The following is a 65,000-nucleotide window of genomic DNA, read 5'->3' as shown; positions in this document are numbered from 1 at the left end:
TTCGCCGTGAGCGGCATCTGCGTGGTGCTCAACCTGGCCGAGCTCAACCACCTGGGCTGGAGGAAGATTAAAGCGGCCATCCGTGGCGTGCAGGCGCGGAGGAAGTCCATCTGCGAGATCCGCAAGAAGGACCTCTCACATCTGTCCTCCCTGCCCAACCTGGGCCGCACGCAGTCCAGCGAGTCAGCCTACGTCTGACGGCGAGTAGGGGAGGGGCTTAGGCGTGGATGGGCGTGGCTTACGAAGCGGAAGCCACGCCCCATGTTGAAGACCTGATGGCAAGGGTGTTCAAGGGCTGAACAATGGGGAGAGTTGGGAGGAAGACAAACAGAGACAAAAGGGAGAAAAAGATGAAGGATGAACTATAGATGAGAGAAAAAGTTTGTGAAAGACTGTTGCTGCTCTCTTTTGGACGGCTGTATGGAGTGATGTATAACTTATGAATGCTAAGGAAAGACTCTCACTCCCTTATCGTAGACTCACAGACATACACACATGCACACAGAACACCCACACACTCGCTCGCACACACGCATGCACACACACACACACACACACACACACACACACAAAATCTCCCCAAGGCCCACAAAAGTGTGGATGTCTTCTGAATGATTTTGAAAAGAATAACTGCTTGGAAATACCCATTTTCAAAAAGAGAAACAAACAGAGAGAGAGAGAGAGAAAGAATGAGAAAGAGAGTGTGAGAAAGAGAGAGCTCTGTTATTTATCCTGCTGGTGAGGTGTCCCTTGATTCGAAAAATCTCACTCAAAAAGATGAAGAGAAAAAAGATGAGAGAGTGAAGGGAAAGCTCAGTGCTCCTGTCTTTCTCTCATGATTACATCATTCTCTCTTTCCCTCTCTCTGTGTAATGTTACAGAATCTTTTTAAAAAGTGGAACGAATTATAAAAGAAAAAACGAGCGAAGACATAGAAGATTAATCCTCTGATAAGCCTCTCCCCTTTTACGGCAGCCGGGCGATAAGAGAACACTCCCCACACATAAACAACAATATTAGTAATAATAATAATATTAATAATAATAACAGAAAATGTAGAGGCAAATGTAACAGCACAATCATTATGATTCAAGATTGCTTCGCATCCCTGTTCACTTCTCTTAGAGCCCGGCGTTGCTGCCTGTACATATGTCAGCATTACTGCCGATGTATTAGCTACCAGTCGGCATTTTTCGCGTTGCATCGTGGACGCGGTCGTTAGGTTAATCATTGATTACCTAATTGATTGCCAGCTTTAACATTAAAGTAAAAGATAGAAAAAAGATAAATAACCATGTTCTTTATTGCTTTAAGTAACTTGTAATATTATGAAATTCAGGAAGAACTACAGGCTTCCTACGTAGCTTACTACGAAATAAATAAATAAACAAACAAACAAATAAATAAATACAATGGCATGTTATTGACGCAATGTTAGAATGTCTAGGCAGAATCCTGTTGAATAGTTCTATTAAAAAATTGCAGAGGGTGGGTACCGTTTCTTCTGTTTGCACCCTGTCTATGTGCAGATATATATGAGCATGCTGAAGCGAACACTATAGCACCATGCAAAATGGGAATATGGGACCTGCGAGGAATATGGCTCCAGTATAGCAGCAATAATATAATATTCATGAATATATGTGAACAAATAAACATATAACTAAACGAAAGTGAAAAAGCTTCCTGACAATGAATTGCATGTGAGTATATGTGTGTGTGCACGTGCACATGCGTGTGTGTGCATGGTGTGTGTGTAAGTGAGATACATAGTAGGGCCCAAAGCCCAGGAGTGTTTTCCCAGAATGCGATGATGCGAGGCAAGGGAATTCCTACACACACACGCACGCACACACGCACGCACGCACGCACACACACACACACACACACACACACACACACACACAAAGGCTTGGCTGTATGTGGGCTGTGGAAAGACAAAAGAAGGGCTGCTGTGTGTTCTGCACTGACCCAGTTGAGGACACAGTCTATCTCTAAGTAGGTCGTTGCTGCTGAGTCCCAAACATTGCATGTTCTCCACTGGCAGCAAACACATTCACAGCTGGGCTCAGATCAGAAGGGCACGTGGTATTGACGTATTGCTGGCGTTACTTCTCTCACTAAATGACTCAGGTTCTGAGGAACTGACTCAAATTCTGGTGGTATCGAATTGCAGTGCATAGACTGGGCTTTATCAGTCTACCTTTACACTATTTTATGCAGCCTTCCAGCCATCCAATGATGCACCTACTTCTTATTAAGAGGCCATTGATTTCCAACAGCTTTTCCACATTGGCTATTATGTGTGTCAGTCACAAATGGCTTTAAATTGTGATCTGACAGGATTTTATGATTGGTAATCTGAACCAGCCCACCAGCTTGTCCTACACTTAAGGTGGAACTTTTACTGAATCTAATCTTAAACTGTTATGATGGGTTTATGATGATGGGTTTATTAGGGCTGTAACACATATGGTTGGTTAATTAAGAATTGTAACATTTATAATGAGTTTATTAGGGCAGTACCAGGTGTGATGAGTTCATTAAGCCTGTAACAGGTATGATGAGTTAATTAGGGCTGTAACAGGTATGATAGGTTAAATAGGCCTGTAACAGATATAATGGGCTAATTATGCCTATAACAGGTATTAGGGCATGGTCAGCTTTTAAACACATAAAATGGCCCCAAAATGGCCACTGGCTTGGATCACATCATCACACTGACCTGAGTGATAATGACCAATCACAGCCGAGCACTGGCCTCATCCAGGCTGCTGCTTAAATAGAATTTACTATGTTTTTCTCACTTGTTTTCTAAGGGATAGAATGTTACCATAATGGATAGAAAACAAATAAGTTAATGATGTGGACACAAAATCTGTCAATTATCAGGCAAGAGAGCTGAGATAGAAGAGTATAAGGTTTGTGTTAGGTTGAAGTATTTAGGTACAGTAATACATAGTTTATTATATCTCCATACAAATATCATGTCGGTGTGTGTGTATGTGTGTGTGTGTGTGAGAGAGAGTATGTGTGTTTTTGTTTGTATGTTGTACATTTCTCCCTAAGTATGGCTTATATAGTCAAACTATAGTGTGGTGACATGTTAGTAGGTGTCTGTATGATTTTGCGAAGCACTGGCAGAAGAAAGGTAAGAATGTGTCAGCTGAGATAATGATTTTTATGTTAAGATATGTTTGAAAGGACCCTGTTCATGTATGTGAATAATCTGTTCATGTATTTGAATAAGTTCTTCTTTGAATAAGTTCATTCCTTTGTATATTTGGACACTTAGCATGGATGTAACACCATGATAAGAACTATGTCTTCTATCACAATCACCCTGTGCATGTGACATATTCATATACATTTAATTTGGTATTTAGATATTGTCCTGTTAAACGGCAGAGAATGTATGAGTGGAATCCAAAGTCAGGTCACATGGTGTCTGGAACCATGCCCTCACACACCCCTGGTGAGTTGTATTTTCACCTCCAGAGCTGAATCAACTCACACAGTGCTCATTTGCATCCAGGTTTTTACAGTATAAAGTCTGTGGGTGTGTTGTTGACAATGGAGACTTGGTCTGGTGTGCAATACAGGCGTTAGCCTGCATTCCTGGTTAATTGAATACTGAATATGTTTATTAATGTTGATCTGAAGAAAATCTGGATTTGGACAGACACAGCTGGTCCTCAATCAGTGTAATTTGGACAGCAGGTTAAAACAATAGTTTGTCCCATGGCCTGTAAACAGCACAGGATGAGGCCTAACACCGTGGCTACTGTTACTGTGGCGATACCTTCTGGCCCAAACCTGCTCTAATTTTATCTCACCTGCATCCTCCCCCTAGCTTTCTTTCTCTCACCTCTCTCTTTCACTCTGTGTGTGTATGTGTTTTCTGTGTATTCAAAATTAGAGACTGGTGTGAAGGTTATTTCTGTGTCTGTCATGCTATCATTATTAGCACACACCCATAATTCCATACTGCTCTTCCCTACATAGCAGAGAGTCTGAGACAGACAGCCAAAAAGATACAGATAGTTATTTCTACACATATTGTCTGGGTGTACATATGGTTGTGTGTGGTTATGCGAGTGCATGTGTATGGGTGTGTGGACATATGTGTGTGTGAGTGTGTGAGTGTGTGTGTGGATGCATTGCAGTAGGTAGTGCAGAAGCACAATGCTACACTTGGAGGGACGCATTTAGTGATTCATCATCACATCAGCTCTTTCATCATAAGATATCCTCACGCAGTTGACCCAGCCAGAGGTAAACAGCCTGTGGCCCATGGCCCACAGTCCCCACCCTGGCCAGCTGGGTTAGGGCTCTACAGAGTGGCTGTCCTGTGAAGCCCCGACAGTCCACCTCTGTTGGTTCACAGCGAGTGTTCAACCTCTACTGCAGCCAATACTCCTCCAACTCCTGGTGCTTAGAGCATTTCCTTTCACAGACCTCCTGCATGCACTCCTTCCAGGTCCCTTGCTGGGGTTGTATTCGAGAAGATGACCATGCAGGACAGAGTGTGGTGGAAGCTTGATCTACTTGTTCTACTGTCCCAGGTCTCTCCACTGCCAGTCAGCATCTGCTGCAAGGAGGCCTAGCATGGTTCCTACATTATTACAGCATTTAGCTGATGCTTTTTATCCAAAGCGACTTTCAATTATGACTGAATATAAATTGAAGGTTAAGGGCCTATCTCAGGGGCCCAACACTTGAAACTTGGGAGTTGAGGGAACTGACAACCTTCTATTTACAAGTTGAGTATCTTAGCCATTAAGCTACCACTGCTGTGGGGGAGGCTTCTCTCCAGCTTGGATGAGTAGGTCCTAGTTGTGAGGAAGGCTTCTCTCCAGTCTGAACAGAGATGGTTCTGCTTGCCTGATGGTGTTTGTAGCCCGAGTGGACAGCTGAGGATACTGTCCTGCTTTGAGCACCTGGTTGTGCCGCCAGCGATCTTGGAAGTCATCGAAGCTCTTGGACAGCCTCTGAAGATGTGCTCTAATGATCCCCTTCCAGACCAAAGAGGGCAGGATGGTGTTCCACTCTTTTCGCAGACGTGAAGGTTTGCAGGACTTGGCAATACATCACCCTTCCACACACACACACACACACACACACACACACACACACACACACACACACACACACACACACACACACACACACATACACACACACACACACACACACACAAACAGTACATACAATATCTGACTATAAAATACCAAACTATTTCCATTTCTTTTAAAAGTGTTCAAACCAATTAGCTAAATAGAAAATGCCTTTCCCATTATGTCTGCTATTCTCATCTGCTGCACAAACAGTTCACTCCTCCTATTTCTCCTCCATGTACAATCAAAGGAGCTGTCATCAATGACAAAGGTACAACTACAGATTCATTTAATAATTTAGAACTTTACTATTAGCAATTTCAAGATCAGTTACTTTGGGTTACTTAAAGAATTCCCTTTCTAAAGGAAATCTTTCTACAGTGTATGATGATAGGCTGAATATATTGAAAATGCTTTGTGTTTCTAAATCACACAAAAGTAGGAATACTGTGATGGGCTTTTGAGGTAAAGAATTTTGCAGCTGTGTGAGAGATGGTGTTTGAGCCTGTGTGAGAGAAGGTATTTGAGCCTGTGTGAGAGATGGTGTTTGAGCCTGTGTGAGAGATGGTGTTTGGGCCTGTGTGAGAGATGTTGTCTGAGCCAATGTGAGAGACGGAATTTGAGCTGGTGTTACCACGACTGCAGTCATCCACATGTTGTGAGTGCCCAACTATACTGTTAGTATAGCATAGCACATCAGTTTAGTAGCTAGCTAGTTCATGTACATTTAATTAGCTAGCTAGCTGTGTAATGCTAAGCTTATTGTTAACTAGATTTACCTTGTTACACAGTTCCATTTTCTCTTGATTATTGTGTAGGGAGCACAGAAGGGATTAAACTCGCCAGCTCCGTCAGTAACTTCCCCAGATGTTGCTTGTTCTCTTGATGCTACAAAAGTTAGCCCTTCAGCCTATCAGACACAGGGGTTACATATGACGTCACTGTAGGTATGAGTACTTGATGGACTGTATCATTACATATGACACCACAGTAGGTATGAGAGCTGAGATGTCTGCCATGGACTACTTTAACTCCTGAAGAGGTCACATAGGCCAAGATGCCTGAGGATTCTGGGATTTGTGTCTGGGTGTTTTAACCAGATCCACTATTTCATAAACATCTATTATTCATAGGTAACCCTGATCCAGCATGGAGAAAGAGGTAAATCACACACACACACACACACACACACACACACACACACACACACACACACACACACACACACACACAAGCACACACACTCACAAACATGTGCAAAAACACCCCGCATCAATTATTTATTCCTGCATAGAGAGGGGAGGGGGGGGGGGGGAGTTGATGTGTAATGTTACTTGTTACTGTATAAAGAGAATATGTTAACTGTAGAGGAGAGTGAAACATTCACAGCTTTTACCTATTTGATCTGTTACAGGTGGTCAACATATCTACGTGAAGGTGCTTGTTCGGTTTTGATTTTTGTCACATTAATCTACCATTAGATTACTTACTCTAAATAAATACTTGAAGATATTTCATGCATGGTCACAGGAAACATTCCAGAACCAGATTCCCCAGTTGTGGATGTAGGCATCTTTGAAAGCTGGAAACAGCTGATTCATATTGCTTTCTATTATATTTAACATTGCTACATTTTACAGTTCACATCAATGGCATGATACCTCTGCAGAGCACAGTAGATTGTGGGTAATTCAATTTTTCTGCTCCTGAAGGAAAATGAGGAGTTAAGGGAAAAATGACCATCATCATTATAATCATAAACTTTAGAACCTTTGCATCCTAGTTTCCATTGTTCTTCCCACAAGCTTTCAAGGTGAGTCTCTGTTTATGGAGAATGAATGCAGATGTGCTTAATACACCTGTTAGCACATGTGCATATTCAGCAATTAGGAGTATCTACATACCCTTGGACTTATAGTGCAGACAGATATGCTGTCATCTACTGAACACATTATGAGTTATGAAAACGTCTTTGACCAAGATCAAATGGCAGAGATCAAAATGATTTTTCCTCCATGCGTATCTGAAGACAGGAGAAAACATGTCCTTTACTAGGAAGGAGGAAAAGGAGAGAGAATTAAAAGAACATGTGACTCATAACAAACAGGATCCAAAGAGTAGGCAGGACCTCCTAGTGGTGTATGTGATCCACACAGAGCTGAAAATGTTAATATTTGAGAATATGTGAGAATGTGTGTGTGTGTGTGTGTGTGTGTGTGTCTGATTGGTAGACCTGCACTGCACCACAACTCTGCTCTCCACTGAGAAGGGTACACTAGGACATGATACTTTGCAGCAAGAGGAAGATAAGCTCTCTCTCTCTCTCTCTCTCTCTCTCTCTCTCTCTCTCTCTCTCTCTCTCTCTCTCTCTGTGTGTGTGTGTGTGTGTGTATGTGTGTGTGTGTGTGTGTGTGTGTGTGTGTGTAAGGAACTCTTGAGGAATGACCAGAGAAAAGTGCAGTGTGAGCAGAACTCAGCTGCTGGAATTTACCCCATCTCTGCTTACTCCTCCTTCTCTCCTTCTGTTTCTTTCTGTCCAAATCTTCATCCAGAGCACAGCAGAAGGGTTCTCCCTTTCTCTCTCTCTCTCCCCCCCACCACACACGTCATTTCCCTATTTCACAAACACACACATACACCCTGAAAATATCTGCTTATACAATGTGCCATTCATTTTTTCTCTCTCTCATTCTCTCTCACTCTTTCTTTCTTTCTTTCTTTATGAATATATGTAGAAATATGTATAAACATCACCCCTGTGAGGGTGCACAAATATGTATAAACATCACCCCTGTGAGGGTGCACAAATTGAGGGCATTCCTATTTCCTAATTAGCCAAAACAGATTCTACACAAATGAAGTGCAACACAATGCATACAATAACACAATATTTTGTAACCCCATACTACACCACAGAACACAATAAAACACATTTAAATATAATAACTTAAAACAGTGTATCTAAACACAATAACACAATACACTACAAAAATACGTACACAAAATCAAATCACAGTCTGATGTCCATTGGAGAAAAATTCAAATATAGCTATAACAAATGTGTGAATTTAATCTTAGCATATCCCCCCCCCCCCCCCCCCCCCCCCCCACACACACACACTTTAAATGGCCTGTATCCCCAAACAATAGTCAAAGAGCTGGTACAAAGCGAACTCTCTTTCTATCTCTCTCTCTCTCTCTCTCTCTCTCTCTCTCTCTCTCTCTCTCTCTCTCTCTCTCTCTCTCTCTCTCTCTCTCTCTCTCTCTGTGTCTCTGGATGGAGAGTGTGGGGGAGGTGAGAGTGTGTAAGTACTAACTTACTGAGGAACTGCAATGCAGAGAGAGGGAGACAAGGAGAGACATACGAGAGAGAGAGAGAGAGAGAGAGAGAGAGAGAGAGAGAGAGAGAAAAAAAAAACTTGTCTTCACCTCTCTACCATCAACCCTCCATGCCAGTTTGTTTACACCAGTGCAGGTTCTGTAGGTTAATTGTCAATCTGTCTCTCACACAGGCCCAGAAATCCCTTATTCATTTTCATTTTCATTCTCTCTCTCTCTCTCTCTCTCTCTCAGGCTCATGCCTCACTGACACAACACTCAGCATTCTACTTCCAGCTGTCGCAAATCCAGGAGGTCTGATTAGCACACCCTCCGCTGGCCAGATCTGCTGAAGCCATTATTTCATGGATAATTTGCGAGAGTATTGCAATGCGTCAACAACATTAGGATGAAAACATCTCCCCCCCCCCCAAAGAAGCGCTGAACCTCAGGAATATGACATCATCCAGGACTGACGGAAGGACTATTTGCTTTGAGATTTCCGTAAATGTTCCTGTGCTGCCATCTGGTGGACTGAATCATAACTGTGTTTTCAAATTTGCCTCAAAGGTATAAACAACAATAGCATGAAAATTCTGCAGGTTCTCAAAAAAGAACATGTACGATTACAGTTTTACAAATTATGCATGAGCTAGTCGCATATTTTATATAAACAAATACTGGGCACCAACAAAAACAGAACAAATTAGAACAAAATTCTACTCTATTCATATTATACAAAATCACGCCATTTGCTCCATAGGTGTGAAATTGTGCAGCTGTAGGATACTGACAGCAACATATCAATACGCTCCATCAGGGATGAAATAACCGTGACTTATCATACGTGGTGAAAAATACTGTCCACGGAAATTAACCTGCAATTATGCCTGTCACTGCCTGTCATTTTTAAATTTATTTCCTGGAGTTCTTGCGCCTTTATGCAAGAGCAGACATGTTATCGCAAACTGGTACCGTTGCGCCCCATTTCACCCTCCCATACCCGGGAAAAATGACAGCACGCTCCGTGCATTACCGTGTTTAAATTAGGAGTACAAAAAACAAAAAAACAACATCTTTGATTCCACTTCTTTTGGGATTATGGGATCTGAACATACCTATTATCGCACCCTGTCGATTTAGAGAACATCTAGTTAGTTATATCTACTAGTGTAATGAAACCCCCAAACAAACCGGCCTGGGGTGGTACAGAGCACGCATGCGCGGCGTTTGTGGCAAATTGGATCAGGTTACGGCCGTGGCTTTGGGAATTCCCCAGGAAATCACCTCCGCCTCCGGCCAGGCGGCCTTTTCTGGAAGGGAGAGGGAACGTAGACCGTCCTCTCGCACGGTGAGGACGTTTTTGGTTTTAAAATGGTCCGGACATGGAGGCGCTCGGAGACTAATGCGCCAGGGCCTGGCGTTGCTGTGACGGACCGTATCCGAGGAAAAGCTCCCGAAGCGCCAACGCTGTCCTGAGCTTGGCTTGGCTTGGCTTGGCTGGATGTTAGCTTGTTCGCCCAGGACTCAATACTCGAGCGGCATTTCGACATATAAGCAAGTTTACCTGATCGTGAAAAGAAGCGAGACGTTCTCAGTTTATAAATGGAGTGGGTGCATCGACAGTTGACGCAAGACTACCAGAGTGATTCCCGAAACCAGAGTGTACGATCTGGACCGAGCTATGGGTTAGACAAACAGGTACCCTCAGAAATGCTCGTCGAGGACTGGTGCGACAGCGGACTGGACTCCTTGAGCGGAGTCGCTCTCGGAATCGACGTCCCCTATTCCGCTCAAAACACAACCGAGCAGACATGGACTTGTGTGCGGTCGGTGGTTGGCAGCCCCCCGCTGAATGCACCCGACAGCCGGACTACAGACTGTGGCTTAGTCTGCGGCGGCGAAAGGCTGGACTCCGCGATCGGGGACTCCATCACCGAGGAGACCGTAGGGTCTCTGTCGGACGGGATCGGAACCATGTTGTTGAGCGGCCCGGTGGACACGGATACCGAGGACAGCAGTCAGACTGCGACCGAGAAAGCAGCCGTGCTGGAGGACGATCGGCTGCGGAGAGAGGAACTCCTCAACGCTCTCAACTTTGTATCGGAGGACGGTGACACGTAAGTGGCTAGTGAAATGTAATGGAAACCACAGTACTATATACTATTACAATAGTATATAAGTACACAGCTTTATCACTGTGTACAAATGTAAGGCTGGGGCCAGCAAGCTTGTTTTCTTCTTGTTTGTTTGTTTTTTTTGTTTTGTTTTTACATTTCTCGATTAATACAAGCCAATAAAGCAAACCAACAGCTTTTCAAATGCTGTGCTCGTATTCTTACACTGCCTTGCGGTTTGTTTTGTCTCTGCTGACCTTTTGACCGTGGGCTGTGCGGGCAGGGCGCTGCAGTTGGCACTGATCCATGAGCAGTGGGATTTTGCACAGTACCTGCTGGATGCTGTGACCCTTGACCCTGCATGGACGCCTTACCTGGACATCCAGAATGATCTGGGACAGGTGAGCTGGGCAACATGTGTATACACACACTCTCACACACACAAGCAAACAACAGGAAGTTTGCTCCTCTGAGCTAAATTTAATCTTCTTTGTAATTCTTACTATGTGTGTTCTAAACTTCACCATTTGCCTGTTTTTCACTGAATTTGGTTGAAATTTGTACTGAACATCTAAGAAACCTCAAGGATAATTTGCAGCATGTATTCATGTAAATATTTGTTGCTGAGTGTTTTACAGTAATCAAGTTAACAAACATAAATCAATAAACAAAATAAATCAACAAACAAACAAATTAGCCAAGTAAAGAATTTCTACTAGTTTTTGCTTTCTTGCAACCAAATTTTGTTTGTGTAGTATTTAATATAGTTAGTAGACATGTGCTGATGCAAACATGTATTATCACAATAATGGCCTTGCCTTTCGTCACAGTTTCTGATATTATCACAATATGGTAAAAAAAAACAAAAAAACAAACCAACCAAAGAATCCAAGTATGCTTAAGAAAAACTAATTGGATTGCTTCTTTTTGTACAACACATCTGTGTTTATATTGCCACAGCAGTTTTCATTAGTTTTCCAAAATCCAGGCTTTTCAGTTACTTGAATGTCCATCTGTCTGGCAGTAAATGATTAAGACGATATGTAGTATTCCTTTAAACTTTACATTTGACTAAAGGTAACTTGATAGTTGCTGGATATTATATTTATATACTCCTAGTTATATTTCCTAGTTTCACAAGACTACAGTGAAACTGTTCATATATTTATTGTTGTTGTGCTTCTTTTTTTTTTTTTTTTTTCTTTTTTTTTCTGGCCAAGCATGAAGGCGAGCATATCGAGTGTGAAAGACACAAACTGATCTTACTCACATCTGTAAGATTATAGACTACCAGTATTGTTTATCAGTATAGTTTTAAAGAAATTCTAATGGTTCTTGCTAGTAGTTTCAGTACAGTTAACTATATTTTTAAATAGGCCACAGGACAATGAACAGTAATGTTAGCTACAGTATGCATACAGCTTAATAACACACAGTGGCCTATAACCTAATGAATGATAATAAAAATCTCTTAAACCACTGTCCTGCTGTTCAGATGGGATTGCTATCTTACCTTAAGTGCCCTAAATTCCTTCAATTGGTTATCAGAATTGTGCCATCATATTGCTCATGTTGGCTAAGTTTGCTGCTTCGCACACATGGAGACTCGTCTCCAATCACCTGTTCTGTCGTTAATGTGCTGTAGCGTATTGCCGTATACAGCCACATGTCTAATAGGTAGTAGGGTCACATTATTTGGTGCTACATAATAAGTGTCACAGATTGAAGGTATACTGTGACTGTATATTTTCTCAAGAAGGATTATTCCAGTTTCCTTGAAACCTCTTCTATCGGAAAGTGTCATTATTCTTTGTGAATATATAAAGAAATTCAACATATTAAATTACTCCATCATTTAATAATTTTTGGAAAATAGTTTTTCATAATTTTTACTGGCTGTAATGTTAAATTATGTGGTTCTGTTTCACAGGACTACTGTTTCATCTGTGCTATGTTGACTTCAAGGTTTTCTGTCTCTGTGCGGTTCCCACTATTTTTATTGTCAAGTAATTGCATTACAGCTTGTATGTAAATTAGTACAGCTGAACTAATCACATCTCACTTTACATTAGCATTAGAAAACGTCATCAGATAGCAGCGTTAGAAAACAGCAAGGCAAGTGTTTGCTAACTCCATCGGGATTGGGCTGATTGCAGAATAGATTGCTACGTCCCCAGTATATAAGAAAGTGCAATAGAAATGAATGTCATCATTAAACAAGTTGATGTGGCAGATTACGGAGCCCTGTTCAGTTGGAAAAAGACTACAAGAAGAGGGAAACTTTCCTAAGACAGCTTACACTAACAGAAAAGTTCGGTTTTGAAGTTTGGCTGAGTTGGGAACAGACAAGGAACTTGAGATGTGAATGTTATGAGTTGACATTTGATGCCATAGTTTTACTGTTGTATTGTTTGGTGAGATATAGTTACCTTCAGACGCAGTGTTGTAACCTCGTCAACTTGCATCCGAATTGTGTGTGTAAACTTCAGTAAAACTTCCAATTTCTGATTTTTAATGTTTCATGTTCCTCTGTCTTTGTCCATCATTACAAGTGTAAGAAATGTTTGTTTACAGAAAATTATAAAATTACTGCTTTAATTCTTTCTCTCTCTCTCTCTCTCTCTCTCTCTCTCTCTCTCTCTCTCTCTCTCTCTCTCTCTCTCTCTCTCTCTCTCGCACACACAGACGGCCCTGCATCTTGCTGTGATAGTGGGTCGCAGTGCGTTTGTGGCTGCCCTGCTGAGGGCAGGTGCTGGGGTGGAGCTCCAGGAGAGAGGAGGCCACACCCCTCTGCACCTGGCAGTGCGAGAACTGCGTATGGACTGCGTGAGAGAGCTCACGTCCTGCCCCCGCACCCCTCCGCAACACCTGACCATCACCAACTATGCAGGTAAACACACACACGTACGTATGTACGCAGACAAAATGCACACCAGTAACTCGACACTGCGTGGATACCTATATGTTTCTGCACATAGATAATCATCACTTTTCATTACTTGTACATTATACTAGTAATATCTCCAAAAGGTCTCCAAAATCTCACTGGTAATATGTCCAAACATTTATATTTCATTACATTCTCTCTCTCTCTCTCTCCCTCCCTAGGAGTGAGCGCCCTCCACTTGGCTGTTCAGAGAGGGAGATGTGACATCATCAGCATGTTGCTCGAGGCGGGTGCAGACATCAACCAGAGAGTAAGAGGCACTCTTGCGTCCCGGTCTGTCTGAGCAGTGGTGTGGTTTGGGATGCGGCCCACACTATCTGCTTGGTGCATGCATGAGTAGCTGGTCCGAGCTGAGTGAAATGTGCAGCAAATGTCCTGGAACTGGTTGTGGAACTAAAGCAGTAGCCTTGCTCTGCTGCCAGTATTGTCTCCTGAACTGACAGATTCAGTTGAGTTCAATTGAATCAACTCTTCTTTTTTGAGAAGGGGAATGAATTCCAGATATTAGTAATTGAGTTTCTTCCAGTGAACCAGTGTACCAGAGGGGTGGTGTTTACTGTGTTCACTGGCTTTTGTTCTTTACAGGCAATATGTGCAGCCAAGGTCATGTGACCATTCCACAGTGAAACTACCAAAAGCAAACTTCAGTCATCTGAGAAATTGTAATAGCTAAGCACTGGCACCAGTGAAGCATGTAGTTAAACAAACGTTCTATCCGTAGGATCAGGGTTCTGGGCGTAGTCCGCTGCACTGGGCCGTGGAGGCTCAGAGCTGCGCTGTGGTGGAGCTGCTGCTCCGGGCAGGAGCCATCGTAGACCAGCGCACTTACGCCGGCCACACACCACTTGGCTGCGCCCTCTACAGGCCCAACAAAGAGCTGCAGACACTGCTCCGAGCTGCTGGTGCCTCCACTGCACAGGAGGATGAAGATGAGGATGATGATGACGATGGTGATGAGGAGGAGGAGGAGGAGCTAGAGAGTGAAGAGGTGAGGTCAATAGGGCATGCATGTGCGCGTACGTATGCACACACACACACTAAAGAAGCTCATGATTGCTTATTGTTCTTCTTTGACACAGGATGAATTTGATGATGTCATCATCAATGGACAGCGTGTGATGTAACTGTCGAAATGGATTTAACCGGGCCACCAGACACTTATGACTGGTGTCAGAGGAAGAGTGTGTGTTTGTATGTGTGTGTGAATGTGTATAATTACAGGTACGGTTTGATTTTGCTGCGGTGTTGGAACTTTTGTTGTTGGATTTCCTGTTTGCTGTTTGTGTGGGTATAACCCTAGTGTCAGATGGTGTTCTGCTGACTCTAGTGCTTGTCCGAGCCTGAGGACAGGTTGTTTTGGTTTAACTCTTGGGACTGTACTATGCGATTTAACCCTGTACCCCTCCTGGTAGTCCCCACCTTGCCCAACAGCGCTGTCAGCTCCGTGCTTTTGATCTCTTCCGTAGTTGTCCAGGAAGCTTGCTTAACCTTAGAAACAGAGATCCTACATCCTGAACTTTCTGGTGGTGGTACTCAAGGTGACCCAAGTTCCTGAAAACATTGCAGGCATTGGAAAAGGCGTCTTATGGTCACCCTCTCCTGCTGTTCAGTGGGGTTCCTGGGGATCCTCTGCACTGCACGGTGTAGTAACTCTTCCCTGCTGACACATCGCTGAATTCATTAACTAATGAGTCTCAGATTGACGCCATGTTTTTGAAAGCAGAGCTGTATGGTGAGGCAATGATGTAGTACAGTAACATGTCAACTAAATTCTGTGAGATACCGGTAGCCGTGCCAGCGGGAAATAGATTGTAGTGTGATGGCACAGTCTCTGTAGTGACCGCGTCAGTGTAGTGCAATTTTGATTGTAATTGTACTTTTTTATTTCTGGGGTGCCTGGGTATTATGGATAAAATTGGGTTTATGGAACCATGGAGAAAAGGACGGAGAATTTGTGAAGGATCTCATTGGCTTTGTTGTTCTGATTAGTTCCTCTACTCCCTCTGATTCCTAATTTGCCAATCACATGTGTGCTTGGTCACATGGCATATGGAACAGTGCTAGTTTCATGCTCCTAGATTGGTGGACCTGTTACTGGAGATAGGAGCGGCCCACTACTCTGAGAACTGTCTTATAACTCATCTCTTGGCAACTTGAGTCCACTTCCAACATCTTTAAAGGAGCCTAATCTCTCAGAAAAAGCTAACAGTGCAAATTGTATATTCTAGCATTAAATGTAGCTGCCCCTGTGCTAGCTTCCTTCTAACATTAGCAACACTACCATTTTTGGGTGATGTGTAGATCTGACCTGTAATTTATTTAACCACGTTGGCAAAAGATGCAGTATCAGTACTGATCCGCTCTCATAAAACAGCTCGTGTGAGCGTGGGGACGGGGGTAGCTGCTCGGTGTTCAGCAGGGAAGGCCGTTCCCCCATGACACTGCTCAGCAGCACCCCTTAGCTGAAAGAGAGGGAAGGGCAGTCTTGGAGAATGGCAGAAGAGAGATTATGCATGTGAGCGGAATGGGAAGTGTAAAAGGTTGCGGCTGGTGTGCCGGTCCATACTGTTTTCAGGTGACTTTTTAAAATGATTTTTGGTTGGGTTTAGTGTAACTGATGGAGTACTTGTGTGTGTGATGGGGAGTGCTGAGAGACCTTTGACCTCTGCTGTGTGGGCTTCTGCTCTTGATTTCTATTGTTATGTTTTTCTCCTTTTTTTTCTAGGAATGGGTGATTGTTAGAGAGTCTGTGCTGTTTAGGGCTTCACATGGACAATAAACAGTCACTTACCTGACAAACTAAACATGTTTCAAGTTCTTTCTGCCTGTCTCACACACGCACACATGCACGGAGCATAGGCGAGTCCCATTACCTTCGCTTCGCAGACGCTGCATCATTTAAAATTTAAGGAACGGCAAGTGGAGCCTGAGGTTTTGTAAACCTCCAGGCAGGTGTGACTGCAGTTTCAATGAGGCAGCAGGCACTAGGAACAGCCCAGTGGTTCCCCGTCTCAAACCTGAGCAGGCAGGGAGGTGCGAGATAACCAACCATATATCATATCATGACCGAAAACCCTCCAGTCTTTCATATTAAGTTGATATTAGCATTTCATGTTATTTTGTTGTGAAAGTGTTCTATGTTTACATTTTGTATTTATTTATTGCTGCTACTATTCAAGCAGGTGCATTAAAAAGAGTATTATATGTTTTGGCTTTGGTATTTTTGACCATATTCTCATACATTTATGTTGTTTGCAACTATAGTTAAAATTGTTTTCTGTTTAACTTTTTATATTTTATGCAGTCATTATTTTATTATATACACAATTGAAAATTTGCACATTTGTAACTTTATTTGTCAAATATAGAATTATTCAAATATATAATTCAATGCAACAATTCAAGGTGGACATTTAAAAAAGTATTGAATTTACAGAAAATGTGTTATATCCTAATATGTATAATTTCATTATCTAGTTATGAAATTACCTGTATCAGGATATGGAATTTTGGTTGTATCGCAGAGCCCTATGAGGAGGTGACATTATTCATGTTTCTGATTTCTCTTTCAAACACTCTGGATTCTGGTCATTGGCACATCGCCAATCCCTTTGCAAGACTTGACTGAGTAAAAGGTGAAAATAAAGGCCAAGAGTATGACGGTTGGGGCTTCCTGATCTGGATTTGGTAACAATAGCGATAACTCTGATGTCACAGCTTTATCTGTTATGGCACTCCAGATCCTAATTGGATCTTCGTTTGGTTCATTAGCGAGCTGTATACGTCTGACTCACCTGTGACACATGGAAAGAAGCTTCTCTGTATCTGATACAATGAGCAGTAGTTTATTTGACATAACTGAGGTTATATAACGAGTTTTAGCATTTGGCAAAGTGAAATATATGCTGTATTTTGATTTGCTGTGAAAACATTTTCAGATTAAATGCTAATTTATGATTTTTATAAATTCTGAAAGGATTAGAAATGCAGAAAAATACAGCCTAAAATGAATTATTTTAAGCACAAACAACAAGGTTACATGAAGTAAAATTACAGCATGCTCTAATCTGGGTTTATCATACCCAGTGTGAACATAATTTAAAAAAGGTATATACAATAACCAATCTGTAGATGACAGTTGCTTTTAGTTCACAAACTGAAGCTGTGCTCAAAACAGTTGACTGGTTTTATGTGGAAAAAAAATCTTTTACAGTTAGCCTCAAAAGTGTTTTCCTTGAGCCACACATTCATTAATTTATTTTGGCTAAATTGTACTTTGGTGTAGCTCTAAAGCATAATTTGCATATAAATGTATGAATGTTCTTGGTGAGCATCACCACATTTACTCTGTTGAAAGAAACTTTGAGTAACTTCAAACTTTCAACACTCTTTAATGGCATAGCTGGGGGTTCTCCAGGGAACATAGAGATACAGAGGCTCCAACACCAAATCCAGCATAGAGCGGCTCAGAAAACTTAGCTTGGAACCTGTGTATAAGTTCCATGCTCTCTGAGATGGCATAGAAGGCCACGGAATTCCCGGCATAGTCTAGGTACACGCCAAGCCGTGTGGCCCTTGCCGTTCCCGGAAGGTCCTTGTTCAGCTTGTTGTGCCAGGCAGAATATCCGGAATCGGAGCACAGCAGGCTCCAGGAGCGGTCGTTGTATCCGAGGAGGCTGTGGGAATTCTTGCCTTTGCGGCTGATGCTCTTGTAGGCGACTCCGATGGAAAATTCCCCGCTCCACTCCACTTCCCAGTAGTGTCGGAATCCGCTCAGCGGCTCCGCGCATAGGATCTGGCAGAAGCCGTCGAAGCGCTCTGGATGCTCCGAATAGAACTGTGCCGAACGCTTCCTGGTGACCCTGCGGTTCCTGTCTGACAGGACGAGCTCTTTGTAGGCCGTGTTGGGGTCAAAGGTGAGTCTAACTGAATCTGTTGATCACACATTTCATGATTGTTCATGCATACAAGTTTCTATTTTATGTTCATCTAAGGCCAGTCTAAAGATATCGAGGCATATGGTTGTATTTTCAGCTTTAGGGATTCACTCACATCTGAGGAAGTCTGCTCTGGTTTTGGGCTCCTGGAGGTCTGTTCTTGTAGGCACTGGAGGTGTAGATGATGTTTTCTGTATGATTAACTCTTAAAAGCAACTTTCACAGTTCAACAGAGTACCACTTTCATGGTAACATTCTCTGAATGACAGCCATTTAAAGACAGTCAGTGTTATGTTAATTAAGCCATGATTACCCATCTCCACTAGTACTCAGTCCAAATTAATTTTGTGAGGAGTGTGGGTTTCTACAGAGCATCATAAAAGTCATCTTACCTTTAAAACGACCTCCAGTCCTGGGAATTAACACATACACCGGCGTGTCACTCACTATGGGAAACAAAAAAGCCATTATTTTTATTATATTGTTGTTGTTGTGCATAAATATGTAGAGAAGTAACTATTCCAGCTGCAGTCCTGGGAACCCCTGCCCTTTATGGTGTAAGGTAATCTTAGTCACTAATACACTCAGTTCAGCTCAACTAGTTTTCAAGCCCTTCCACAGCTGGAACAGATGTGTTGTGGTATGGAGTCTTTGGAACTCTGCAGGGCACTCTGTCCCCAAAACTGGATCTGAGCCTAAATTTAGAGCGGTCATGAAGACATGTTTCACTGACTGAAAGACTCCAGGCTTAAAGCAAGGCGTTGGTGATTGTTTAATGAATGTTTCATCCAAGAATGCTAACATACCACACCAACAATTAAAGCTAGTGGCTAACAGTTAGAAACTAAACTATATATAAACTATCCCATAGCCTGTTTTATGTTAGGTCATAACTAGTTTCCATGCGTGCATAGTAATATTAGCATTCTGTAGTGAAGGAGGCAGTGTCGTGCACCATATGATTGATGACCTTTTTTGGACACGTTGCCTGTCTCCTTCTTGCAGATGTCGTCCAGGTGTTCCTTCATGTTGGTTGCTGTTTTGGTGACCTCACTGAAGGAGAACTCTGGGTTGATCAGGACCTTGGGCACCATGGGTTCTGGGGCCACTGACAATGCCAGGAAGTTCTATGGAGATGTTGATGGCACCCAACATGAGCAAGTGTTGCGAACATGCTCATCTTTTTTAACAAAGTTTTTTTTAAAAATGTAAAATTTGAGGATGCAAAGTGCCTTCTCAGTTGCAACTCCCTCACTCATGTTTGGAAGGCTGGGAGTCTCCACAAGGGGGCAGTATTAGCACTCTAGGATCATTTGTGTTTATAATTGAAAGGAACCAGCATGAACCTGCACCTGCACACTGACCACAGGAAGAAAAAAAAAAGACCAGTCCGGTTCTTGTTTCATGTCTGTTTTACATATGTGGTTAGTTATTGGGTGATATATATCTTAGAAGTTGCTGCATTCAGCTGTTTTCTGAATTGTGTTGTCAGTAACCCACCACTACAAAGAGTGGCGGAGCTTGTATTTTTAGTACAAGCCACCACTTCAAAGAGGAGTGGAGCTTGGATTTTCAATATATGAAAATAAAAAATTTAAATTACATATCTGAGCAATCATGAAGTAAACATTGTCACTACTTTGTAAAAAGCTACAACGAGAACATATGAACATGTTTAATTTTGTTGTTATTTGTTTGATGCAATGATGAGCAGTAGTTGGATGTGTGTCAGATGTGTTCTGACTGACTCTTCAAAATGTGCTCTATGAAGATGTTTAGCCTGAGCAGAATCGTTGGAAGCAGCATGTCTGCAGCTGATTGTACTTTTAACAAGCCCATTGAAGTAGAAACAAGTAGAAATGAAAATCATCAGCAATCATGTATTCATGTATGAAGTCTTTATTAAATGTAAACAAAGTTATGTTTTTATAAATACTGCTCTGTGGAGGCTTCTGTGCAGTCAGCCATGGGTGCATGTTGCCCATTAAAGCTCTACTATAGATTTCAAAGTGTGTAAGTTGTTCAGATTGCTATAGATGCAGTGGTGGTGTACCTGTATGTGGTGGTGTACCTGTAGGAAGTGTATGTTGTCCTCGGTGTCGAGGATCTGCCGTAACTCTACATCTCGCCTCTGGAGCTCCATGATCTCCTGATCCAGCCTTTCAACATAGCTCTGCGCCTGACGACACATTCACTCAGCATTTACCCAAGCAGATGGAGTGGATTTGGACTTCACGCACACGTAGCAGATACATAGGTGCTGAGTTAGATGGCATCTCATAGAAAAAATGCGGATCTAAAAAAATAACCTCTAAAAAATTACTTTGGTCAAGGCAGTATCACTGCTGAAATCCAAGATGGTCAATGACCATTCACTCATTTTAGTTCAATCTTTGAGGTGTAGAGTTGTACCTGGCTGATATGTTCATATTTGATGCTTTAGCATTTGGAAAAATTCTCTTCTCTGGTTTTAGTCCCACTGAAGCAGTAGACCACAAGGTCTCTTCCAGCTTCCCATCAGCACAAAGCAGTTGAGCGTGGACTGTGATGTGATGTGTTGGCATCTATGAGGTATCTACTGAGGTTTATGCTGGCACCATAGGGACTACCGATCTGTGCTATGGGCTGCCAACCTGTGCTAGGGGCTACTCACCTGTGTTAGGGGCTACCCACTTGTCCTAGGGCTACTCACCTGTGTTAGGGGCTACCGACCTGTCCTAGGGCTACTCACCTGTGTTAGGGGCCACCCACCCATGCTAGTGGGTACTAACCTGAGCTAGGGCTGCCTGCAGGTTGGCCTGGATAAGCTGGCACATCTCAGCATGCCAGCGTTCCACAGACTGCAGCATCTCACTGAAGATCTTATCACTGGCTGCTTGGGCCCGATGAGCATTACCCTACAGCCAGGGGGCGATGGAGAGCAGAGGCAGCACATTCATCACTTACTGCTCGCTGGGGCCGGCTTACAAAATCATCCTGAAATCTTGCTATTACTTTGGCTGTTTGAGAAAAACATTTAATCTGTTTTTAATAACATTTGGAAATCTAGCTTCAGGGGCATTCTACACTAAATTTTCAGCATCATTTTACTTGGGAGATGTGTTATGAAACATAAACATCATGTGAATACCACCAGGTGGCAGCACTGATAAAGCCGCACTCAGTGCCTATGTTGCTGGACTCACCTTGAGCACCTCTATATTGTGCCTGAGGTCCTGGAGTTCCTTCATGCGCTCCTGGATAATGCGTTGAACTTCTGAATGGGTCACCACCAACACTTTCTGAAGGACAGTTTATGATGTTTTTTAGGTGTGTTATATGTTGCGCTTCAGGTGTATCCCCACACTGATATGGCTGGCATGATACACAACTGAGAGTCAGTTTTGTATCAGTCATGGCTCTGTAAGATTTAGATAAAATAAATCTAAGGAGGTCTGACATTCACTTCAGATCTGTATAACCCTAATGTGTAGATCACAGAATGTGCATAATGTGTACGTTACTAAAGCATGCCAGTAACCAATGTGATCAGGCATGCATCTATTTGAACACATATTTCATAGATTATATCTATTAGCTTTCTAGCATGACTATCTGCAGCTTTCGGTCAACTCACTCTCGATCTATCACTATTGGTTGAAGTAAGGGTTGATCCACTCTGTCAACTACTGATCAAACTGTCTAGTGATCGACCCACTCTTAATCAACCACTCGTCAAACAGATTAGCGGTTGACCCACTTAATTAATCATTAAGACTCTCTAGAGGTTGATCAACTCTCACTCAACCATTATGGGCCAAACTACCGCTTTAGGAATGGAAGCTATGCTTTTTTTTCTCTCAAATACTGTGTATTATTACACGCGATAAAGTGATTGGTTGGGTCTGTCCTGTTTTGTAACGCCATATCCGTGTGCTCCTCACCTGTTTGTCAGCGCGCTCCTCCTCGGCGCTGACCGTGTTGTGTCCGCGGTGCTCGCGGACCGTGCACAGCACACACACACACATCTGGTCCGAGCGGCAGAACAGCTCCAGGCCCTTTTCATGCTGCGGGCAAATCTTGCGGTCGAGGTGACCCGTCTCGTCCACCAGCTTGTGCCGCTTGAACGTGGCCGACTCGTAGTGCGGCTTCACGTGCACCTCGCAGTAGTATGCCAGGCACACCAGGCACGACTTGACCGCCTGGTTTCGACGGCCCGTGCAGAAGTCGCACAGTGAGCCGCGCTTGAGGTAGGGGAAGGGTGCCAGGTCAGGCGACGACATCAATGGGTCACGCGAGCCCACGTTAGGCACATTGCGACGCAGCACCGGCCGAGGGGTGAAGGTCGCACGGCACTGCGGGCAGCTGTAGATGCCTGTGGGGTCAGACTGGTCCCAGTACATCTTGATGCACTCCAGGCAGAAGGTGTCTCCGCAGGGAATGCTGACGGGGTCCCGGGGTCCCTCTGCACACAGGGAACATACAAAAGAGTCGGTCATGGCTGTACGGCAAATCAGATTGCAAGAGAAGGAAATAGTCAACTGGTGTGAGAGACAGTTGAAGACCAACACCAGTATTTATAGAGTAGTGCTTAGGCTGCTGGTCCATGAGAATATAAGACAAACGCACAAACACACACATTCTGAAGGTAAAGGTGAAACCGTGCTTGTATGTAAACAGAAGTTAGAACTTGGTAGCCGTGTTGGCATGGAATGCTGTTCATGGATCGTATATCCAGCATACTGTGGGATACCAGCATGGAAACCGTGAAGCACACCAAGCAGAGATGAAACCCTAAAGATGATAAAAACACACTTGGAAGCATCAGCCTAAACTCTTGCCAGTCAATGCCCATTCCAACCACTGACCATCATGTCACAGAGAAGCATTTGGTCAAATACAAATTAGGCCAGTTTAGGATCCATCTTATTCAGAGAACTGTGTCCATGTAGAAAGCACTGACTAAAAAAGAGAGAGTCTGCTTTAAATGTTCACATCTTCTGGGCCCCGGGTTCTGTTCTGGGCCCTGGGTCCTGTTCTTGGTGGCTGGCTGACAGAATCAGTGTTACCAAACACTGGAGCATGATTATGACTGTAATTAGCTGTCTAACAATTTCCTATTTGGTTACATCCCTAATTTCAGGTTTCGCACATTTTAATTCTTCACCTGTCATGAATGACTTAATTTATGTGAACGTTAGCCAGCTAATTGAACTTATGAGACACAGGATCAGTGGGGTTGTTGAGAACTCCGGCTTAGGTTCAGCCAGTGCCTCTCCCTGAATTTATGCTGTATAGTGGCAAATCATGTGTGGAGTATGTTAACTCTGTCAGGTACGAGCCTTCACCACAATTTCAGCAGGTGTCTGACTATGTCTTTCTGGATGTTTGGTGCTTGAAAATAGCAATCACCCTAATGGGATAATGCCGTGTCATGTGTGCTGAGCGCTGTGGGAACAACAAACACTCCATGCAGGTCGCCAGTGGCATAACACACACTTGTTTAGCCTGTCTCTGGAAGAGAAACAGTGAGTATTCACACAAGGTTAGTGAACCTTTAGCAAATTGTTACACTTAGTCAACATAAGACACCTTGATTTCTCTGATCAGAGGGGCTAAAAATAGGTAATTAGTTCAAAATGTAGATCATCAGGGTTATATTAGCTCCCTTGAACACTTTAGTCTTGTAATGGATTAAAGGTTATTAAATTAATAACTAAATCTGATGACAGAAACACCTCACTCAACCTGTCTAACATTCCTTAAGTTTGCATGATTGCATCTGAATGGAGCTAGCTTTCATTTCTTGCTTTGGTTACATGTTTACTAGTGTTAAGTGTCTTCTTTAACTCCAAATGTCATTTTTATAATTTTATAAAAATCATTTCAACAATTGATTAATATATTAAGAAATATTAATAATTAATACATATAATTTCATTTTTGACAGAAATTGCTAATTATATTTGAAATACCACATACTATACATTTGAAGGAGCTAATAGAATTTAAGTATGATATGTACATGCTAGTTTTATACTATACATTTATTTATAATAATTGTACATGGCACATGTGATTCTTCTGGAGTATTTGAAAGTTTTTATTATTAACATTTATAGAGGCTGTCCAAATCTCCGCAAATTTCTAATGCTATAATGCATGTGGAATACAACACAGGCTGGCCATGTGTGATCCTATAATGTATGTGTCCAAATCATGAATTAATTCAAAGATAAATGGAAATGGAAACATGGATATAGAAAAATATATAATTTCTAACATCTAACATCTTATTTAAGTAAGGCAACTTAGTTATCCATAGCTGGTGGATATAGATTGTGTTTCTTTGTTGGCAGTCTGGCAGCTGTAAGCTGATGGGGAAAGTCCTCATTTTCAATTGTCTGTTAACTCTGTCCTTAACAGTGCCCATGGAATAACTCACCACAGCCCTTATCACAGAGTCCATATCATGGCATGAATTATAAATATATAAATATTTCCATAAGATACAGGGTCTATAATGCATGTAGCTTCCAGCCCTGTCTGATTCCATGTATGATGTCGTGTATGTGTGTGTGTGTGTGTGTGTGTGTGTGTGTGTGTGTGTGTGTGTGTGTGTGTGTGTGTGTGTGTGCAGCATGTGGCGGTACAGCTGTTTAATTATTTCTTGTAACAGTTCTGAAAATGTTGCTGAATTCAGTCTTCAGGCAGTTTTGTAAAAAGATTTGTAGCACAACGTTATGTTAACCCCTCCTATGGATGTACCAAGTCTTTCTTAATTCAGAGAATTAACAACCTATTCATGAGAGAATAGATCGTCTTTGAGCAACGAAAACACAATGCTGTGCAGAATTCTTGTCCTGAACATTGTGTAGTGCACTCAAACCTCAGCAATTGACCAGAATGCATTGCAGTACAGTATTTGAGCCAGCATGGGGCCTGGTATGTGTGTACTTTACACCAGATATTTCTATCCGAACTCCTAAGAGAATTGGAACACGAGACACTTTTTTTGGCATGGTCAATAACTAATATTGTCAATATCCTATATGTCAGCCCCTCCTGGGTGTGATTATACCACCCGGAGGTTCATGGAGATATATAGGATAGGACTGTGGATGGTGGCAAAGTAAGTGGGCAAAGCTGGAACCAGTGGTTGCCAGGCATAACCAGGGTTTAAACCTGAAAATTTGGGCAAAGGTGACATAAGGTCCCCCACAGAAAAAGAAAGCCAGAATCATCGCTACCACCATCTGAGAACTTCCTTCTCTGCTTTTTGGATGGACTCTGAGTCCTTCTACAACAGGAAAACTGGTTGAATCATTTGAGTATCATCAGAGACTGCAGTACGTTGAACTGCCACAAGAGGGCAATATGTAGCTTTTATAATAGTAAAAAATCATGAAGAAACTTGTTGGAGTTGTAATCAATTTAAGCCTCCCTTTCGGCAAATTAAAAGAAAATGTTTCCTGTTACAATTTGTAGACCATACAGACTAGAATATATGTAGGGTATAATTTGTAAAAATGTAACATATTTCAAACTCTTATTTCAAACGTTGAAATTTGAAAAGGATGATCAACTTCCATCAACCTAAAATATGTGTACATATGTCTGAAAGTTGGGTTTATTTACTGGTTTTGTTTGTTGTTTGTTTGTTTGTTTGTTTTATTGTGGCATAAGTCCACCGGAACAGCTAGATGGAACCTTGTTATGTTGCTTTTAATTTAGTGATAGAAAGTATGGTTTCTCACTAAACAGTTCACAGGAATCATTTACATTTATATTTACATTTACATTTACATTTGTGGTCTATGAAAGAATTTCTTGTTAGCAAGCTAAGGGATGATATCTCTTTGCATTGCACTTAGTGATAACTTATAGTATAATTTCTTTGTCAGTTTTAATTGAAATTATTTTCATACCGAGTTTACACCAAAGTTTACTAATTGTGCCGTTTCTGATGTTTTCCCGTATGTGAGTGGGGCAGAACAGTGACATGGCGAGGGGCATCGTCACTCCTGCTGTTCGTCTTGTGGAGACTTGGGTGAGTGAGTGCAGTCCCGGGGCTGTAGAATGGGGCTGTAGTATGGGGCTGTAGAATGGGGCTGTAGTATGGGACTATAGCATGGGGCTGTAGAATGGGGCTGTAGAATGGGGCTGTAGTATGGGGCTGTATAATGGGGCTGTAGTATGGGGCTGTATAATGGGGCTGTAGTATGGGACTATAGCATGGGGCTGTAGAATGGGACTATAGCATGGGGCTGTAGTATGGGGCTGTATAATGGGGCTGTAGAATGGGGCTGTATAATGGGGCTGTAGTATGGGACTATAGCATGGGGCTGTAGAATGGGACTATAGCATGGGGCTGTAGTATGGGGCTGTAGAATGGGGCTGTAGTATGGGGCTGTATAATGGGGCTGTAGTATGGGACTATAGCATGGGGCTGTAGAATGGGACTATAGCATGGGGCTGTAGTATGGGGCTGTAGTATGGGGCTGTATAATGGGGCTGTATAATGGGGCTGTAGTATGGGACTATAGCATGGGGCTGTAGAATGGGACTATAGCATGGGGCTGTAGTATGGGGCTGTAGAATGGGGCTGTAGTATGGGGCTGTAGAATAGGGCTGTAGAATGGGGCTTTCCTCACCCTAGTTTAGGTTTGGAACAGTGGCTTAAGGAGACCTGCGCTACCTGAAGACATGCTCCTGCGTGCAATAAGGATGGGCAATAGAGAGCCAGTAAACTGTGGAATTTATAGCGTTTTTGCACTGTGTGTGTGTGTGTGTGTGTGTGTGTGTTTGTGTTTGTGTGCGCGTGTGCACATTTTATGACATGATTCACGCTGGCCTCAATGCATCATATGAACACATCACACAAACACTCACCTGCAGGAGGATGCCTTCTGCTAAATCCATTCAGATTTTGTGCCAAAGATCAGTTTACTTCCATCTCAAAATAAACTAAAAGTAAAACATTAAATTAAAAGCTTCAAATTTTATTAGCAATAAAGTTAATTGTGCAGTTTTCTTTTGTAAACTCTGCCCTCACTAATAATTGCTAAACTATTCTAGGAATTAATTCACACCGGTCTTGAATGTTACCTATATACAGTGAAGTTTTTGTAATAGAAAGGTGTTCTGAAGGAAACAATGGCATTTACATTTCATTTACAGGCTTATTAAAATACATTTCCAAATAATTACTTATATCCCTTAATTATAAGCATCCACCTCAGACTGAACTATGAGTCAGTTGGATAAATTGTGTAAAAATAAATGAAAAGGTGTTTATGTAAAAAGTTGGTTTATTGTGTGGTAATAAAACTGGAAATGCAAATAGAGAAAACTGAGGGAGGTGGGTACTTTTCCTGCCCTCTGTGTGTGTGTGTGTGTGTGTGTGTGTGTGTGTGTGTGTGTGTGTGTGTGTGTGTGTGTGTGTGTGTGTGTGTACAAATTGGTTTGCAGAGCCATTTCTAATGACTGAGTTGGGTGTGGTGGGAGAGAGAGACAGAAAGGAAGGAGGAGCAAAGGCAATTGAACAATGAAGGCTGCAGGGGAGGTGGATGCATGTTAAAGGAATGGAAGGAGGGAATAAAATTATTTCCAATGGAAAGAAGACATAGAAAACCAGAGAAGAGCAGAGAAAAAAGGGAGGGAGAGAGAGTGTGATGTCATCGTTTGTGCTTGGCCGTGCTTTCTCTCCTCCCCCTCTGTATTACGTCATCTCTCTCTCTCTCTCTCTCTCTCACACACACACACTCACACACACTCACGTGCGGATGAATACATAGACACGCACATCAGAGCAGAGCTGAAAGGAGGGCGGACACACACATTTATATTGGTAGAAACAGGCAAGGGCGTGTACACACATACGCATGCGCAGACACACACTCAGCATCCTTGTAGAAACAGATCCGCATCAAGACTTGGAGGTTCCCATTCTCCTCAGTGTCAGGTAGGCCAACCTCTTTATCTCTCTCTCACACACACACACACACACACACACACACACACACACACATATATACCCACCAACAACGACACGAAGGCATACAAATAATTGTGACCTAGAATAGTATAAGGGCAGTTAACATGTTAAATCTTCACTTTAAACATGTTAAATGCTAAGCATGTTAATTCTCCTTGGTCTTTTGTAGAAAATTGATTCAAACATGTTATGTGCTTAACAAAATCTTAACTATAAATGTTTTGGAAAATGTCAGTGGTCGCAGTTTATGGTTTCTAGAAATACAGCTTTTTGCTTGTGTATTGATTTACTTGTTGCTATCTATGCAAACTCCATTCAGTTTTCATAAAGCCCACCCAAAAAAATCTTGACTCTGTCTCTGAACCACAGGGATATTATTTTCAATTCTTTTTAACTTCACCATAGATTTGTCACTGGATAATGGCAAAATTATTACTTGCTGGTGCTTACTGCGATGATGCAATGGCTCTGATATGTTTAACTGTTAACTATTCACAGATGAACATCACATGAAATGCACTAAAATATTTCACTAAAAAGCACAGAACATAAACTCTTTTGATGCAACCACGAAATGATTACAGTAAATTTACTGGATGTTTTACAGTACACATTTACAATACAACTTTAAAGCACATGTACAATACAATTTTACAGGACATTTCCATTATCTCTTGTAGCACCTGAAGATAACACTTTTATAGAACATACTTGGAAAAGGTTCTTGATTTCATTGTTAACAGACATGGCAAAAATTTAGAAACTTTTGAAGGCGACTCTTTGTAGCATTCACTTTTAACTCTGTGAGGTTAATGACGATGTCATGCCATGAAACTCTTCCATTTGAGCTCCAGTGAGTTTGGTGCCATGATCACTGCAGTGATGAGTATTTTCACCTGACATATGCACATGGGGGGGTTGCCAGAGAAAGGGTTTTATCCTAAATACAATCAGAGCATATGGCATGTGCGTGTGTGTGCGCGTGTGTGTGCGCGTGTGTGCATGTGTGTGTGCACCTGTGTGTGCGTGTGTGTGTGTTTATGTGTGCGTGTGAAAGTTGGTGATCGGAAAGAAAAAAAAGAGGAGAATTCATATGTAGGAACAATGCTGTCATGTATCAGAAGCTTCTGTACTGATGTGATCAAAAGACTTACTGAATAGCAATGCTCTAAGTGAGCTTTTAGTGTTAAATGTTTTGGTGTGTGTGTGTGTGTGTGTGTGTGTGTGTGTGTGTGTGTGTGTGTGTGTGTGTGTGTGTGTATGTCTCTGTCTGTGAGAGAGAGAGAGAGAGAGAGAGAGCGAGCGAGAACGAGCAAGCATTTATCAGCTCCGTCTGGCAGTTAATCTCACTAATGGAGTAAATGAGCATATAAGCAAAGGCTCATGGGATAGCAAGGAGAGATGCTGAATCATGGTAACACATCACCATCACAACACTATTTCAACATTTATACAATATATACCTCCTGCATCAGAAGACAGCAGTGAAGAAGGAACCAGAAAAGTCTTTGGTTAAATTAGCTTGGATGCACAGAAATACAAATATATATTGAACTGACTGGACTCTCTCTCTCTCTCTCTCTCTCTCTCTCTCTCTCTCTCTCTCTCTAATGCCTGTTTTCTTTCTTTTGTCCAAATTGCTGTGATATTCCTTGATATTCTAGATTTTTCTGGTAGCATGGCAGAGGGCTCTGGCACAGCATCAGTGGCGGATATGGAGGCAGCATTCCAGAAGTTTGCTGTGCATGGTGACTCCAAGGCCACTGGGAAAGAAATGAATGGAAAGAACTTTGCCAAACTGTGCAAAGACTGCAAGGTGATCGATGGGAAGGGTGTCACCGGCACCGATGTGGACATCGTTTTCAGCAAAGTGAAGTAGGTGTTTGAGGGAGCAAAGAGCAAAGCCAGTTATGTCTTGGGTTCGTTCCCATGTCAGTCCTGGAACTGGTCTGGGGTTAGTCCCGAGATTAGTTCAGGATTAGATCATATGATTAATTGTGTATTTTGTGGTGGGTTTAGTTTAGTATGGGATTAGTTTTGTTGATACTCCTTGAATAACACCTGAAATCTTCCCAACATATAAATCATCTTGGTGGCGATGAGCAGTCAAAAATGTCTCAGACCTCATCTGTGTGCAGCTTTGCTGTGATGTTACAAATAATGATGTCATGTTATGTCATGTGAACTATAGTTCAGTCAGGGGTTCGCAGCTCTGGCACTGAAGGGTCTCACTGCTTTGGCAGAATGAACCACCACAAAACATTAAGCACTTAATGACCACCAGGCAAACATCAAGAACTTAATATCTTGAAGTGGTTTAGTGAACAGTGAAATAAAGGCCAGTGTACACATAAAAACTATACAGATTAAATTCCAAGACCACTTTTATAGTTCATAATAAAATTCATATATTAAATCTCTCTCTCTCTCTTTCTGTGTGTGTGTGTGTGTGTTTGCGTGTGCGTGTGTGTGTGTGTATTTGTGTAGAGCCAAGTCTGCACGCGTGATTACATTCGAACAGTTCACACAGGCCATGACAGAGTTGGCACCCAAGCGCTTTAAAGGGAAAGGCCAGGAGGAGGCGCTGCAGAGCCTTTATGGCCTCATCGCAGGCAAGGAGCCCACCAACGTGGGCGTGACGGTGGGTAGCAGCGGTCTCACGCATTCACCCTCACTGCAGTCACTGTCTCCTCACTCTCTGGTTTCCACCTGTCTCACTCTCATTCAGTCATGCGTGTGTGTGTGTGCGTGTGAGTGTAGAAAGTGGCCAAGGCTTCCGCGGTGGACCGGCTGACAGACAGCAGTAAGTACACAGGCTCCCATAAAGAGCGCTTCGACGAGTCCGGCAGAGGGAGAGGCAGAGCGGGGCGAGAGGAGATGCCGGACACCAGCGGCTATGTGGGGGCCTACAAGGGCCAGGGCACTTACGACAGCAAAGTGAAGGAAGACGCATGAGAGGAGGAGAGGGAGAGAGGAGGAGATGAGGAGAGGAGTAGAGTGGAGGTGAGGAGGGAGGAGAGACACAAGGAGCTTGGTTCATTTTGATGCAGAGAATTATGGTTCATTTTGCTGCATGTTTCACTGAGCCTTATGGACTTTGTATTTCAGTTGCATATCTGTTAAAAATACACTAACCTCGAGTTCCTCTGCTCCTTCTAGACTGCCTTTATTGGTGAGTGTTCAGCTTTCTGTGTCAGCCTTTGCAGAAACGCTTAAGCAACACTTCCATAACGTTCAAGCAATGTATCTGTGGTCGTAGTACTGGTGCCTTATTTATGTTTCCGGTCACTGACACTTTAGCGCTACTCCTGTGAATCTCTCCTGCGGACTGCATCCTATATCCTTTCATTTCTCTGTTATTCCTTCTCCTTTAGAGAATGCAGGATATATAAACATCCTACTGAATATAAAACTCTGAGTGTGCTTATAATTAATGACTAAATTGATGAGGTAACCAAAAACAGAGCAGTGAGCTGATCTGAGGTAAGCTGAGCTAATCAGTAACGCACTGAAAACTGGACTGTTTTCCAGAACGCTGATCAGTCTGGCTCTCTAAGTCACAGTCTGGTTCTCTAAGATCTCCTGACATTGTTACAAACAGCTGGAAAATATTTGTTAACCAAATTTCTTCTCCAAATGTATAATCACTAGCGGCAGTGATGATAATTCATAGAGGATGGCATTAATGTAATTAATATCAGATGTTAGCTGTTCAGAGATGACAATTAACACTGTGTGCTTGGACTCTGCCATTATGCAAACTTGCAAAGTCAGACAATATATCATCAGTTTGGAAATGATGCCATCACACGTTAGAACGTGAGGACCATGAGGTCATCTGTGTGTGTGTGTGTGTGTGTGTGTGTGTGTGTGTGTGTGTGTGTGTGTGTGTGTGTGTGTGTGTGTGAATGATTGTGTGTCTGCATGCCTAGTGGTGGATGATGTTCTCTCCTGGGTGGTGTCCTCTCTCTCCCCTCCAGGCACCTGATTCAGTCCCCCAGAGGCCTGAGGGGTCTGGTTGAGTGTACACTGTGTGTGTGTGTCCCATCCCAGGGGGCAGGGTTTCTGTTTGAGAGTACACTGTGTGCAATTTGCTGCCACTTCTCACTGGTGTGTGACTGGAGGTAAATGCTGAGTGTGTGTTAATTATAAAGCAACCTTGGATTCCTTGAAATACACTATATAAATAATACTTAATTCATTCATTCTAAGATTTCTAAGCAATTGATATGTCTTACTGTTAAATAAAGTGTTATTGGATAATAATCAACGTGTGAAATAAGGTAGGCTTTTCCATTCAGTATCTAGTTCATGTGTATTTCAGAAGTTATAGTAGTCATTATCTAGAGTTCATAAGTAGTTAATATATAGTTAATATCCAGAATAGAATGGTTGGGAAGAATGTTTTCCCAAAGCCTGTAAATTGTGCAATTTTCATGTAATGCTCCTTTATATATAAAGTGATTAATATCAGATAAAGATAAAGAATATTTCAAAAGTACCTTGACGTTTCTCTTCTCACTACTGGCTAAGGTCTATCGTGTCTGCTGTTTGCTGTCTAGTTTGTGCTTGTATCTCTGTCACGCTGTAAACACCCAAAATATTCCCAAATAAAATCTCAGTTCTGAAGGTTTTTGTCTGTTGCGTGAAAACCTTTCCTTGATGTTGTGAGCTGGCTACTCAGGAGCACACAACCGCCCATACCAGGAGAAGTCCTGCAGGGTCTGAGGATGTTTGGGTGTGGGTCTTAGTCGACCTCAAGGCTTTCAGGAATGACTCTGTCAAAACAGTTCTTCTGGCACATTCTTGGGGGAGCAGTACTTTGTTTGTTCATGATTTGGCTCTTGTGTGTTGTGCTAGTTTGACTTCGACCTGCTCATGTTTGATTTTGCAATCAGAACGTTCTAAATTTTTCAGAGAGAGAGAGAGAGAGAGAGAGAGAGAGCTCCCCCACCCTATCCCTCTCTCTCTCACACACACATTAAAACCCTGTTAATGAGGTGCTGTCCCACCATTAGCTTGCACTGGACCGTCACACTTAATTTTTTAATTAATTTTTTCACAGTTCTTCTGAGCTTTCTCTGTTAGCTGAGATGATTATATGTAAAGACTTTCTATGTGCCCAAACTTTGAATTAAATCACTTTAGATGGTCCTTCTGCTCGTCATACCTGTCATCAGAGTCTCTCCTACCAGATTTCAAAATCAGCTCTTTTGTGTTGTATGTGATTCAGATAAATGTTGGCACTGGTAATGCTGAAGGGAGATAGGCTTTACATAACAGCATTTTATTGTAGTGTGAGTGATTAAAGGATTAAAGGACTTTTTTGTTGAGCTTTGTCTGCAGTTCTTTTGTTGAAATTGTGCACTCTTTCAAATGTAAACTAAATAAGCTTGTGAGGTATTTTGCTTTATTGCTGTTGTTGTTAGTGGTGGTGATGTTGGTGTGTTAGAGTGGTGAAACCTGAACTTTGCAGTGTTATTGTTGTGGTTAATGGTGGATAGTGCTTTGGCTTGTGCTCTGGCCAGATCTCTGTATCACTTCTGTAAAGCTGTGACGTGTTCGTGCACAAAGCTGGGGGCGAATGTGCATCAGCCTCTCTCTTAGTCCACATTCTGGGAGAATAAGAGAAAGGCTGGATCTTAAAATAAAATACCCCCCCCCCCCACACACACACAGTATAGCACTAATACACACTATAATGGTACAGAAACATTATACGTATGGCTAAATATTTCTCTCAGTCTCTCTCGTTTCCCATCAAGATGAAAGTGAGAGGAGAGAAATGAGAACTCTGTTCCCCAAAGTAAACCCAGAACTCATGTACACACCACGCGCACACCACGCACACATTCCTGCACATATGAGCCAAGGTTGTAGTTACTTTCCCAGAGTTACATGCCATTTACTACAAATGTTTTAGCTGAATGACCTTAGTTGTGCTATTTTCATTCGTGCCTCGTGTAAGAATAAAAAGTATGCGTGACTCCTTAAAAGGCCAGACTCCTGTTCCCACTATCTCAGCAGGGCAGGGGCAGCACATGAACACAGGAGCATACGCTTTCACTGCAGACATGAGGAACACAAAGGGCTTGTTTGCAGCAGGGCCTTTACCTCCTCACTCCTAGAACAGTTTCAGAATCGTCCACGGGGGGAAAATTCAATAATGTATTACAATATATTACAATATTTTCAACTAAAAGAGAAAAAAAGTTAGCAAATGAGCATTCGTAATGGAAATTATGTCTGAAATAATGTTTCTGAATTTGATGGAGACAACGAAGATTATAATAGTGATAAAAGGAAGGTTCTGTCATTATGGGAACTTGCAAAGTTAGACTATATATATATATATATATCATCAGTGCCATCACACATTGTAGAATGAGGTCATCTGGTGTTAGATGGGAGTGGTGTGCATGCATGTGTATGTGTGTGTGTGCGTGCGTGTGTGTATTTCCCTTTCATTCTCTCTTCATTTAAGTTCCATTCTATTCCCCTACTTCTGTCATTTGAATAGTTGTGAGTATATCTCAAATTATGATCATTTGATTGCTTTTTTGACATAAGTGATATATCTAAACTATGAACCGCCAGTGACTAACCCCTGACCCCACCTCACATACCATCACGACCCCCCCACCCGCCATTCTCATTCATTCTGCTTTTCCAGGCAGGGGGGTGAAGGAGGCATTTGGAGAATTCACTCCAAAAAAAAAAGTTCTTCTCCAAAAAAGGAGGCTCGCATGCTGCCCAGGAAAATGACAAGAGGAAAAAGGAGGAGCCCGCAGGGAGAGGGAGAGGGAGAGAGAACGAGAGAAAGGAGGATGTAACCACAGCCATAAAAGGCATGGAGCTTTTCCTCATTCTTCGTCTCTCCTCCCTTCATAACGTGGGTGAGCTCACTCTCCCTCCAGCTGCCACTCCCTCCCTGAATGGAATCTGAGATAAAGAGGAAGTCGAGAGTGCTCACATACACTGCTCCAGTTGCTCACACAAGTGCACATGCGCACACTGCGCTGCGGAATACACACCTAGCAACCGTGAAGGAGCTGCCTGACTTTTTTTTTTGGTGTTGTTCTAAACTGTGTGGTTTTTTCTACATCTAAACTGTGAGTATTTTCAAGCTTAACTGCTGTCGCTGTTCAGTTATCAAGACGAAGAGAAACAGAGAATGCGAGAGAGAATGCATTTTGGTACATAGCTGTTGGTTTCCTGTTTCTGCTTTGTGAAAAAAAAGTGAAAAAAAAAAACCCCTAGAGAAATGAGTATATCTGGATCCTTCAGATAATGAGGATGTCAGCACAGAGTGTGGAGATTAGTGCTAATTCCCTGCTCGGGATCAGGGTTAGGTTTAAGCTTATAGCGAAACCTATGGCCGTGCACTGTTTCACACGCTGAGACCGTTAGGTTGAGCATTTCATATTTTCACACAACTGCATTCCTCTGCTTGTTAGTACATGCCTAAAACCCTGTGTGTGTGTGTGTGTGTGTGTGTGTGTGTGTGTGTGTGTGTGTGTGTGCGCGCGCGCGCGCGCGTCTTCATGTAGAATGTTTTTTATTGGCAGAACATATGTTGCAATAACAAGATTCCCTGACCTCAACCCATCCCTTGTTCATACTCAACACACATAATAATACTGAATAACAACTGCATTGCAAAGAGTTTTGTCTAGAAAGACAGGACCCTCTCTCTTTCGCTCTCTCTCTCTCTTTCTTTCTCTTTCGCTCTCTCTCTCCCCCTTCCCTCCCTTCGTTTCTCACCCTCTTTCTCTCTTGTTTACTCAGTCTTTGACTTAGAAGCAGTTTCAGGGCCCAAACCAGTTTTGCTTAAAGCCCTCCCAGCTGGGTTTGTGTAGGGGGTGAGGGGCTCTATAAGAACGACACACTGGATCGCACTAAGGCATCTAAGGGGTTAAGGATTTACGTTTGGCTGTGCACATGAGTGCACTTGAGAGGAACAAGATTGCAATAACTGGGAAAAACATCTCACATGCAATCGTCTGTTAAAGGATATTCACTTTTTTTCTGCATAGTAATAGCAATGTACTGTCATGTCAGAAGATTGAGAAATGCTAGTTTATGTGTGTGTGTGTGTGTGTGTGTGTGTGTGTGTGTGTGTGTGTGTGTGTATGTAGAGCAAAAGTAAGATTGCTACTTTGTAATTCGTGATGCATGTTTATAGAAGTTATCGTTAACTTCTGGCTAAAGTTCAGGGTGTTTGCATGTATATTTTGGGAACACTGAGAAAGCCACACATGAGACAACAACAAATCTTTACTAATTGAACATGCAGTTAGACTGCACAAGGACTACAATTAAAAATAAATAAATAATACAGGATGGAACAGACCCAGAATGAGGATATTGCAACATCTTTCTAGCTCTCTCACGGTCTAACTTTAATTCCCTCTCACATTCTCACATACCAACAAAGACACATAATTAGGCATTCTGGATTATGATTTATTCTGAATAAACTGCATTTTGTAAGAAAGTCATAAACTTTCACATATAATCATCTTGAAACAGGATGACCCTGATTTTATTGGCATCATAGATTTGTACAATTTGAAACCACATAGCTCCTGGGGTCTTCATTTAAAGTGTTATGTAGAATCTCTCCTCTGTGTGAAAGTTTTGTATATCTCCATGTGTCCCCAGCCCCTCAAAATCCTGTTACTTACATGCTTACAACTGTTTAGATGTCCACCTGTAGAAGTGTATGCTTAATCCCACATTTATAATCCACCCCAGAATTCTTGACACCCTTGGTAAACATTGTCTTTGTTATATCTGATTGATTTTATTTAGTAGCTTGTTGGTTCATGAAACATATTCAAAAGAAAGAAACCATTTCACTCATACAGGAAGTTTACAAAGGCAGGCCATGTTTCTTCTGGCAGGATGGGCAGGACCAGTAGAAATATGCCTGTTAGAAACTGCTTCAAAGTGACCAGTACATCAGGTTCGATCTCCTCCAACTTACCCTCTGCCCTCTGTCCTCTGTCCTCTGTAGCCGGATCAATCCAGAGAAGTCAAGAGACACTGACACCAGGGTAGTGAATCAAGAGAGTGCCACTTTATTGAGGAAAGCACAGAGTATATATGTGTCCTATATCTACTATCTAAATCTACAGGATGATGGGGAAAAGTGAGGCATATTCTAAGGGTCTACCTAGAAAGGAAAGAAGCAAGGCTAGTAAAGATTAAATGTTCTCCTCATGACCGAGCCACGAGCTGTAGCCGTGCGAGCTATGAATCACTGCTGTGTGTAGAGAGACTGAGGGTTAGCGCCGGTGAGCAGAGTGAGTCAGGGTTAGCGGGTCATTTCAGTTCACATCAGTCTGGTGACAATCACTAATGAAGCTACGTGTTCTACAGTGAAATGCAGAGAAAGCGATAGAGGAATACAGAAAGAGGGCCAGAGAGAGAGAGGACGGGAAAGAGACATAAAGAAAGAGGGGACAGAGAGGAAGAGGAAGGGAGGGGAGAGAGGGGAGAAGAGACACAAAGAGGGAGAGGGGGACAAATTCAACACAAAGGCAGGAGGTCCACAGGAAGTGGGGGAAGGGGAAACACTGAAGAAGCAGGAAGCGACTAGTGAGGCTTCCGCTGATGATCACGTGACTTGTTATAACCTTTCAACTCTAATTGACCAGCAGCTTGCAGATCAATGTGACTTGAGCACACAATTGACAGGGTGGATCTTTGACTGCGTGTGTGTTCCATTATGGCTTTGGCCTCCTCAGTTGCACTCTCCACCAGTATTTTTAAAGCAGACCTGCGGTAACATGTACTTACATAGCTGCGTCCATTGCACTGGGCAGAGGAGTGACATTTGATCCCTGCTGCTCAACTCTGTCCATTATGTCTGTTCCTCTTTATATGACTCAAATAATATCATTTTTGAGACCATATTGACATAAAAGGATGTTTATCCAAACATAGAGTGGCTGAAACTGACAAAATGGTTGGTTAGGTAGAATCCTCACTTGTGTGTATGAATAGTGATTATGGTACCTGGCCTGCTGTAATGAGGGAGAGGTCATGCTAGAAGAAGCCCAGTATTTCATTCTAAAGAGCAACTCGCCTGCGAATCAGCAGTGAGTCAGAGTGTAACGAGCTTCAGGCTGGCGAATCAGCAGGGAGTAAGAATTTACAAGCGTCAGGCCTGTCACCTTGATGCCTCCTGGCCATGTATGGAGGTAAAACCTGTCAGGCTCTCTGCATTCAGCTATAGCTAGTGTCAGAGATCCAGATGATTAGTGAATGGGAAAGGAGCCAATACCCTTGGCACACACACACACACACACACACTTTCTGCAGCTGGGTTTACTGACTGCTTCGCTCCCTCCCTTCCACTCCACACTCCACCTCGTGTGTGTGTGTGTGTGTGTGTGTGTGTGTGTGTGTGTGTGTGTGTGTGTGTGTGTGTGTGTGTGGGAGAGTGGGGTTAGCTTCAAATTTGCCATCCTCATCGATTTGTCTCCTTCCCAGTAAGGTCAGCTGAGGTATTGTTGAGGCCCAATCAGCTCACACTTAGCTGTGCTCCTCCTGCTGTCATCTGCTGACATTCACACATATTATTACTTATTTAATTTAACGTGTTTGCTTCTGTTGAACAGATGGATACACCCATATTTAATGATAACTGATATATAATAATAGTATAATATTTGATAATGACAAAGTTGTCAGGCTCCACTGGGAAAGCTGATAATGTAATTGCTCAAATGCTGTTTTAAACTCTATGAAAGCATGCACACCACATAAACAAACTTATTCTCTCTCTCTCAATCTCTCTCTCTCTCTCTCTCTCTCTCTCTCTCTCTCTCTCTGTCTTTCTCTCTCTTTCACACATACACATGCAGACATTGATCAGCAGTTTCTGATTAAGGAGTTTACCAACTGTGGGCCAGTTTAGTGGGTGTATACTGCTTGCTCATTCAACCAGAAGGCTTCTCAAGAGACAGCGCGTACACGTGCACACACACACACACACACACACACACACACACACACACACACACACACACACACACACACACACACACACACCCCAGCACCACCACCACCACCACCTTACTCATTTATCTACGTAAAGCATTAGGTAAACACTTAGTTTCATGAAAGATAATCCCTCCAAAATATTTAGTTACATCTTAGTTACCAGGGGAATTCTTAAAATTATGTAAAAATGAAAATGTTTTCTCTCAATGTCTGTACATGTATTTGTATACATTTAATAAACTTATGAGAAAACACAAGAAAACTCAGAACAACATATGACAAAATTTATGAAATCTCTATTTCTGGTTCTTACAATTTTCATTTGTTTACTTTAAAGAAACTATTTTTCAGTATGAGCCAAAATTAGGGACTAGGGACAGGGTCAAGACAAGCAGATTTTGTTACAGGATATTTTAAATGCGTAAGGCCTCAGAGGTATATCAATACTGAATTTTGTGTGTGTGTGTGTGTGTTTTGCAGGCAGAATGGCAAACAAGGGTCCATCGTATGGTCTGAGCCGTGAGGTGCAGAGTAAGATCGATAAGAAGTACGACCCTGAACTGGAGGACCGTTTGGTAGACTGGATATCTGTGCAGTGTGGTGGATCCGTGGGCAAACCCCAGCCAGGCAAACAGGGCTTCCAAGCATGGCTCAAGGACGGCTGTGTAAGCTTCCACAGAATGTGTGTGTGTGTGTGTGTGTGTGTGTGTGCTTATGTGGGCATGTGTGTGTTTGTGTCAGGACAGAGAAACAGGGAAAATAATCTGAAAAGATGGTGCGATGACCCTTTGGTTGGTCTTGGTATTTTTTAGGACTTTTTTCAGATAAATTGGTAGGTGGAGTTATTTACTTTAAATGGGTCCCAACCCACAGGTCTGTCCTGTTATAAAAGGCCTATAAGTGGGTCCCACCCTACAGTTGTGTCCTGTTATAAAATGCCTGTAAGAGTCCCACCGCGCAGGTGTGTTCTGTTATAAAATGCCTGTAAGAGGGTCCCACCGCGCAGGTGTGTTCTGTTATAAAACGCCTGTAAGAGGGTCCCACTGCGCAGGTGTGTTCTGTTATATAAGTCCTGCTCCAGACAGTTGAAGCTAACAGTCTGGTGCTGGCTGCTGGTTGTTGTGAGCCTACAATGTCACCTCCCTCCTCCGTCCTCACTGTAGATCCTGTGTGAGCTGATTAACAGCCTGTACAGGGACGCCAAGCCTGTAAAGAAGATCCAGAACTCCACCATGGCCTTCAAGCAGATGGAACAGATCTCCCAGTTCCTCGCTGCTGCTGAGAAATACGGCGTCACCAAGTCCGACATGTTCCAGACTGTTGACCTCTGGGAGGGTGAGACCGCCCACGGGCCTTCTCTGCCTTCAGTTCTTGGAACATATGTGTGTGTGTGTGTGTGTAATTGGACAGATGGTCATTACAAGCCTACAGGCTGATGGGTGTGGAGTTAGGATAACAACTGGTATGTGAGTCAATTTTATATGTGTATGTAAACAAGAATATGTGATGTGATGTGTGTGTGTCTGTGTGTGTGTTTGTGTGTGTTGGTAGGTAAAGACATGGCAGCTGTGCAGATGACCCTGATGGCACTGGGAAGCTTGGCGGTTACCAAGACTGATGGCTGTTACCGTGGCGACCCTTCCTGGTTCCACAGGTGAGTGTGATCAGAGCCAGTTTACGAGGAGTCTGGCCATTTCCTGTTCCTCCCTTAATATTAAAATATGACTGCAAAACACCAGCAGTTTGCAGAGAGAAGATTCGTAAAAGTGAGGAAATATCACTTTAGTAATATTTTCACATGAAGTGAGTTTACGTAAATGCCTTCTCATTAACCTTAACGCAGTCCATAGTCAGACAGACAAAGACACATCACCAGAAAACATAGTAAAGCAAAGTAAAACGCAGAAATACAAAGCGAAACATAGAGATAATTACAACAATGGCCGATACACCAATACATTTAGGAGGAAAGGAAAACGGTGAAGGGTAGAAGTACACAAAACACGAGAGGGTGGAGACAGAAATGAAACTAAAATGAAATCAAAGCCGCATAGGAACCGCACCTGAAGACTGACTGATATGGAATTTGAAAAGACAGATATGGAATAAATTAAGTAAAGTGTAAGGAATGTCGAAAAAGACATTTGCAATAAAAAAAAAAGTAGCAACATGATAAATTTGTTCTAGCACATAAACTACAACACAAACAAAAATACAAGCTGCCCTCCAACTGCCAAAACTTCCACTAAACGCGATTAGCTGCTTCATTTTTAGTGCTGTTGTATATGGCATGGAAGAAATTACTGATATAGAAGCATTTCACATTAAGAAAAACCAACAAATTTATTCTTGAATGGATATAGATTAAAATGTATTTTAAAAATGTTTCTTACATTGCTTTTATACTTACAGTTTTCAAATAGTTTTAAGTCTGTTACAAATATTTAAAATATCTAAATATTTAAAATATATTTAAAACATTTTTTTTCACTACTTGCCTGCTATAGATTGCACTGTTTATTTATGCGCACCAAAAGTCCACTCTAATAAAATGAAATATTCGTTTGAATTAAATTATTATTTTGCATTATGTAAGGACACAAAAAATTAAATCGTAATCAAGAATGAAAAAAATTAATTAGATTAACTCTGTTAAAGTATTGCCCTGCTCTAGCTGAAATAGTCTAATCTAAATCCTACTCCCCAAATCCTGTTTTCTCTAGAAAAAAAGAAATATACAGCTAAGGTCATAAACCGGCTGTGGTGGCAATTCTCTTCTCGACACTTTTTCTGGTGTGAGTGCTTACAGTTCCTGTATTCATTTTGTTTCTTGCAACTCATTGTCATAACAACCTGACAACAAAATCAAAATCTGATGTCGACTCGGTAATACAAAAGTGTCAGTGTTTTAGCACCATAGCAACGAGGAAACAAGCACTTATCAGTCAGACGGTTAATTTTTTATCTTGCACAGTGTTAGCTCCAGAAATAACTCTATGTAAATGAATCTCTGAGGTTCTGGAAGTTTCTCTATTTTATGAAGCAACAGGCTCCTTCAAGGTGACTATCAGCATAACAGATTTGAAACTGTTCATTTTGGATTTAGGCTAATGCTCTTGTGTATAAATCTTTCTGAAGGTTACAGTGTTTTTGACCAATTGAGAAAGTCGTGTGAGGTTCCTGGTGATACCCGTGACTTCCAGTTCAAGGAGCACATTTCCAGGTGTTTTTCTTCATATCTCTCATTGGGTGTGTGTACATGCATTGTGTGTGTGTGTGTGTGTGTGTGTGTGTGTGTGTGTGTGCGTGCATCAGGAAAGCTCAGGAGAACAGGCGAGATTTCACGGAGGAGCAGATGAAGGAGGGGCAGTCTGTCATCGGTCTGCAGATGGGCACCAACAAAGGAGCATCACAGGCAGGCATGACTGGCTATGGACGACCCCGACAGATCATCAACTAGGGGGCATTACCTCTAACCCCCTCTTCCTGGCCAATCAGTGAGGACCAAACTGGTGCCTGGCCACTCCCACTCAGCCCATGGAAAAAAAACTGGAGAATCAGGGACCAAAAGATACACAAACACACACACACTCCCTCACACACACACACACACACACACACACACACACACACACACACACACACACACACACACACACACACACACATACATACACACAGACACACCACATGCAATCTGTTGTTGTTTGTAAACATTTATATTAAATATACCATATCAGTAGCTACATTCCATTAAAATTCAGTGGTATTTCTTTAGGGTGCAGTGGTATTCCATTAGAATGCACTGGTAGTCCTTTAGGATGCATTGGTATTCCAATAGAATGCAGTGGTATGCCATTACAGTGTAGGTCTGTTATTCTGGAACTTATTTAAGTTCATTGCAGTAGTTCAGAACTGTTATGACTCGGTTCCTCTTTATATAGATCTCATCTCAGATTAGCCTAATGCTAATATATGACCCGGTGCCTTAATCTCACTGTGTTTATTATACATTGTATATTGATTCTTAATAAATGATTTTTGAAATATAACTTGGTTCAACTTAACAAATTTGTGCATTTTTATTTTTGTTGGCACAAGACTTTTCTGTGGACACATTCAGACTTGTAGTACATTATACTACCACCATGGGTACTCATTTGAAAACCTTCTTCAGCCTGGACAAAAACAAGAGCTGTTTTTGATTTTGCACTGGTGCCCATTGTGACATTTGAAAATAAGAAATAACAGATATGAGATGTATGACCCCACCCCAGATCCCACAAATCCTCACCCACAATTGCTCCAGACTATAGTGCTATCACTTGATCTGGGTTTGCAATCAGATGGGGGTCCTTTCCATACCAGCATAGATTAGACCAGAGGATAAGGGCTATTGCTGAGAGAGAGAGAGAGAGAGAGAGGGGGGGGGGGAGAAGCAGTGGGAATACAAAAATTAGCAACATGACTCATTTGTGAACAAGAATAAAAATTTCTATGAATAAGCAAGGGGGGAGGGGGGGGGGGGGGGGGGAATGTGGTTTAAGATGTTTACACAGCTTGTGATACCTTCTGAGGGCCTTACCCTGGTTCCTTATCTCACAATGTTTCCAAGTCATGTTTCCTAGCAACAGTGTGTAAAACAGCACTAAGGCTGCACACACACATTCCGGCTCAGAAGAGCAGTGCTACACTTAGAAGAAGTTTGTAGTCTGTTGTTAAAGGTATGCGAGATTGATTGCATTGAGGTATTTAGTGTTAAGTAAATGGGAAGTTATTTACTGTCAGTTGATAAGATGCAAGTGCTTCAGTGAGGCCTAAGGGGTCCTCTAAGGTATTCTAGTGTTAGATGGTGTTTCAGTTCTGGGAGAGTAGTCTTATAGATGCCTGTCACTATCTGGCTGGCTGTCTCTCTCTTTCTTTCTTTCTCTCTCTCTCTCTCTCTCTCTCTCTCTCTCTCTCTCTCTCTCTCTCTCTCTCTCTAACAGCTGTTTGGAACTATTCAAGTCAATTCAATTTTACTGTCATTCACAATGAGCAAGCATGTGTAAACGAAAAGAGGATACAGCATCGCTAAGGCACAGGTAGTATAAAACTTACACAGGCAGTATAGAAGTTAGAAATTGTGTCATTGTGTATCATGCATTGACATTATGTTCTCCAGTGAATACCAATTACTTAAAAAACACACATACATAAACATACATAAGAAGACGAAGGTTAACACCCAAAAAGGAGACAATAAATAAATAAAAGAAGACAATTAATAGCAAAATCAACAGTATATGAGAAAGAAGAGCAGAAAAGCAGTGTTTATCTGTACATTCCCAGGTGAACTGTATAATTCTTATACTGCACTTAGAGTTTGCTATTAAATATAAAGCATATATGAAATTTATAAGATAAAATAATAACAGCAATGTTAGTAAAGTGCAAGTTTACACTGAAATGTTACAGATTTGTGTGGACTGTGCAAACTGCAAATGGATTCTGAGCTGTGAAAATGACAAATGTATTATAAACATCAATATTTGGATATGATTTATTGGATGTGAATTACGTATTTTATGTGGATAAGATTCAACTGTCCAAATGATACGTGACTGTAAGCATTGAATGTTTAAGTAGCATTTCACAATATAATGAGATAATCCATATGTCAAAGTTTCCTGAAATCCATAAGTTTCTTAGTCTTTTGTACTGTACATTCAAAAGGTTGTTGGAAGAGTATCATGCCATGAGTTGCAGAATTGCAACAATGTCTCATCATCGTTGCTGATTCGGCCTATCACAATATCTTCCACACACACTTGATTATTGTATTAGACCGGTGCGTTGCCTGGCAGTCATGAGTGAAAAGGGACTAAAGGAGGGGACTCAGGACACGACCTTGAGGAGGTGTGTTTATACTGAGGGTCAGGGTGGAGGAGTTGTGTTGGCACTGAGGGTCAAGGTGGAGGAGGTGTGTTGGCACTGAGGGTCAGGGTGGAGGAGGTGTGTTTATACTGAGGGTCAGGGTCGAGGAGTTGTGTTGGTACTAAGGGTCAGGGTGGAGGAGGGGTGTTTCTACTGAGGGTCAGGGTGGAGGAGGTGTGTTTGCCTAATTAAACAGACTGGGGTCTGTTGGTCTGGAAATCTAGAGTCCAATTACAGAGGGTCTCCATCCAGAGACCTCAGGAATTCCCCAGACCTTATTAATATTCCTTCCTTTTGGATTTCAGAACTGCCACTTCAGTTCAGTACACCTTTACTTCAAGTACTGCAAGTATATATCTTCAGAAGCAATACTTGCTTCACAGCAAATACTTGCATGTCATCCACTGTGTGATCATGGAAGGAAACAAGAGACCTCAGGAATCCCCCTGACCTCATTAACATTCCTTCCTTCTGGAATGCCAAACATTCAGAACTGTTTCCTTCAGTTCAGCACACCTTACATTACAGCATTTTTCTAATGTAAACTGGTTCCACTTCCTAGAACTTCAGAAGCAATACTTTTGTACAGCAAATATATATTCCCCACTCACCCCCCTCTGGGCAGGCCTTTTCCTTCAAGATTGGGTCCTCTACCAGAGGCCTGGGCGCTTGAGGGTCCTACAGAGTATTTTAGCTGTTTACAGGACTGCACTCTTCTGGATTGAGATCTCAGATTTTGTTCCTGGTATCTGTTGGAGCCATTCTCCCAGTTTGGGGGTTACAGCCCATAGTATTCCAGTTCTCACAGGAACCACTGTTGCCTTCACCCCCCCCACATCTTCTTTTCCACATCTTTTCCAGCTCTTTGAGCCCTTGGTATATCTCAAGTGTTCCATGTTCCTTTTTTCTGATCTCGGTCTGGACTGCCACATCTATTACTACAGCCTATTACTGCATCTATTACTCTTCTGCTGTTTATTCACAACTGTTTGGTTGGTTAGCCATTACCATCTTGTCTGTCTGTATCTAGAAGTCCCACAGGACCTTGACACAGTAATATTCCACCACTTTTGGGGGTGTAGCCCACTTAGATCTTTGAACTTCAAGCTAGTTCTCAACACAGATGTTTCTTTTATACTATACCAGCCACTTGGTTATGGCATTTCATGAGCACGCTACCTGCTAGCATCTTGTGTCCCGCTGTTATGTATTGGATTGTCTCAGGAGCATCTTTGCACAGCCCGCATGCCTGGTGTGGCAAGCTTATTATGCCAGCGGGGTATCTGATGACTGGCAGAGCACAGATGTTAATATCTCAGATCTTGTTTCTCCCATTCAGCCCACTCTTTGTAGGTATTTGGCTGTATCTGCTTTCCTTTGGCCTGTTCATAATTCCCATTTGCCTGTGGGATTCCAAGGTACTTGTATCTGCCCTCATCATCTGTTACATTACCTTCTGGTAGTGTGATCCCCTGTTCTAGCTACCTTCTCTTTTCTTGTAGCCATATGACCACACCTTTCCAGTCTGAATGACACTCTGATGTCACTGTTGTATATCCTGGTGAGATGGATTAGTGAATCAATGTCTTGTTTACTTCTGGCACATAGCTTGCCATCTTTCATGTACAGGAGGTTGCTAATGGTATCAGTAGCTATTCACTGATTGGTTTCAGGGCATCTCCTTGGTAAATCCTGCACTTGATGGTGTCTCATGCTATTGGCTTGGCCTCTAGGGTCATCTTCCACAGCCCCATTAAGTTCTTGATAAAAGCTCTTAGTGTCCTGTTGAGGTTATACAGCCTCAAGCATTCCAAGATGTGTGGGACATTGAATCACAGGCTTTCTTGTAGTCAACCCAGGCGGTGTACAGGTTGGTCTGTCTGGTGTGACAGTATTCATTGACTGTTTTATCCACCAGCAGCTGGCGTTTGACTCCTCTGGTGTTCTTGCCAATGCCTTTCTGGGCCCTGCTCATGAACTGAGCAATGTGCGTATTCATCTGCAAACTTATACATTTCACCTACATCGTACATTTATCCTTAATACATTTTGGAACCAAACAATATTTCTTCAATTGAGTTTTATAGTAGAAAGAAAGAAAATATTTTTCATTTTCAAAAGGACAACAAGCAGTGAGTGCTGCTGCGTGTTCTGTAAGTGTTACGTTGCCATCTAGTGTTTAATTGCAAAACTGTTTGTGAAGTCATAAGTCTATCCCACTAGGTGGTGATGTGCATTTGGGACCTGCACAGAAAGATGCTCGGTGGACTCAGTGTGTGGATTCATTGCCGTTCCCACTACTAATGTTCCAGGAGGGTGGTCTCCAGGACTGCCTATGAGGTCACGTAGCATAGCTGCATCTGACCAGGTTTCTCAGAGGCATTTTATCCTAAAGTCTGTGGAGTCTCGTAACAACAGAGGACTGAAGTCATAGCCATAGTTTTTCATATGATAGGAGAGTGAGAAAAGTATAAAAGAAAATATTTAAGAGAGGTAAAGCAAGGGCCCTGTGATAGATGTGTCAGTTGGATGTGTGAGGGACATGTGAGATATTTGAAGAGCACAGCTCACTGAAGGATGTGGGCAGAGGGAGTCACCAGGTTGTCTAGTGATCTCTCTCTCTCTCTCTCTCTCTCTCTCTCTCTCTCTCTCTCTCTCTCTCTCTCTCTCTCTCTCTCTCTCTCTCTCTCACTCTCTCTCTATCTGTCTGTCTGTAACACAGCTATTTGGAAATACAGGAGTGGTAAGGAAATATATTTACATATTTCAAGTGTCTCCATCCAGAGACCTCAGGAATTCCCCAGACCTCTTTAACATTTCTACCTTCCACATTTCAAAACTGATTCCTTCAGTTCAGCACGCCTTCCATTACAACTATTTCTAATGTAGACTGGTTCCACAAATGGGACATCCTCCTGACCCTCTTTGCCCACATCCTTCAGGGTCACGAGATTGTCTAGTGCTCAGGGTACATGTCTGTCACCTGGATAATCTGGGGTAAAGGCTGTGTGTGGTTACTGCAGTTTTGGGTAGAGACCCACACATATGTTAGATGATAAAATGATTTACTGGGGTATTTTTTATTATTATATTTTAAACTAGATTCATATACAGAGATACAGCTATTTGACTTCAGGTTTTGCTCATTTTTAGAATCAAACAATGTTATTTGCGGAAGCAATGACCAAGGACCAGATTTATCATTCCACTGATAAAGGATATTCTAGAACTCAGACGCCCTTGGATTTTGGACAGTAAACATTTTTGGACCCATTCCAGAATTTTGAGAGGGATAACATTTTACAAACGGAACTGCAGGGATATCAAAGGTCAGTGCTCACACTGTGATGACAAGGAAGCCACTGAAGACGGTGCGATTATTTATGTGGTCATCGTAGAGCTTGCTGTTTGCAGGGAGTTGTGTGTAAACTACATCTCCTGCCTCCAGTTGCACGGTCACTCCACCAGAGAAATATGTCATATAGCCATTGCTGTATTTAGCTAAGTTTGTCAGCAAGTCTGAATTTTTATACAGATTCAAAGCCATGGCATTGCTGTCAGCATTTCCACAGGCTGTGAACCCGATGTAGTAGATGCCTCTGACTGGAGCGGTGAAGATTCCTGCAGGAAGACACATACAGGGATAGGCTTTTCAATGGTCATTTAAAGAGGTCAAGTCCAGAAAATTCCAGGGACTAACTGCAGTTTCAGTTTACTATACTTAAAGATGTAGAGGCAGTAAAAATGTCAGTATATATATATATATATATATATATATATATATATATATGTGTGTGTGTGTGTGTGTGTGTGTGTGTGTGTGTGTGTGTGTGCGTGCTCACTTTACCTGTAAATAGGTTATAGGCTTGTCCAACATTTGTGATGACTTTAGGGTAGACTATAGTAGAATCAACATTAAAAGGCCCCACAGAATCAGCCAGAGATGCTGAGAATGCCACCTGTGATTTTTCTGTGCCATCACAATAACATCAAAACAACAGCTTTTGTAATATTCAGTAGAACAACATCAGACCAGTGTAAACCAAATAGTTTTTAAATCATTTATCCATTTTAACTAATCTAGTGAATAACACTATTACATTGCTAACATACTTTATTTAAACTGAACTGTGACTGTAGAGTTGTTGTTTAGGTCCAGTTAGCAAAACCCCTTTTAGGTCACCTGGCCTCCCCTGCCGGAGACCCTCTTACCTTTCAGAGTTTTCAGTTCCAGCTCAGCTGTTGTAACTCTGGCCTCTAAAGCTGTTGTGAAATATTAGAAAAAGTGATGGACCAGTGACTTCCTAATTCTAAATAAATTAAATTCACCTTTATGCCATTTTACCTTTGGAAAACAAACAAATTAAATCAAAGTGAAAATAATTTGACTGTTGGATCTGATGGCTGATTGACGTGTTACCTGCGTTCTCTTTTTCCATATACCTCAGCTCCATACGGATCTCCGTTATTCTGTCTCGCAGGTTCACTAGCTCGGTGGTGACGTCTAGGTGTGGGCTGGTGGTGTCCTCTCCCCCAGCTCCCTGTGAACTGCTGTGGGACAGCAGACACAGAAAAGTGACTATGGTTGCTCTCTGCATCTTTACTGCCAATTCCTCTTCTTCAGACTCCCTCTGCAGTATCTCCCGCTCCTTTAAATATGTGGTGAGCTCAGTGTTTCATAATATGCTTAGTCATAATATGCTTGTGTTTGGTTGCAGTATTCTGAAAGATTTGTACATCTGGTGATGATTGATAATGCGCTTGTTTGATTTGGTGTGAAAGATCCCACCTGCTGTGCAGTGTTTCAACTCTCATAAAATCAAAAGTCACATTTACCTGATGCTTTTATACAAAGCGACTTACAATTACAACTGAGTATAACTTGAGCAATTGAGGGTTAGGGGTCTTGCTCAGGGACCCAACAGTGGTGAATTGGCAGTGGTGGCCATTGAACCAGCAATCTTCTGATTACAAATTAAGTACCTTAATCACTGAGCTACCACTGCCAAGAACACACATACAATCTCACAGAAAAAGATAGAAACCTAAGAACATACACAGTCAAATGCATCTTCTGAGAGTACACCAATTCACTTACAATATACTTGTTATTTCCTTTTATTTTTTCAAGATATATGCAAATTATCTAGTAAGATGATAAGCACCTTTCATAGTAGCATAATTTACTTTAATATGCAAGTTATTTCTCGATGGACATGCATGCAGACAGACTTTTCTTGGAACCTCTGGTTCACACCCCTGTACCCCCTTTTAAACACAGCAGTCAGCTTCTTTGCCTGTAATAAATCCACTTTACAATGTTTAGCATTATATGTCTTCTATAGTTCCCTCTTTAAAATGTTGCTTAACATAAACTACAACCAAGGCAAGAGCAAGGTCTAAAAATCAATAAATCAGAATGGGCTAACTCGAAAAGTGACCGCACAGTTCAATTAAGGTCCCATGGGGATCAATCAGATAGATCCTGAGGGAAACGATGATTCATTAAAGGTTTACACAAGTATGCACACATTTTTCAGATAATATTATTAATAATAATAATAGATATTATATATCTATATATCTATATCTATATATATATATATATATATATATATATATATATATATATATATATAGAGAGAGAGAGAGAGAGAGAGAGAGAGAGAGAGAGAGAGAGCGCATTATCTGCAGTACTGTGATATCGTTGCACTCTCTCAAGGTCACAGGTGCGAGAATCTCACAGTACACACACACACAAAGTAAACAAAATTAAAAAATACAAGAGGAAATTCATGCCAGCAGTAGACTATTCCTCAGACTCTGAGAGATACAAAGTTTTTGAACAGCAAGTTCAGGGAATCACCGGGAAACTCATATAAGATTTTCTCAGGTGGTCAGAATCACTGAAACCTTTCAGGTAGGTTTATACACAAGAGTATAAGCCTAAATTCAAAATGAACAAGTTTAAATATGCTCTGTTGTCTTATCAATTTTAGTGTAATGCTTCATAAAATATAGAAACTTCCAAAACCTCAAAGATTCATTTATATTAAAGTTAGATGTAGCTGAGTGTATAGTAGACCTCAACAACAAAGATACATTGTACTTTATTTAGTTTTTACAGAGACGTCTGGAGGCACATAATTTTCCCTGTCTCATCCCAGTATCACAAACTTGTTTGGCCCTACTTTTTTTACGGGGATTTGTTTATTTATTTACTTGCAAAGAATTTTCAAAGCCCTTTAAAAATTGGGAAATACTGTTCCAAAACAGCTTTGCAAAAACCTAAACTGAGAAGAGCTTTTAATTTCTTTTATTAGTTTGCCAGAAACATAGTGGGCATGTATATGACGTTTCCTCTTGGTATAAATGTGGACAGTGTGGCTGGTGATGCCGTTACTGCTTTGTAGAAACGTTACTAAATGAATATGAAAGGGACACAGTTTTGCTTGAAATAGCAAACTTCATACAACCAACTCCGAAAACCACGCCAGAGACCGGAACGAGATTCACACAAGACAGCCTGCTATTCTATTTTCTGACTTTAGCCAAGTTACTTTTAGAAAGATTTTACGGTGTTGCTTTTTATAAATGCATTTGATAGCATGAGACCTTGATTACGGACTACGTGATCAAACCGTATTGGTAAATATCCTATGCATCGCTTGTAACTTGGAACTCTACTTTTATAACCCTAACCTAATTGTTTCAGTTTTCCGTTTGCTTCTGATACTAGCTAACGTTTGTGGAAATGTTGGCTAACGCTAGCTAGCAAGTTACCTAGCCATCTGGTGAATGCTTCTCTTAAATGTTGTTAAATTAAAAATAATAGCTAACACTTATGTTATGAAATTGATTTAACCTGGCCAACTGATTGATATAATCCAGTCTGCCAGGACTCAGGACAGAGAAGCCAGCAGTTTAATTCAAAACAAAATCCTCTGTCATCGGTCTGCAGATGGGCACCAACAAAGGAGCATCACAGGCAGGCATGACTGGCTATGGACGACCCCGACAGATCATCAACTAGGGGGCATTACCTCTAACCCCCTCTTCCTGGCCAATCAGTGAGGACCAAACTGGTGCCTGGCCACTCCCACTCAGCCCATGGAAAAAAAACTGGAGAATCAGGGACCAAAAGATACACAAACACACACACACTCCCTCACACACACACACACACACACACACACATACACACAGACACACCACATGCAATCTGTTGTTGTTTGTAAACATTTATATTAAATATACCATATCAGTAGCTACATTCCATTAAAATTCAGTGGTATTTCTTTAGGGTGCAGTGGTATTCCATTAGAATGCACTGGTAGTCCTTTAGGATGCATTGGTATTCCAATAGAATGCAGTGGTATGCCATTACAGTGTAGGTCTGTTATTCTGGAACTTATTTAAGTTCATTGCAGTAGTTCAGAACTGTTATGACTCGGTTCCTCTTTATATAGATCTCATCTCAGATTAGCCTAATGCTAATATATGACCCGGTGCCTTAATCTCACTGTGTTTATTATACATTGTATATTGATTCTTAATAAATGATTTTTGAAATATAACTTGGTTCAACTTAACAAATTTGTGCATTTTTATTTTTGTTGGCACAAGACTTTTCTGTGGACACATTCAGACTTGTAGTACATTATACTACCACCATGGGTACTCATTTGAAAACCTTCTTCAGCCTGGACAAAAACAAGAGCTGTTTTTGATTTTGCACTGGTGCCCATTGTGACATTTGAAAATAAGAAATAACAGATATGAGATGTATGACCCCACCCCAGATCCCACAAATCCTCACCCACAATTGCTCCAGACTATAGTGCTATCACTTGATCTGGGTTTGCAATCAGATGGGGGTCCTTTCCATACCAGCATAGATTAGACCAGAGGATAAGGGCTATTGCTGAGAGAGAGAGAGAGAGAGAGGGGGGGGGGGGGGAGAAGCAGTGGGAATACAAAAATTAGCAACATGACTCATTTGTGAACAAGAATAAAAATTTCTATGAATAAGCAAGGGGGAGGGGGGGGGGGGGGGGGGGAATGTGGTTTAAGATGTTTACACAGCTTGTGATACCTTCTGAGGGCCTTACCCTGGTTCCTTATCTCACAATGTTTCCAAGTCATGTTTCCTAGCAACAGTGTGTAAAACAGCACTAAGGCTGCACACACACATTCCGGCTCAGAAGAGCAGTGCTACACTTAGAAGAAGTTTGTAGTCTGTTGTTAAAGGTATGCGAGATTGATTGCATTGAGGTATTTAGTGTTAAGTAAATGGGAAGTTATTTACTGTCAGTTGATAAGATGCAAGTGCTTCAGTGAGGCCTAAGGGGTCCTCTAAGGTATTCTAGTGTTAGATGGTGTTTCAGTTCTGGGAGAGTAGTCTTATAGATGCCTGTCACTATCTGGCTGGCTGTCTCTCTCTTTCTTTCTCTCTCTCTCTCTCTCTCTCTCTCTCTCTCTCTCTCTCTCTCTCTCTCTCTAACAGCTGTTTGGAACTATTCAAGTCAATTCAATTTTACTGTCATTCACAATGAGCAAGCATGTGTAAACGAAAAGAGGATACAGCATCGCTAAGGCACAGGTAGTATAAAACTTACACAGGCAGTATAGAAGTTAGAAATTGTGTCATTGTGTATCATGCATTGACATTATGTTCTCCAGTGAATACCAATTACTTAAAAAACACACATACATAAACATACATAAGAAGACGAAGGTTAACACCCAAAAAGGAGACAATAAATAAATAAAAGAAGACAATTAATAGCAAAATCAACAGTATATGAGAAAGAAGAGCAGAAAAGCAGTGTTTATCTGTACATTCCCAGGTGAACTGTATAATTCTTATACTGCACTTAGAGTTTGCTATTAAATATAAAGCATATATGAAATTTATAAGATAAAATAATAACAGCAATGTTAGTAAAGTGCAAGTTTACACTGAAATGTTACAGATTTGTGTGGACTGTGCAAACTGCAAATGGATTCTGAGCTGTGAAAATGACAAATGTATTATAAACATCAATATTTGGATATGATTTATTGGATGTGAATTACGTATTTTATGTGGATAAGATTCAACTGTCCAAATGATACGTGACTGTAAGCATTGAATGTTTAAGTAGCATTTCACAATATAATGAGATAATCCATATGTCAAAGTTTCCTGAAATCCATAAGTTTCTTAGTCTTTTGTACTGTACATTCAAAAGGTTGTTGGAAGAGCATCATGCCATGAGTTGCAGAATTGCAACAATGTCTCATCATCGTTGCTGATTCGGCCTATCACAATATCTTCCACACACACTTGATTATTGTATTAGACCGGTGCGTTGCCTGGCAGTCATGAGTGAAAAGGGACTAAAGGAGGGGACTCAGGACACGACCTTGAGGAGGTGTGTTTATACTGAGGGTCAGGGTGGAGGAGTTGTGTTGGCACTGAGGGTCAAGGTGGAGGAGGTGTGTTGGCACTGAGGGTCAGGGTGGAGGAGGTGTGTTTATACTGAGGGTCAGGGTCGAGGAGTTGTGTTGGTACTAAGGGTCAGGGTGGAGGAGGGGTGTTTCTACTGAGGGTCAGGGTGGAGGAGGTGTGTTTGCCTAATTAAACAGACTGGGGTCTGTTGGTCTGGAAATCTAGAGTCCAATTACAGAGGGTCTCCATCCAGAGACCTCAGGAATTCCCCAGACCTTATTAATATTCCTTCCTTTTGGATTTCAGAACTGCCACTTCAGTTCAGTACACCTTTACTTCAAGTACTGCAAGTATATATCTTCAGAAGCAATACTTGCTTCACAGCAAATACTTGCATGTCATCCACTGTGTGATCATGGAAGGAAACAAGAGACCTCAGGAATCCCCCTGACCTCATTAACATTCCTTCCTTCTGGAATGCCAAACATTCAGAACTGTTTCCTTCAGTTCAGCACACCTTACATTACAGCATTTTTCTAATGTAAACTGGTTCCACTTCCTAGAACTTCAGAAGCAATACTTTTGTACAGCAAATATATATTCCCCACTCACCCCCCTCTGGGCAGGCCTTTTCCTTCAAGATTGGGTCCTCTACCAGAGGCCTGGGCGCTTGAGGGTCCTACAGAGTATTTTAGCTGTTTACAGGACTGCACTCTTCTGGATTGAGATCTCAGATTTTGTTCCTGGTATCTGTTGGAGCCATTCTCCCAGTTTGGGGGTTACAGCCCATAGTATTCCAGTTCTCACAGGAACCACTGTTGCCTTCACCCCCCCCACATCTTCTTTTCCACATCTTTTCCAGCTCTTTGAGCCCTTGGTATATCTCAAGTGTTCCATGTTCCTTTTTTCTGATCTCGGTCTGGACTGCCACATCTATTACTACAGCCTATTACTGCATCTATTACTCTTCTGCTGTTTATTCACAAACTGTTTGGTTGGTTAGCCATTACCATCTTGTCTGTCTGTATCTAGAAGTCCCACAGGACCTTGACACAGTAATATTCCACCACTTTTGGGGGGTGTAGCCCACTTAGATCTTTGAACTTCAAGCTAGTTCTCAACACAGATGTTTTCTTTATACTATACCAGCCACTTGGTTATGGCATTTCATGAGCACGCTACCTGCTAGCATCTTGTGTCCCGCTGTTATGTATTGGATTGTCTCAGGAGCATCTTTGCACAGCCCGCATGCCTGGTGTGGCAAGCTTATTATGCCAGCGGGGTATCTGATGACTGGCAGAGCACAGATGTTAATATCTCAGATCTTGTTTTCTCCCATTCAGCCCACTCTTTGTAGGTATTTGGCTGTATCTGCTTTCCCTTTTGGCCTGTTTCATAATTCCCATTTGCCTGTGGGATTCCAAGGTACTTGTATCTGCCCTCATCATCTGTTACATTACCTTCTGGTAGTGTGATCCCTGTTCTAGCTACCTTCTCTTTTCTTGTAGCCATATGACCACAACCTTTCCAGTCTGAATGACACTCTGATGTCACTGTTGTATATCCTGGTGAGATGGATTAGTGAATCAATGTCTTGTTTACTTCTGGCACATAGCTTGCCATCTTTCATGTACAGGAGGTTGCTAATGGTATCAGTAGCTATTCACTGATTGGTTTTCAGGGCATCTCCTTGGTAAATCCTGCACTTGATGTGTCTCATGCTATTGGCTTGGCCTCTAGGGTCATCTTCCACAGCCCCATTAAGTTCTTGATAAAAGCTCTTAGTGTCCTGTTGAGGTTATACAGCCTCAAGCATTCCAAGATGTGTGGGACATTGAATCACAGGCTTTCTTGTAGTCAACCCAGGCGGTTGTACAGGTTGGTCTGTCTGGTGTGACAGTATCATTGACTGTTTTATCCACCAGCAGCTAGGCGTTTGACTCCTCTGGGTTCTTGCCAATGCCTTTCTGGGCCCTGCTCATGAACTGAGCAATGTGCGTATTCATCTGCAAACTTATACATTTCACCTACATCGTACATTTATCCTTAATACATTTTGGAACCAAACAATATTTCTTCAATTGAGTTTTATAGTAGAAAGAAAGAAAATATTTTTCATTTTCAAAAGGACAACAAGCAGTGAGTGCTGCTGCGTGTTCTGTAAGTGTTACGTTGCCATCTAGTGTTTAATTGCAAAACTGTTTGTGAAGTCATAAGTCTATCCCACTAGGTGGTGATGTGCATTTGGGACCTGCACAGAAAGATGCTCGGTGGACTCAGTGTGTGGATTCATTGCCGTTCCCACTACTAATGTTCCAGGAGGGTGGTCTCCAGGACTGCCTATGAGGTCACGTAGCATAGCTGCATCTGACCAGGTTTCTCAGAGGCATTTTATCCTAAAGTCTGTGGAGTCTCGTAACAACAGAGGACTGAAGTCATAGCCATAGTTTTTCATATGATAGGAGAGTGAGAAAAGTATAAAAGAAAATATTTAAGAGAGGTAAAGCAAGGGCCCTGTGATAGATGTGTCAGTTGGATGTGTGAGGGACATGTGAGATATTTGAAGAGCACAGCTCACTGAAGGATGTGGGCAGAGGGAGTCACCAGGTTGTCTAGTGATCTCTCTCTCTCTCTCTCTCGCTCTCTCTCTCTCTCTCTCTCTCTCTCTCTCTCTCTCTCTCTCTCTCTCACTCTCTCTCTATCTGTCTGTCTGTAACACAGCTATTTGGAAATACAGGAGTGGTAAGGAAATATATTTACATATTTCAAGTGTCTCCATCCAGAGACCTCAGGAATTCCCCAGACCTCTTTAACATTTCTACCTTCCACATTTCAAAACTGATTCCTTCAGTTCAGCACGCCTTCCATTACAACTATTTCTAATGTAGACTGGTTCCACAAATGGGACATCCTCCTGACCCTCTTTGCCCACATCCTTCAGGGTCACGAGATTGTCTAGTGCTCAGGGTACATGTCTGTCACCTGGATAATCTGGGGTAAAGGCTGTGTGTGGTTACTGCAGTTTTGGGTAGAGACCCACACATATGTTAGATGATAAAATGATTTACTGGGGTATTTTTTATTATTATATTTTAAACTAGATTCATATACAGAGATACAGCTATTTGACTTCAGGTTTTGCTCATTTTTAGAATCAAACAATGTTATTTGCGGAAGCAATGACCAAGGACCAGATTTATCATTCCACTGATAAAGGATATTCTAGAACTCAGACGCCCTTGGATTTTGGACAGTAAACATTTTTGGACCCATTCCAGAATTTTGAGAGGGATAACATTTTACAAACGGAACTGCAGGGATATCAAAGGTCAGTGCTCACACTGTGATGACAAGGAAGCCACTGAAGACGGTGCGATTATTTATGTGGTCATCGTAGAGCTTGCTGTTTGCAGGGAGTTGTGTGTAAACTACATCTCCTGCCTCCAGTTGCACGGTCACTCCACCAGAGAAATATGTCATATAGCCATTGCTGTATTTAGCTAAGTTTGTCAGCAAGTCTGAATTTTTATACAGATTCAAAGCCATGGCATTGCTGTCAGCATTTCCACAGGCTGTGAACCCGATGTAGTAGATGCCTCTGACTGGAGCGGTGAAGATTCCTGCAGGAAGACACATACAGGGATAGGCTTTTCAATGGTCATTTAAAGAGGTCAAGTCCAGAAAATTCCAGGGACTAACTGCAGTTTCAGTTTACTATACTTAAAGATGTAGAGGCAGTAAAAATGTCAGTATATATATATATATATATATATATATATATGTGTGTGTGTGTGTGTGTGTGTGTGTGTGTGTGTGTGTGCGTGCTCACTTTACCTGTAAATAGGTTATAGGCTTGTCCAACATTTGTGATGACTTTAGGGTAGACTATAGTAGAATCAACATTAAAAGGCCCCACAGAATCAGCCAGAGATGCTGAGAATGCCACCTGTGATTTTTCTGTGCCATCACAATAACATCAAAACAACAGCTTTTGTAATATTCAGTAGAACAACATCAGACCAGTGTAAACCAAATAGTTTTTAAATCATTTATCCATTTTAACTAATCTAGTGAATAACACTATTACATTGCTAACATACTTTATTTAAACTGAACTGTGACTGTAGAGTTGTTGTTTAGGTCCAGTTAGCAAAACCCCTTTTAGGTCACCTGGCCTCCCCTGCCGGAGACCCTCTTACCTTTCAGAGTTTTCAGTTCCAGCTCAGCTGTTGTAACTCTGGCCTCTAAAGCTGTTGTGAAATATTAGAAAAAGTGATGGACCAGTGACTTCCTAATTCTAAATAAATTAAATTCACCTTTATGCCATTTTACCTTTGGAAAACAAACAAATTAAATCAAAGTGAAAATAATTTGACTGTTGGATCTGATGGCTGATTGACGTGTTACCTGCGTTCTCTTTTTCCATATACCTCAGCTCCATACGGATCTCCGTTATTCTGTCTCGCAGGTTCACTAGCTCGGTGGTGACGTCTAGGTGTGGGCTGGTGGTGTCCTCTCCCCCAGCTCCCTGTGAACTGCTGTGGGACAGCAGACACAGAAAAGTGACTATGGTTGCTCTCTGCATCTTTACTGCCAATTCCTCTTCTTCAGACTCCCTCTGCAGTATCTCCCGCTCCTTTAAATATGTGGTGAGCTCAGTGTTTCATAATATGCTTAGTCATAATATGCTTGTGTTTGGTTGCAGTATTCTGAAAGATTTGTACATCTGGTGATGATTGATAATGCGCTTGTTTGATTTGGTGTGAAAGATCCCACCTGCTGTGCAGTGTTTCAACTCTCATAAAATCAAAAGTCACATTTACCTGATGCTTTTATACAAAGCGACTTACAATTACAACTGAGTATAACTTGAGCAATTGAGGGTTAGGGGTCTTGCTCAGGGACCCAACAGTGGTGAATTGGCAGTGGTGGCCATTGAACCAGCAATCTTCTGATTACAAATTAAGTACCTTAATCACTGAGCTACCACTGCCAAGAACACACATACAATCTCACAGAAAAAGATAGAAACCTAAGAACATACACAGTCAAATGCATCTTCTGAGAGTACACCAATTCACTTACAATATACTTGTTATTTCCTTTTATTTTTTCAAGATATATGCAAATTATCTAGTAAGATGATAAGCACCTTTCATAGTAGCATAATTTACTTTAATATGCAAGTTATTTCTCGATGGACATGCATGCAGACAGACTTTTCTTGGAACCTCTGGTTCACACCCCTGTACCCCCTTTTAAACACAGCAGTCAGCTTCTTTGCCTGTAATAAATCCACTTTACAATGTTTAGCATTATATGTCTTCTATAGTTCCCTCTTTAAAATGTTGCTTAACATAAACTACAACCAAGGCAAGAGCAAGGTCTAAAAATCAATAAATCAGAATGGGCTAACTCGAAAAGTGACCACACAGTTCAATTAAGGTCCCATGGGGATCAATCAGATAGATCCTGAGGGAAACGATGATTCATTAAAGGTTTACACAAGTATGCACACATTTTTCAGATAATATTATTAATAATAATAATAGATATTATATATCTATATATCTATATCTATCTATATATATATATATATATATATATATATATATATATATATATATATATATATATATATATATATAGAGAGAGAGAGAGAGAGAGAGAGAGAGAGAGCGCATTATCTGCAGTACTGTGATATCGTTGCACTCTCTCAAGGTCACAGGTGCGAGAATCTCACAGTACACACACACACAAAGTAAACAAAATTAAAAAATACAAGAGGAAATTCATGCCAGCAGTAGACTATTCCTCAGACTCTGAGAGATACAAAGTTTTTGAACAGCAAGTTCAGGGAATCACCGGGAAACTCATATAAGATTTTCTCAGGTGGTCAGAATCACTGAAACCTTTCAGGTAGGTTTATACACAAGAGTATAAGCCTAAATTCAAAATGAACAAGTTTAAATATGCTCTGTTGTCTTATCAATTTTAGTGTAATGCTTCATAAAATATAGAAACTTCCAAAACCTCAAAGATTCATTTATATTAAAGTTAGATGTAGCTGAGTGTATAGTAGACCTCAACAACAAAGATACATTGTACTTTATTTAGTTTTTACAGAGACGTCTGGAGGCACATAATTTTCCCTGTCTCATCCCAGTATCACAAACTTGTTTGGCCCTACTTTTTTTACGGGGATTTGTTTATTTATTTACTTGCAAAGAATTTTCAAAGCCCTTTAAAAATTGGGAAATACTGTTCCAAAACAGCTTTGCAAAAACCTAAACTGAGAAGAGCTTTTAATTTCTTTTATTAGTTTGCCAGAAACATAGTGGGCATGTATATGACGTTTCCTCTTGGTATAAATGTGGACAGTGTGGCTGGTGATGCCGTTACTGCTTTGTAGAAACGTTACTAAATGAATATGAAAGGGACACAGTTTTGCTTGAAATAGCAAACTTCATACAACCAACTCCGAAAACCACGCCAGAGACCGGAACGAGATTCACACAAGACAGCCTGCTATTCTATTTTCTGACTTTAGCCAAGTTACTTTTAGAAAGATTTTACGGTGTTGCTTTTTATAAATGCATTTGATAGCATGATACCTTGATTACGGACTACGTGATCAAACCGTATTGGTAAATATCCTATGCATCGCTTGTAACTTGGAACTCTACTTTTATAACCCTAACCTAATTGTTTCAGTTTTCCGTTTGCTTCTGATACTAGCTAACGTTTGTGGAAATGTTGGCTAACGCTAGCTAGCAAGTTACCTAGCCATCTGGTGAATGCTTCTCTTAAATGTTGTTAAATTAAAAATAATAGCTAACACTTATGTTATGAAATTGATTTAACCTGGCCAACTGATTGATATAATCCAGTCTGCCAGGACTCAGGACAGAGAAGCCAGCAGTTTAATTCAAAACAAAATCCAACCGAGTTGTGCTTTTATCTGGGGTATCGTAACTAGTTAATGCATTTCTAAGTTAGTTTTTAGACATGGACGTTCCTCGGACGGATTGGTGTTTGGCATGTGATGAGGACTTAGTTGGGTAAGTTAAATTGGTTATTTATTAATTTATCTTTGCGCAGTTTGGTTCCCTTCAATGCTCGAGCGCCAACCTTGGCTATCCGCCTTGTGTTTCCAGTCGGAGAGATGATCCCGTTGCACCACCCTACACCTCGCCATGGGACATACAAACTAATATTTGGTCCGCTCCGAATTCTTTCGCGTCTGGGTCAGAAACAGCAGAATCGGATGTCGGATTCTTTGAACACAAAGACTTCGTTACTATGCCAGTCAACACAGAAATCAAGGACCAGAACGTCCAGGTAGGTGCCAAGCTCCAATCACTGGTCTTGCTTTGATCATCCGTCAATAACCTACGGTAGCCGGTCAGGCAGCGTTTTGACGGACGATCATAGCAAGACCAGTATTAGCAAAAACTCTTAGCATCGATGCAGTGTTGTAAGCATTTTGTTGTCTCTACCGTAGACAGAGAACTTGGTTGAGGAGAAGGGCAACAACACCAATGATGACTGGCATTTACATATGGTACATTTCTTCTTTTGACTGTTTTATCGCGCACCGTAGCTATATAGGATATCCTTCTTCAATAGATTACTGGGTCGGACAGCAAAACAGTTGTCCGCGTTATTGGACTCCCTGCAAATGGATATTTGTGTGATTGTTCGATAAGTTCAGTCAGTTATTAATAAATAGCACTTGGAAATTGTACCTCAATTTTAGACAAGCACTATCTCTGTATCTATATGTTAAAAAATCAGAAGAAATGTAGAGCTTCCATTTCTTCCCAGATCAGGTTTTACCAGCAAAAATTAGTGCTTGTAATCCCAAAGAGCAAAGATTCGAAATGTTAGTATCTCACGATTATGAGTAAGAAAAAGAACATGTTTGTTGGTGTCTAGTGCACATTTGTCAGTTAGGAACTAAAATGGCCCCTCTTTACACTTTTGCTTTGTGGGTTTGTGTCCTGCTCTGTGCTTGTGTGCTGCAGCGGTCCATAGATGAGCACAGCACCCTGCTTGCACAGCAGTATGAAGCTCTGATAAAGCAGCAGGCTTCTGGCCAGGCTGACCACAAGGCCCGCATTGAAGCCTTGGGGCAGAGGAGAGACGAGAAGAAAAGCCAGCACCAGGTCCCGTTCCCAAACTTTCACCCAAGTTTGATCAAAGCTGTGCATCGAGGGAAAGTGTCTAGAGAGGGGGAGGTCCAATCCAGCAAATCGACTCCTTAGCAAAGAAAAGAGACCTAGTTAGTGAGGAAGTGTTGTGCTGAATTGGAACTGAAGTCTATAGACACCTTGATACTCGATCCACAGAGCTGAAAACTTGTAGTGTTCAGTACCTGTGTGTGTGTGTGGTGTTTTGTTTTGTTTTGTTGTTTTTTCTTTCTCTTCTAGGTATTCTGTAATCCTTCTAAATCCAAATGAGGGGGCAGAGATCCACAGCACAGAGTCTGTGTTTGTTGTTCCCTGACCAAGCAATTAAAGACTTGAACCAATCAAGACTTATTTGCTAAAGATGTGTTGAACCTGTGGTTTTAAACTCAGTCTGGTTCTTTGAGGGTAAGATTGAAGACCTCTACCATCTGCTGCTGTGCTGCCAACTGGTTGGTTGTTTTCGGGTTTGTGCAGAGTCTGCTCATGAAGATCGAGTCTTTGCATGTGAAGCTGGACCTGAACAGCAGCAAGACCACTCGGAAGAACTTCATCGTGAAGCTAGAAGAGCTCAAGGCAGAGAAGGAGCGTATGCTTGATGGCCAGAGAAGGTGATGAGAGGACAAAGATTTTTTATTTATTTATTTATTTTTTTTTTATGAAGAAGCACATTGGCATTGTTGTTCAGTGTTATGAATTAAAACATAATAAAAAATTGTGTGTGTACTAGGTTGGCACAGGAGTTAGAAGAGGTGGACAAAAAGCTGAAGATGCTTATTGAGGAACAGAGCAGCGAGAAGTAAGAACCAGCCCACAGCAAACTGAACACCTTAACACACCTAAACACCTTAACCTTAAGACTCTCCTGCCCTCCTCTACTACTTCAGTCCAGCACACAGGTGGTCAACTTTGAGCCTGGATTGCCATAGCACGGAACAGTGTAGTTTTCAACCTGCTCCAGCACACCTGACTCAGTTAATCCGTTAAACACCAGTGCCTTGGTGAGCTCAGCCAAGTGTGTTAGACCAGGCAGAATGCTGAACTGTGTAGTGCTGTGTTGCTGTGGGCTGATCATAAGTAAACTGATCAGTGATGGTGTTTGTGTGTGTTCACTTGTTTTGTTACACAGGATTTCATGGCAAAAGGATATAGATGATTTGCAAGCAGAAAAAGACATAATTGTCAGACAAGTTGAAGAAACCAGTCAGGCAGCTTTAAAGGATGAGGTAAACACTATAACGATCATTGTCACATGGGTTACAGCTCCGCCCATTATCCAAAGAAAGTCCTGCCCACCACTGCCTCCAGTATTTCTCTGCTGTGCCCTTTTTACCACCCAACAAAAAGTAATAACATTTATCTCATTGATATTTAAAGGCCTCTTGATTTAAGGCTGTGTGTGTGTTGCGGGGGTGGTATAGATCGCTGCTGTAGAGTCTCAGAGAGAGGTAGCAGTTTCCCAGGTAGAAGACTGGATTGCAGAGGCTGAAAGATACCTTGGCACTCTCAGGTAGTTTCCATCTGTGTGGACATACCTGTGGCTGAACGAATGCTGTATGTTTTTATTTTGGTGTGTGTGTGTCAGGGAATGTTTAATAGTGTTTACTCTATGCACAGGTTGGATCCTTCCCCACAGCATGGACGACAGCGACTAGAGTGGGAGAAAAATGTGGTGGCAGTCCGTAACGGCCTCACGGGACTACAGGTGAGCTGTGGGGCTAGTGGCCTTAAAGTACACCTGAATTACAGGTGAGGTGAGGGTTGGTGCTAGTGTATCTAGATTACTCATGAGGTGAGAGGTGTGTAATTCTAAATTGCATCAGAGTTTGTGCAGTTATCAGTTACCCTTTCTACAATTGTTTTTTTTTTTTTTTTCCAGAATAAGTATGATGAGAACCTTAAACTTCTACAGAAGGGTCAGCAGTTGGACATTTTACCCACAATCCCCTTGCCTTCCCTGCCTGTCGTTCCCACGGTAAGCCCCTTTCTGTCTGACTGAATAGGTGATTGCGCCACACTGTGCTTTGAGCATTGTCA

At 41.8% G+C, this 65,000-nt stretch overlaps 8 protein-coding genes and 1 long non-coding RNA gene across 16 annotated transcripts in view; 6 read left to right on the top strand and 3 right to left on the bottom strand.

Annotated features, from left to right (window-relative positions):
* The window catches only part of gjd1a (gap junction protein delta 1a), a 22,478-nt gene extending 20,797 nt beyond the window's left edge, over positions 1 to 1,681 (top strand). The window contains exon 2 of the mRNA XM_027028611.3: positions 1 to 1,681. This exon is cut by the window's left edge and continues 631 nt beyond it. Coding sequence (XP_026884412.1) covers positions 1 to 198 — 198 coding nt within the window. The 3' untranslated portion in view covers positions 199 to 1,681.
* A 7,974-nt stretch (positions 1,682 to 9,655) lies between these two features.
* On the top strand, positions 9,656 to 16,303 carry nfkbib (nuclear factor of kappa light polypeptide gene enhancer in B-cells inhibitor, beta). The gene is made up of 6 exons (XM_027028617.3): positions 9,656 to 10,555; positions 10,836 to 10,953; positions 13,238 to 13,442; positions 13,661 to 13,749; positions 14,221 to 14,487; positions 14,579 to 16,303. Exons 1-6 carry the CDS (start codon positions 10,041 to 10,043, stop codon positions 14,621 to 14,623), a joined length of 1,239 nt encoding a protein of 412 aa, XP_026884418.2. The 5' UTR covers positions 9,656 to 10,040; the 3' UTR covers positions 14,624 to 16,303.
* Positions 16,304 to 16,967: 664 nt separating this feature from the next.
* On the bottom strand, positions 16,968 to 23,091 carry ftr84 (finTRIM family, member 84). The gene is made up of 8 exons (XM_027028616.3): positions 22,360 to 23,091; positions 21,622 to 21,717; positions 21,208 to 21,333; positions 20,508 to 20,615; positions 19,407 to 19,563; positions 18,829 to 18,882; positions 18,552 to 18,605; positions 16,968 to 18,431 (listed from the first exon to the last, which is right to left on the bottom strand). The coding sequence occupies exons 1-8, from the start codon at positions 22,912 to 22,914 to the stop codon at positions 17,890 to 17,892; spliced, it is 1,692 nt and encodes a 563-aa protein (XP_026884417.2). The 5' UTR covers positions 22,915 to 23,091; the 3' UTR covers positions 16,968 to 17,889.
* A 4,985-nt stretch (positions 23,092 to 28,076) lies between these two features.
* tppp2 (tubulin polymerization-promoting protein family member 2) lies at positions 28,077 to 31,367 on the top strand. The gene is made up of 4 exons (XM_027028618.3): positions 28,077 to 28,379; positions 30,077 to 30,287; positions 30,900 to 31,053; positions 31,173 to 31,367. The coding sequence occupies exons 2-4, from the start codon at positions 30,091 to 30,093 to the stop codon at positions 31,365 to 31,367; spliced, it is 546 nt and encodes a 181-aa protein (XP_026884419.2). The 5' UTR covers positions 28,077 to 28,379; positions 30,077 to 30,090.
* tagln2 (transgelin 2) lies at positions 31,252 to 43,112 on the top strand. Of its 2 annotated transcripts, none has more exons than XM_081719960.1 (5): positions 31,252 to 32,695; positions 39,906 to 40,090; positions 40,589 to 40,760; positions 40,977 to 41,079; positions 42,741 to 43,112. In XM_081719960.1, the coding sequence occupies exons 2-5, from the start codon at positions 39,911 to 39,913 to the stop codon at positions 42,883 to 42,885; spliced, it is 600 nt and encodes a 199-aa protein (XP_081576086.1). In that variant the 5' UTR covers positions 31,252 to 32,695; positions 39,906 to 39,910; the 3' UTR covers positions 42,886 to 43,112. The 2 variants fall into 2 exon arrangements, with proteins under 2 accessions (XP_081576086.1, XP_026884425.1); XM_027028624.3 differs by lacking the exon at positions 31,252 to 32,695 and adding an exon at positions 35,352 to 35,524.
* A 4,158-nt stretch (positions 43,113 to 47,270) lies between these two features.
* LOC118241569 (complement C1q tumor necrosis factor-related protein 3-like) lies at positions 47,271 to 52,321 on the bottom strand. 2 transcript variants are annotated; one of them, XM_035527371.2, is made up of 5 exons: positions 52,207 to 52,321; positions 49,762 to 49,892; positions 49,554 to 49,604; positions 49,189 to 49,311; positions 47,271 to 48,962 (listed from the first exon to the last, which is right to left on the bottom strand). In XM_035527371.2, exons 2-5 carry the CDS (start codon positions 49,793 to 49,795, stop codon positions 48,679 to 48,681), a joined length of 492 nt encoding a protein of 163 aa, XP_035383264.1. In that variant the 5' UTR covers positions 49,796 to 49,892; positions 52,207 to 52,321; the 3' UTR covers positions 47,271 to 48,678. The 2 variants fall into 2 exon arrangements, with proteins under 2 accessions (XP_035383264.1, XP_081576360.1); XM_081720234.1 differs by having other exon boundaries at positions 52,125 to 52,309.
* Positions 51,029 to 52,918, top strand: LOC145659125 (uncharacterized). Its single transcript, XR_014125173.1, has 2 exons — positions 51,029 to 51,989; positions 52,303 to 52,918. It is a non-coding gene; the product is annotated as an uncharacterized LOC145659125 (long non-coding RNA).
* Positions 52,919 to 57,625: 4,707 nt separating this feature from the next.
* On the bottom strand, positions 57,626 to 61,985 carry LOC118241602 (complement C1q tumor necrosis factor-related protein 3-like). Of its 4 annotated transcripts, none has more exons than XM_035527686.2 (5): positions 61,557 to 61,761; positions 59,182 to 59,312; positions 58,974 to 59,024; positions 58,609 to 58,731; positions 57,626 to 58,394 (listed from the first exon to the last, which is right to left on the bottom strand). In XM_035527686.2, the coding sequence occupies exons 1-5, from the start codon at positions 61,562 to 61,564 to the stop codon at positions 58,111 to 58,113; spliced, it is 597 nt and encodes a 198-aa protein (XP_035383579.1). In that variant the 5' UTR covers positions 61,565 to 61,761; the 3' UTR covers positions 57,626 to 58,110. The 4 variants fall into 4 exon arrangements, with proteins under 4 accessions (XP_035383579.1, XP_081576182.1, XP_081576183.1 ...); XM_081720057.1 differs by lacking the exon at positions 61,557 to 61,761 and adding an exon at positions 61,906 to 61,985 and having other exon boundaries at positions 57,629 to 58,394; XM_035527687.2 differs by having other exon boundaries at positions 57,630 to 58,394; positions 61,639 to 61,735.
* The window catches only part of rnf214 (ring finger protein 214), a 7,148-nt gene continuing 3,284 nt past the window's right edge, over positions 61,137 to 65,000 (top strand). Inside the window, exons 1-11 of one of the 3 annotated variants that reach the window (XR_003411924.3) lie at positions 61,137 to 61,421; positions 61,770 to 61,835; positions 61,932 to 62,115; positions 62,279 to 62,338; positions 62,802 to 62,942; positions 63,441 to 63,574; positions 63,694 to 63,762; positions 64,093 to 64,189; positions 64,385 to 64,473; positions 64,581 to 64,668; positions 64,843 to 64,938. Coding sequence is in view for 2 of the 3 variants with exons in the window: in XM_027028627.3 (XP_026884428.2) it covers positions 61,783 to 61,835; positions 61,932 to 62,115; positions 62,279 to 62,338; positions 62,802 to 62,942; positions 63,441 to 63,574; positions 63,694 to 63,762; positions 64,093 to 64,189; positions 64,385 to 64,473; positions 64,581 to 64,668; positions 64,843 to 64,938 (1,011 nt within the window). In the remaining variant the exon portion in view is untranslated. The remainder of the gene's footprint in view (positions 61,422 to 61,769; positions 61,836 to 61,931; positions 62,116 to 62,278; positions 62,339 to 62,801; positions 62,943 to 63,440; positions 63,575 to 63,693; positions 63,763 to 64,092; positions 64,190 to 64,384; positions 64,474 to 64,580; positions 64,669 to 64,842; positions 64,939 to 65,000) is intronic. The other 2 variants (XM_027028627.3, XM_027028626.3) reach the window with 2 other exon arrangements.

Source organism: Electrophorus electricus, chromosome 8 (assembly GCF_041902795.1).
Source record: "Electrophorus electricus isolate QZ-2024a chromosome 8, ASM4190279v1, whole genome shotgun sequence".
NCBI classification, from domain to species: Eukaryota; Metazoa; Chordata; class Actinopteri; order Gymnotiformes; family Gymnotidae; genus Electrophorus; species Electrophorus electricus.
This window is presented reverse-complemented; position numbering and strand designations above follow the sequence as displayed.

Excerpts from the sequence above, each read along its gene's own strand:
- nfkbib (XM_027028617.3), top strand. The coding sequence starts at position 10,041 with ATGGAGTGGGTGCATCGACAGTTGACGCAAGACTACCAGAGTGATTCC. Across the intron at positions 10,954-13,237 it reads TCCAGAATGATCTGGGACAG|ACGGCCCTGCATCTTGCTGT; the intron begins GTGAGCTGGGCA and ends TCGCACACACAG. Across the intron at positions 13,443-13,660 it reads GACCATCACCAACTATGCAG|GAGTGAGCGCCCTCCACTTG; the intron begins GTAAACACACAC and ends CTCCCTCCCTAG.
- ftr84 (XM_027028616.3), bottom strand. The coding sequence starts at position 22,914 with ATGACCGACTCTTTTGTATGTTCCCTGTGTGCAGAGGGACCCCGGGAC. Across the intron at positions 21,334-21,621 it reads ACAATATAGAGGTGCTCAAG|GGTAATGCTCATCGGGCCCA; the intron begins GTGAGTCCAGCA and ends CCCTGGCTGTAG. Across the intron at positions 18,883-19,406 it reads AGGCAACGTGTCCAAAAAAG|TGAGTGACACGCCGGTGTAT; the intron begins GTCATCAATCAT and ends TGTTTCCCATAG.
- tppp2 (XM_027028618.3), top strand. The coding sequence starts at position 30,091 with ATGGCAGAGGGCTCTGGCACAGCATCAGTGGCGGATATGGAGGCAGCA. Across the intron at positions 30,288-30,899 it reads ATCGTTTTCAGCAAAGTGAA|AGCCAAGTCTGCACGCGTGA; the intron begins GTAGGTGTTTGA and ends GTATTTGTGTAG. Across the intron at positions 31,054-31,172 it reads CCACCAACGTGGGCGTGACG|AAAGTGGCCAAGGCTTCCGC; the intron begins GTGGGTAGCAGC and ends GTGTGAGTGTAG.
- tagln2 (XM_081719960.1), top strand. The coding sequence starts at position 39,911 with ATGGCAAACAAGGGTCCATCGTATGGTCTGAGCCGTGAGGTGCAGAGT. Across the intron at positions 40,761-40,976 it reads GACTGTTGACCTCTGGGAGG|GTAAAGACATGGCAGCTGTG; the intron begins GTGAGACCGCCC and ends GTGTGTTGGTAG. Across the intron at positions 41,080-42,740 it reads GACCCTTCCTGGTTCCACAG|GAAAGCTCAGGAGAACAGGC; the intron begins GTGAGTGTGATC and ends TGCGTGCATCAG.
- LOC118241569 (XM_081720234.1), bottom strand. Across the intron at positions 49,312-49,553 it reads GGAACTGAAAACTCTGAAAG|AAAAATCACAGGTGGCATTC; the intron begins GTAAGAGGGTCT and ends GTGATGGCACAG. Across the intron at positions 48,963-49,188 it reads AGCCTATAACCTATTTACAG|GAATCTTCACCGCTCCAGTC; the intron begins GTAAAGTGAGCA and ends GTCTTCCTGCAG.
- LOC118241602 (XM_081720056.1), bottom strand. The coding sequence starts at position 59,359 with ATGCAGAGAGCAACCATAGTCACTTTTCTGTGTCTGCTGTCCCACAGC. Across the intron at positions 58,732-58,973 it reads GGAACTGAAAACTCTGAAAG|AAAAATCACAGGTGGCATTC; the intron begins GTAAGAGGGTCT and ends GTGATGGCACAG. Across the intron at positions 58,395-58,608 it reads AGCCTATAACCTATTTACAG|GAATCTTCACCGCTCCAGTC; the intron begins GTAAAGTGAGCA and ends GTCTTCCTGCAG.